This window comes from Hyla sarda, chromosome 1 (assembly GCF_029499605.1).
Source record: "Hyla sarda isolate aHylSar1 chromosome 1, aHylSar1.hap1, whole genome shotgun sequence".
Taxonomy (NCBI): Eukaryota; Metazoa; Chordata; class Amphibia; order Anura; family Hylidae; genus Hyla; species Hyla sarda.
The window spans coordinates 9,806,963-9,879,051 of record NC_079189.1 but is presented as its reverse complement, the minus strand read 5'-3'; the positions used below and the strand labels follow the sequence as shown (position 1 = coordinate 9,879,051).

The following is a 72,089-nucleotide window of genomic DNA, read 5'->3' as shown; positions in this document are numbered from 1 at the left end:
CTGGTTGTTTTTTTCCTTTTTATATACATTTGCCTCACAAGGTCTTTAAAGAATGACATTTCTATTTGGCTCAAGTTTTGGGAATTTTATAAAGGCCATGCAGTCTGGCAGGAGGACTTTGTTTCTAATGGCGCTTTGCATGTTTTTACTGATGCTGCTGGGTTCGGTTATGGTGCCTATATTAAGGGTAAGTGGTTTTCTCAGTCTTGGCCAGCATATTGGCAGGATGGAAGTTTGACCAAAAGTATTGTTTTTCTCGAACTCTTCCCTGTTTTAGTTTTGGTTGTAGTTTGGGGTCACCTTTTTTTGCAATAATTGATTTTATTACAATTATAAAGGGGTTGCTTTTGCCATTTATACGCTTGGTTCTAAATCTGATTCTGGGGTCCGTTTGTTAATACATTGAGTTTTGGTTTGTATGCGCCAGAATGTCGTGTTAATCATATTGCAGATTCTTTGTTTCGTCTACAGTTCACAAGGTTCTGGGAGTTGGCGCCCTTGGCGGATCAAGAGGGGACTCCGTGCCCACCTCATCTGCTGGACCTTGTATGGGTCTATTTTTTAACGTTATCATGAATTTTATTTCTTCTAGGTTCCTCTTCCTCTTATTCTTTAGCTTGGCATGATTGGTGTCTCTTTTGTTCCTCTATTAATAAATATTTTTTGCAATCCGATGTTTCTCTAACTCTTCATTTCATCTCTTCCTTATTGAGTCATGGTCGGTCTTCCTCTTCTATTTCACAAACTCTTTCTGATGTGTGTTTTTTCTTACAGCTCCTGGGCCTTCCGGGCGTTTCTTCTTTTTTCCATGTTTGTCAGCTTCTTAAGGGTTATCGACGGGTTCAAAATCATGTCGATTCTCGTCGTCCCATATCTTTTCATTTTCTTTCCTCTTTAGTGTTGGCTCTTCCTTCGGTGTGTAGTTCTTTATTTGAAGAAGCTCTTTTTAAAGCTTCCTTTTTGATGGCATTTTTTTTATGCTCTGCGTTTTGTCGGAGTTTGTTTCTTCTAACAAATCATCCTCATCTGGTCTCCTTTTTCATGATGTTCAGTTTTTGAACAGCTCATTATTGCAGTTTATTCGCAGATCCAAGACTGATCAAATGGCCAGGGGTAGGGTTTTAACCATTCACCCTTTAATTTTCTCAAATTTGTGCCCTGTATCTGCTGTTCTTCATTACTTATCTCTTCGTCCTGGTTTTGAGTCTTCTGTTTTAATCCATGAGGATGGTAGCAGCCTGTCTCTCTTCCAGTTCAATTCTGTGTTGAGGAAGTGTCTGGTGGCTTGCAGGCTTGATGGTTTTAAATTTTCAGCTCACTCTTTTAGGATTGATGCTGCCACCGAGGCTGCTAGATGGGGGCTGAATGATGAAGCCATCAAGAAGATTGGGCATTGGGACTCTCGTAGGTTTAAATTGTAGGTCAGGCCTCATTTGCTTGTTTCCTAAATAGTTTTTCTTTTAGTTTTCAGGAGGAGGCAGATTTGGATTTTGGGTCACTCCTTTATTAAATGGGCCCAGAAGAGGGCCGCTTGGCATTCTGCTGCGGCTAATCTTTCTTTTCCCACTGACTCTGTTGGTGATAGCTGGTTTGGGTTTGGTGGTATACGGTGGTTGGGTATTCTTTCTAAAACTCATTTGTTGCTTTCTGGCATCACCCCTCCCCCCCCTGATATTTTAATTATCCACGCTGCTGGTAATGATGTAGGTAGGATCCGCACCCTTGATTTAATGATTCAAATGAAACAGGTCTTCAGTGACCAGAAAACGCTCCTGCCCCATTGTTGTGCTGATTTTCCCTGAAGTGGTCCCCCATTTAATTTGGACTTCTGAGTATGCTATTTGTTTTGACTGAATCCAGAGGCGCATTAGCAGGACCATGGAAAAATGTATGCCCATGGTCGGGGGACTTTCTTATAGGCATGTTGATTTGGAGGGGTTTACTTCTGGTCTTTACCACAGTGATGGTGTGCATCTATCGATTGGTCTGGACATATTTAACCCCTTAGGGACACAGCCCATTTTCACCTTAAGGACCCAAGCATTTTTTGCACATCTGACCACGGTCACTTTCAGCATCAATAATTCTGGGATGCTTTTACTTTTCATTCTGATTTCGAGACAGTTTTTTTTTGCCATATGTTCTACTTTATGTTAGTGGAAAATTTCCATCAATACTTGCATCATTTGTTGGTGAAAAATTCCAAAATATTTTTAAAAATTTGAAAATGTAGCATTTTTTTTCTTTGATACTCTCTGCTTATAAGGAAAATTGACATCCCAAATAAATTATATATTGATTCATATATACAATATGTCTACTATATGTTTGCATTATAAAGTTGACATGATTTTACTTTTGGAAGACATCAGAGGGCTTCAAAGATCAGCAGCAATTTTCCAATTTTTCACAAAACTTTCAAAATCAGAAGTTTTTTAGGGACCAGTTCAGTTTTAAAGTGGAAGGGCCTTCATATTAGAAATACCACATAAATTACCCCATTATAAAAACTGCACCAACTCAAAGTATTTAAAATGAAATCAGAAAGTATGTAAACCCTTTAGGTGTTTCACAGGAATAGCAGCAAAGTGAGAAAATGCAAAATCTTCATTTTTTACACTCACATGTTCTTTTAGACCCAGTTTTTGAATTTTAAGGGGTAATAGGAGAAAAAGCCCCCCAAAATGTGTAACCCAATTTCTCTCGAGTAAGTAAATACCTCATATGTGGATGTCAAGTGTTCGGCGGGCACAGTAGAGGGCTCAGAAGGGAAGGAGCAACAATGGGATTTTGGAGAGGGAGTTTTTCTGAAATGGTTTTTGGGGGGCATGTCGCATTTAGGAAGGCCCTATAGTGCTAGAACAGCAAAAAAAAATACTTGGCACACTATTTTGGAAACCAAACCCCTCAAAGAACTTAACAAGGGGTCCAGTGAGCCTTAACACCCTATAGTTTTTGACGACTTTTCGCTAAAGTTGGATGTGTAAATTATATTTTTTTTCACTAAAATTTAGTTTTTTCCACAAATTTTTATTTTTTTCAAGGGGTAATAGGAGAAAATGTCCCCCAAAATTTGTAACCCCATCTCTTTTGAGTATGGAAATACCCCATGTGTGGACGTTAAGTGCACTGCAGGCAAACTACATTGCTCAGAAGACAAGGAGTCACATTTGGCAAATTTTTCTGAAATGGTTTTTTGGGGTTGGTCATATTTAGGAAGCCCCTATGGTGCCAGAACAGCAAAAAAACAAACAAAAAAAAACCTGCATGGCATACTATTTTGGAAACTAACCCCCTCAAGGAACGTAACAAGGGGTGCAGTGAGCCTTAACACTCACAGGTGTTTGACGACTTTTCGTTTCATTTTTTTTCACTAAAATGCTCCCCCCCCCCCCCAAATTTATCATTTTTAGAAAGGGTAATAGGAGAAAATGCCCCCCCCAAAATTTGTAACCCCATCTCTTCTTAGTATGGAAATACCTCATGTGTGGACTTCAAGTGCTCTGCTGGCGCACTACAATGCTCAGAAGAGAAGGAGTCACATTTGGCTTTTTGAAAGCAACTTTTGCTGAAATGGTTTTTAGGGGCATGTCGCTCAGGCTGTTGTAAAACTGCTACTCCCAGCATGCCCTTTTGCCCCTTGGCTGTCCGTGCATGCTGGTGGTTGTAGTTTTGCAACAGTTGGAGGCACACTGCTTGCAAAACAGAGTTTTTTTTTTTACTTAACTCAATGTTTCCCAACCAGTGTGCCTCCAGCTGTTGCAAAACTACAACTCCCAGCATGTACGGTCTATTAGTGCATGCTGGGAGTTGTAGTTTGCAACAGTTGGATGCACGCTGGTTGTGAAACACTTATTTAGGTAACAAATTCTCAGTGTTTCGCAACCAGTGTGCCATCAGCTGTTGCAAAAACTACAACTCTCAGCATGCAGTGACAGCAGAAGGGCATGCTGGGACTTGTAGTTATGCAACAGCTGTAGGCACACTGGCTGCAAAACACTGAGAGTTTGTTACTTAACTCAGTGTTTCCCAATCCGTGAGCCTCCATTTGCTGCAAAACTACAACTCCCAGCATGCCCAGACAGCTGAAGGTAAGTTGTAGTTATGCAACAACTGCAGGAGAAAAGTTTGGAGACCACTGTGTAGTGGTCTCCAACTGTAGCCCTCCAGATGTTGCAAAACTTCAACTCCAAGTATGCTCAGACTGCTCATGCATGCTGGGAGTTGTAGTTCAGCAACTTATGAAGGGCCAGATGTTACAGAACTACAACTCCCACCATGTATGGACTGTCTGGGCATGCTTAGAGTTGTAGTTTTGCAACATCTGGAAGGACACAGTTTGGAGACCACTGGCACACATGCTTGGAGTTGTAGTTTTGAAAGTCGCAGAAGTGAAGATCACTTTACAGTGATCTTCACTGCTGCCTCGGCCGCTGCCGCCGCTGCTTCCACTAGCCTGCCGGTCCCCCCCGCTGCCTGCTCCACTTGCCTATCTCGGTCCCCGCGTGCTCCCGAGGTACCTGCCGCCAGTCCCCCTGCATCAACGGCCCCCGCCGCCATCTTCCCCTGCTCTGCCCCGACTTCTAGAGGCGGGAATAGCGGGGGATCTGAATTTTCACCCCTGCCCCTGCCCTGCGATAGGCCGTTCAGGACTGACCCCTCCCACCTCTCTCGTATCCCTTTTTTCCGGGCCATCGGGTCACCAGAGACCCGGTAAGGCCAGAATCGTCACAAATCGCCCAGAATTGATCGCGATTTGCAGCAATCCAACATGGAGGGGTCCCCCCAAGGCATTGTCACAGGATGCCTGGTTAATGATTTCAGCAGGTATCCTGCTCCGGTCTCTGCCCGGCGAGGACCTAACTTCCATGAGCAAAGAGGTACGCCCTAGGTCCTTAAGGGGTTAATGTCAGTCTTCAATCAATGATTGAGTTTGGTCTGCAGTGTTTGGGGGGGGGCGTGTCTGGTTGAGTCACGGCCTGTTGGGGATTATTGTTGTTGGGTGAACTGAGTTTAATAGGACTTGGCTTTTGGTTGTTTCTGTTCCCGAATAAGGATTCCTATGTTTATGCCCTGGTTGGTAACCCCTTAATAAACACTATGGCCAGTTATTTCCAATGCTTGTGTGTCTCTCGCTTTATTTAGGTATTGGTTATGCATAATATGGGGCATCTGGTTCCAAGTCAAGGGCCCTCACCTTTCTTTAGAAAGTGGGCGCATGGGACCAGGCCGACTATTACGTCTCCTCACTCTCCTCATGTGCTCTCTCTTGTCTGCAGGCCGCAAGGGGTTAATCCCCTTGCTGCCTCTGCCTTCTCCCCCTTCTCCCTTTGATTATTAAAGGGTTTTCACCTTGAGGTGCCAAGGCTCATTGTCTGGTGGTCAGCAAGCAGTCCCCCCCTCGGCTATAAGTGTCAGGCAGTGCGGGTGTCCGTTCTCTTTGATCGTCGAGGAAACAGGAGAAACGTCATCCTGTCCTCCCTCCCCTTTTGTTTTTTGCTCTGTTTATTAGTGGGGATCTTTGTTGCCCAAAGTTTGAGTGAACTGCGTTTATTTGGGCTTGGTTTTTGGTTGTTTCTGTTCCCGAATAAGGATTACCATGTTTATGCCCTGTTGGTAACCCCTTAATAAACACTGTGGACAGTTATTTCCACTGCTTATGTGTCTCTCACTTTATCAAGGTATTGGTTATTCATAATATGGGGCTTCTTGTTCCGTGGACAAAAACACAGAATTGTGATCATCTCCAAGCACCGATGAGGTAAGAATGGGTTGTCATATTACACAAGTCTTGAAAAAGAAGAAAAGTCAACTCTGTTAACATTGAGTCTTTGCATAAACTGGATATAATAGTTAAAAAATGTTTAAAAACATATAAAATGCTTTAAATTGTACTTAAGTAACCATAGAAACATAAGACTAAAATGCGTGTTAGTCTCAAAGTGTTCGGCCACGACTGTATAGGGAATTAGGAGAGATACCTTTCAACAAAATGAGCATTTGGCTAACAGATATCAGATCGTGGGGGTCCAGCTGCTTGGGCCCCCGCGATCTCCTGCAGCACCTGACATTCTTAACAAATGGCAGGTTCCTGCGGCAGTGGTTGTGACGTCATGGTTAGTGTTGCTCGCGAATATTCGCAAAGCGAATATAGCACTATATATTCGTAATTACGAATATTCGTTTTATTTTTTTATTTTTTTTTTCACAGTACACATCACAGTGATCACCCCTCTCTGCTTCCAGCTTGTGTGGTGTAAAGAAGGCTCTAATACTACTGTGTGAGACTGGTGTGCGAATTTTCGCATATGCGGAAAATTAGCATATGCTACTTTTCGCATATGCGAATTTTGTTTATGCTAATTTTTGCATATGCGACTTTTCGCGTATGCGAAAATAAAACAGGTATTACGAATATGCGAATATTCGTGAATATATGACGAATATTCGTCCATATATTCGTGAATATTCGCGAATTTGAATATGGCCTATGCTGCTCAACACTAGTCATGGTTACACACCCTAGTGTCGTAACAGCACGCCCCCTCTTATAGATATGAATGAAGGGGCATGACATCGTGAGGGGGCATGGCATCGTGAGGGGGCATGGCTGTGATGTCACGTTCACGGGCTCCGGCAAAATGTTCAGAATGCTGGAGCACTGGAGTACCTCTTTCCGTCTCCACATGTCTTTATGGCGCGCTCATCAATGAGAACCATTATCGTTTTGAGAACATTAGGACCCTGCTCTGACAGGGCACTGCTCTACTGTTAGCAAAGACTATTTGCCAAGAGATCTGTGTTGGAGAGCCAAAACATTAACTGTGTGAGGTCAGAGGCCATGCTCTTCAGAGATGGGACTCTGGCCACCAGAGATCAGTTCCACTTTTCACTCACACCAGATTTTACCAAGATCTTGCGAGTCTAGTTCAGAAGGAAGCAGTTGCTCTAAAGTCTTGGCAGGATTGTCTGGCCAAAGGGAATTCTAAGATTGGATTGTGGAGCCTCAGATAACTGACCATGAAGGAAAAACTCTAGTGCTGTGTAATGAAATTTCCGTATATCTCCACTCTGCTGTAATCCTTCTCTGCATATGACTCTGTTTGCAAGACTCTGATGACATCTGAAGGAGGTTTGGCAGGCCGGTCCGTGTCTCACTTCTTTCGCTGGTGTCTCTAAGAAGTCTGGAATGGAAAAAGGGGGATAACTCCTACCTTTACAATTGGGAACTCCTCTGGTACTATAGGGAGTTCTTAAGTTTGTGACAGAATACCAGCTCGAGGGATTGAACATTGACTTGTGGAAATCAAAGACTAACCATAAACCTATTTATTTAGAGGATTCATTGGGGTCTATTCCAGGACTCTCTGCAACCACAGTTGAGACAGTATTACGTTATTTCCCCACACAGTATTAGTGCCCACTCTTTGCCCCCACACAGCAGTTAGCCCCAAACTGTAATTACTCATCTTGTACCTCTCACAAACAACTTAAGCACACTCTGTGCACCTATATAGTAGTGAGTTCCCTGTGTACCCCACATAGTATTTAGGCTCCCTCTGTTTCCCCTACATATTATGAAACCCCTCACTTTAGGACCCTGCCGCTGGGGACCCTCGCAATCTGTCATTCCGCACCCACCTTTGTGAGCTCTCTGCAGTTCTGGAGGCTCTGAGTGTGATGCGTGATCGTGATGTCACGACTCTTCCCCCGTGCGATGTCACACCCCGCCCCTCAATACAAGTCTATGGGAGGGAACGTGACGGCCATCCCACCCACAGGTTGTGGGGGTCCCCAGTGGCAGGACCCCCACAGTCATACATCTTATCCCCGATACTTTGGATAGGGGATAAGTTGTATTAGGGCTGGAGTACCCCTTTAAGCCCCCTCCTAAATACTAGTAAAGCCCCTTGTTTGCCTTTATATAATATGTATGCAACCACAATGCCTCCATATAATAATTGGGCACCCTCTGTCCTCCTATGGTAGTTAGGTAGAACCATCCTTGCCCCTTACATAGTATTATACCCTTGTAATGGATGTATCTATGTTTTTTCATGTAAAATGTTCATTTAGGAGCCCCCCTCCTACTAATGCTGTACTGCTCCTTCCGGTCTCACCCCTCCCATTGTGTGAAGCCTTTGAACAAAGAAACCCGCCAAACTGTTCAGGAAAGGCATATCTTTCCCCCTAGTAGGGGGTGGGAACTTATGTTAATTACAAAGGTAATGTAAGCTTGAACTATTTGAAATAAAGCTCAGTGAAGAGCACACAAAACTTTGAAGCATTTAAAAGAGAATGGCTCCGTTTGATTTACTTTGGTATACTTCGGTATATAGATTCTGTATACAGATTTGACCGGGAGTAAGATAGTTGCAAGAGCACTGATAAAATCCGTATCAGGTGTTGCCCAACGTGGGGCCTGGGTTTTAGGCCTCATGTGCAAGTCGCAATACCTAGAGCAGAAGGATTGAACAAAGGCTGGACGCAAACAGAATTTGATCAACTCCAGGAGTAAGGTAGGACATTCTTTTACATAGACAAAAGTACCCCGGTCTCCCCCTTTGTTTTATCTTGCTGCTCTAGTCGACTTGCTTGTGACTTACCAGAGACAGGTAATAATCTCGCCCAGAGTCAATTACCCATATAACTGTCATAAAAGTAGCTATCTACTGCCCGAGTGTGTATGAAGTGTGAGTGAGTGAATAAGCAGGATCCTGTTGGGGAAGAATTGATTGAGTCGCCTGGGGGAATTGCATTGTTTGGGGTATGATGTCTCTTGGGGGATTTCCAGGGACTCCCAAAAGTTACAGATTCTTGGGACTCTTTCCTTGGTCACCTTGGAGGATTGAGTTGTTTGGGGTGGCCTGATGATCCGAAGAGAGGGTATCAGTCGAGTTTTGGCGCAGGAAGCCGATTAAATGGGCCTATGTCTTTTAGGGAAATTAAATTTTGGGGTACACTGGCATTGGACATTGTGTGTCTAGGACAGTGTGTATTCTTAACCCCTTAAGGACCAAGCCCATTTTGGCCTTAAGGACCAGACCAATTTTATTATTGCATTTTTGTTTTTTCCTCCTCGCCTTCTAAAAATCACAACTCTGTTATATTTCCATCCACAGACCCATATGAGGGCTTGTTTTTTGCTTTACCAATTGTACTTTGCAATGACATCAATTATTTTACCATAAAATGTATGGCACAACCAAACAAATATTATTTATGTGGGAAAATTGAAAAGAAAAACGCAATTTAGCAAATTTTGGAAGGTTTTGTTTTCACGCTGTACACTTTCCGGTAAAAATGAAATGATTTCTTTATTCTGTGGGTCAATACAATTAAAATTATCCCCATGATTATATGCTTTTCTATAATTGTAGCGCATAAAAAAAATCTCAAACCATTTTAATAAAATTAGTATGTTTGAAATTGCCCTATTTTGACCGCCAATAAATTTATCATTTTTCCATATATGGGGCGATATGAGGGCTCATTTTGTGCGCCATGATCTTTAGTTTTTATCAGTACAACTTTTGCTTAGGTTTTACTTTTTAGTCATTTTTTATTAATTTTTTAAATAAAATGTGCCAAAAAAGCAGCAATTTTGGACTTTTTTTTATTTTTCTTACGTTTACGCCGTTCACCGTATGGGATAATTAACAATATATTTTAATAGTTCATACTTTTACGCACGCGACGATACCAAATATGTGTATTAATAATTTTTTTAAGCTTTTTTGGGGGTAAAATGGGGAAAACAGACTTTTTACTTTTTATTGGGGGAGGGGATTTTTCAAATTTTTTTACTTTATTATTTTACATTTCTTTTCCTTTTTTTTTACACTTTTTATGTCTCCATAGGGGACTATTCATTTCAATCAGTTGATTGCTAATACTGTGCAGTGCTATGTATAGGACACAGCACTGCTCAGTATTATCGGTGATCTTCTGCTCTGGTCTGCTCGATCTCAGACCAGAGCAGAAGACCCCGGGAGATGGCCGGAGCAAGGTGAGGGGACCTCCGGCCGCCATGCTTGATGATCGGATCCCGGCGGCAGCGCTGCGGGCGATCCGATCGTCCATTCAAAATACCGCAATGCCGCAGATGCAGTGATCTGTATTGATCACGGCATCGGAGGGGTTAATGGCGGACATCCGCGCAATTGTGGATGTCCGCCATTACCGACGGGTCCCCCGGTTCAGCGTGGACACACGGACACTTCCGGGCTCCATCTGCAGGACCGGAAGTGACGTTCCGCTAGATAGTTCATGTGCCGGGTCATGTGATGGCCGTTGCTGTGGAGCTCAGACGCTCGCCTCGGTTCATGCGCACAACAGTTTTAGAGGGTCACAGCACCATCTTGAGTAGGGTGAAACAGTGCCCTTGTCCTTTTGCTCAGTCGCACAGCATTCTTCTCTTACAGGTAAAAAACACATATGGTCCGGGAGGCCTACGATCACCGATGCCACACCCAGAAACCAAATAAAGGCGGGTCCCGTTGTTGCCATAGGCAAAAAACCGGGATCCGCTCTGGTGCATACCTCAGTTCTGAAGAAGTGAGACTCTTTATCCGCAGACGGCATCTGTTCTTAACCAGTGCACTGCTCCACAGGCTTGGTCCACCACTAGACGGATGTAATAGAGATTAGTCCACATGGATTTATTTGCGATCAATTGGCCCGAGTGCTCCTCCAACTCCTCGCCCATATCTAAATAAAAACAAATATAAAATGAACGGTACAATAAAGAATAATAGAAGTTATCTATAACATTCCATATACATAAATGGTGCCACAATGGAATTTTAAGCTTTACATATGTCATGTGAAATTTTGAAATCCACATTAAGCCCTCCTGGTTTTAAGGTATCCAGATGATAAATCCACCATAACTCTTTTCGTTTTAATTTTGCAATACTATTGCCGCCACATTTTAGTGGTGGTACGTGGTCAACAATGGTATATTTTAGATCCCTCTCACTGTGTCCTTTGTCTAGGAAATGTTTAGGAACGGGTAAATCAGCACGGCCCTTTCGAATAGTATAGCAGTGCTGATTCACCCGAGTCTTAGCCTCATTAATCGTCTCTCTGACATATAGTAAATCGCATGGGCATTGCAGTACATACACAATAAATTATGCGTTAGAGGTGAGATAAAATTGCCTGTAGTGGGATGAACAAATTCATTTCCCTTGTTCATGTATGAACAATTTATACACACACGACAAGGGAAAGATCCTTTGTTAACAGTGGACAATAGTCCCAGTGTGGATTTTCGGAGACTCACGTCAGCTTTGACCAGCCGATCTTTAAAGTTAGGTGATCTTTTGTAAGACATAATTGGTGGATTGTTGAACTCAGGTATATGGCCCATACCTGTGCTCAAGATGTGCCAGTGTTTCCTCACAATGTTAGATATGCTGGATGACCTGTCTGAAAACACTTTGTTACACCCTAACATGACTAAATCACAGATGGCGGCTTTAGAGGGACTGATCCATGACCACAACCTGATTATAAAACCTGCTGATAAGGGGGGCGCGGTTGTGGTCATGGATAGGTCCAAATACATTGCTGAAGCCATGCGCCAGTTATCTGACACCAGCAAATACAGACAACTCCAGACAGATCCCAAATGGGAATACAGTCGTGAAATAGAAAATGTCCTTAAAAATGCTCTTGATCATAACATCATTAACAATCAAATCCTTGATTTTCTTGTCAAGTATCCGGTTCCTCCGGTTATATATATTTTTTTACCAAAGATCCATAAGTGTTTGGAAAATCCACCTGGAAGACCCATTGTATCCGGGGTGTGATTCACTTACAAGTCACATTTCTATCTCTGTTGATAAGACTCTCAGACCGTATGTTTATGGTGCTAAATCTTATTTGAAAGACACCTGTGACATTTTAAACAAAATCAATGATGTTGAAGTCCCTACTAACACCATACTAGCATCCCTGGACATTACAAGCCTGTACACCTCCATTCCACGTGATGGAGGTGTACAGGCAGTCAAATCATTCATACTCCCTGATTTTACAGGGGAACAGATGGTCTTTCTCTTACAACTCGTGACATTGGTCCTGACTAAAAATTACTTTGTTTTTAATGAGGTGTACTATAACCAAATGACAGGGACAGCTATGGGAACAAATATGGCGCCCACATATGCAAATTTTTATTTCGCACATCTGAAGGAGTCAATCATCTATGTATCTCCCCACTTTGGCTTTGTGCTAAAGTGGTGGAGGTACTTTGATGATATTTTCATGATATGGACCTGAACACCTGAACAACTTACTGATTTCCACAACTTTCTGATTTCCATAACACCAAATATACAATTCACCATAACCTCCTCCAGCAATAGCATTCAATTCCTAGACATCCAGGTATATATCATTGGCAATCATCTTGAGACTGATTTGTATGTCAAAAAAACTGACTGTAATTTCATGCTACGCTTTGACAGTAATCACCCTTGCAGCATGGTAAATTCCTTACCTGTCAATCAGGTGATAAGGGCAAAATGCATCATTAGGACAGAAGAACAGGTAATACCTGCTCTTGACACCATGATGAAAAATTTCAGACACAGGGGGTACCCAGCAAAACTAGTGGTGCAGGCAAAAAATAAAGTTATGGCTTTGGATAGACAGACACTACTGAGACCCAAAAAGAGAGATGGGGATGATAAGAGACCTGTATTTATCTCTACTTTTTCAGACAGGTCATCCAGCATATCTAACATTGTGAGGAAACACTGGCACATCTTGAGCACAGGTATGGGTCATATACCTGAGTTCAACAATCCACCAATTATGTCTTACAAAAGATCACCTAACCTTAACCCCTTAAGGACCAGGCCATTTTACACCTTAAGGACCAGAGCATTTTTTGAATATCTGACCACTGTCACTTTAAACATTAATAACTCTGGAATGCTTTTACTGATCATTCTGCTTCCGAGATTGTTTTTTCGTGACATATTTTACTTTAACATAGTGGTAAAATTTTAAGGTAACTTGCATCCTTTCTTGGTGAAAAATCACCAAATTTGATGAAAAAATTGAAAATTTTGCATTTTTCTAACTTTGACGCTCTCTGCTTGTAAGGAAAATGGATATTCAAAATAATTTTTTTGGAACACGTATACAATATGTCTACTTTATGATTGCATCATAAAATTGACGTGTTTTTACTTTTGGAAGACACCAGAGGGCTTCAAAGTTCAGCAGCAATTTTCCACATTTTCACAAAATTTTCAAACTCAATATTTTTCAGGGACCAGTTCAGTTTTGAAGTGGATTTGAAGGGTCTTCATATTAGAAATACCCCATAAATGACCCCATTATAAAAACTACACCCCCAAAGTATTCAAAATGACATTCAGTAAGTGTGTTAACCCTTTAGGTGTTTCACAGGAATAGCAGCAAAGTGAAGGAGAAAATTCAAAATCTTCATTTTTTACACTCGCATGTTCTTGTAGACCCAATTTTTGAATTTTTGCAAGGGGTAAAAAGAGAAAATTTATACTTGTGTTTGTAGCCCAATTTCTCTTGAGTAAGCACATACCTCATATGTGTATGTAACGTGTTTGGCGGGCGCAGTAGAGGGCTCAGAAGCAAAGGAGCGACAAGAGGATTTTGGATGGTACGTTTTTCTGAAAAGGTTTTTGGGGAGCATGTTGCATTTAGGAAGCCCCTATGGTGCCAGAACAGCTAAAACCCCCCACATGCCATACCATTTTGGAAACTAGACCCCTTGAGGAACGTAACAAGGAATTAAGTGAGCCTTAATACCCCACAGGGGTTTCACGACTTTTGCAAATGTAAAAAAAGATGTATCTAAAATCCTTGTTTTCCCAATAATGTTACATTTAAAAAAAAGGTAATAGTAGAAAATACCCCCCAAACTTTGAAGCCCAATTTCTCCCAATTCCGAAAACACCCCCATATGGGGGGGGGGGTGAAAAGTGCTCTGCTGGCGCACCACAGGTCTCAGAAGAGAAGGAGTCACATTTCGCTTTTTTGAAGCAAATTTTGCTCTGGGGGCATGCCACATTTAGGAAGCCCCTATGGTGCCAGGACAGCAAAAAAAAAAAAACATGGCATACCATTTTGGAAACTAGATCCCTTGGGAAATGTAACAAGGGGTAAAAATAACCTTAATACCCCACAGGGGTTTCATGACTTTGCAATATGTAAAAAAATAATAATTCATTTTACCTAAAATGCTTGGTTTCCCAAAAATTTTACATTTTTACAAAGGGTTAAAGCAGAAAATACCCCCCAAAATTTGAAGCCCAATTTCTCCAGATTAAGAAAATACCCCATATGGGGGTGAAAAGTGCTCTGCTAGCGCACTACAGGTCTCAGAGGAGAAGGAGTCACCTTTGTTTTTTTTGAAGCAAATTTTGCTCTGGGGCATGCCGCATTTAGGAAGCCCCTATGGTGCCAGGACAGCAAAAAAAAAAAAAAAAAAACACATGGCATACCATTTTGGAAACTAGACCCCTTAGGGAATGTAACAAGGGGTCAAGTGAACCTTAATACCCCAGAGGGGTTTCACGACTTTGGCATATGTAAAAAAAAAAAAAAATTACCTAAAATGCTTGGTTTACCAAAAATTTTACATTTTTACAAAGGGTTAAAGCAGAAAATACCCCCCCCCCCCCAAATTTGAAGCCCAATTTCTCCCGATTCAGAAAACACCCCATATGGGAGTGAAAAGTGCTCTGCTGGCGCACTACAGGTCTCAGAAGAGAAGGAGTCACATTTTGGCTGTTTGGAAGCAAATTTTGCTCTGGGGGCATACAGCATTTAGGAAGCCCCTATGGTGCCAGGACAGCAAAGAAAAACCCACATGGCATACCATTTTGGAAACTAGACCTCTCGGGGTATGTAACAGTGTTACAGTGAGTACTTACACTTCAAAGGTTTTTTGAACAGTGGGACGTAAAAATGAAAAATTTTATTTTTTTTGCACTATATTGATAGTGTTACCCCAAATGTTTCATTTTCACATTGGGTAATAGGGCAAAAGGCCCCCAAAATTTGTAGAACAACTTCGTCTGAGAAAAAAAATACCCCATATGTGGATGTAAATTGGTATGTGGACGCAATACAATGCTCAGAATGGAAGGAGTGAAAATTTTTTGAAATTGAAGTCGGGGGTCATATGCATTTACAAAGCCCCCAACAGCAAAAAAAAAACACATTGGAAACTACACCCCTCAATGAACGTAATAAGGGGTACAGTGGGAAATAATACCTCACAGGGTTCTTGAAAAGTGGGCCATAAATTGAAAAATTTGATTTTTTTACACTAAAATGCTGGGGTTACCCAATTTTTTACATTTTCACATGGGGTAATATGAGGAATTGGGTTACAAATTTTGGAGGGCTTTTTCCCCTGACTATAAAAATACATCCACATATGGGGTAACGTGCTGGGCGGGCGCACAACAAGGCTCAGAAGTCATAGAGGTCACTTTGTATTTGTGGCCTATGGCATATCAGTAGCTGACGGTTACATACATTCTGAGGAAAATACAAAAATGAAACACCCACATGTGGCACCATTACAGAAAGTAACCACCCTGAGGAATGGGTATAGGGGTAAAGAGGACATTTTTAACGCACAGGTGTTTCCTAAATTTATTTTCCAGGAATGGATGAAGGTTAGCTTTTTGAAAATTGCAATTTTCAACCTATGCTCTGCTTCATCTTTCTGGGAACAACTAACATGTGACTCTGAATTGTCGCCTGGAAATACGACAGAGCTCAGCGAGATCTCTTCGCATTTGAGGCGGATGTTTGTTACGGACCTAACAGTTACATACATTCAGAGGAAAATACAAGAAAGGAACACGCACATGTGAACCTATTACAAACTACACCCTCTAGGGAAGGTGTATAGGGTGAAATGGAGATTTGGAACAGACGGGTGTTCCCTTCATTTATTTTCCAGGAATGGATGAAGTGTACTATGGGGGGGAAGAAAATTGCAATTTTTGTACTGATATGCCAATTATTTTCCCAGAGTACAGCCAAAAGTAAAAATGATGCCCGCCCCAAACCCTATACTCTGAATCATCATTCTGGGAAGGTGATGTGTCGGGCCATCCCTATTCTGTTACCTCAAATGCGCAACCTGCTCAGGTGGGGAGAGAGAGCGTTGACTCTGTGTCCCATGACCCATTTTTTAGGGGGAAGAAAAAAAAAAGATATTGGGGTATTGGGAAAAAGGTTTTGTTTTTTGGGGGGGTGTTTTGGTTTAAAATTTGGAAGTCAATGTACCCTGGAGTGGTACATTGGAGCCGAATTCTGGGGAATGAAAATTAGGGCAAAGGATGGAAAATGTAGTACTCCATGGAAGTGTGATACTCCCTGAAGCAGCCTATGCAGAGGCCCGGATGATCGGGGCAAGTGTCACATTGGTACGTGGTGTCCTTCCATCTCCCCTTCTTGTGACACACTCTGCATTTCTTCTGGGTTCGTCCCGTCCTTCCAGTGTTGGGGATCACACCTAGAAAGTGTTGGCCGGGGATGATCCGGAGACCTAAAGTTCCAGAGGTTCTCTGACCCGCTCTTTGGTGGTCACCAAAGATGAGGGCCTTTAGAACTACCTCTTGGAACTCCAGGTATGTCCCTGTGTTGCCAGCGTACTTGTACAATATAAAAGAGTTGTACATGGCAACCTGTACCATGTAGACCGCAACCTTTTTATACCATACACATGTTTTCCACATGGCATTATATGGCTTAAGGACTTGATCAGAAAGATCAACTCCCCCCATATACCGATTGTAGTCCAGAATACAATCGAGCTTGAGGACCGGTCCCGCGGTACCTCGCACAGGGACAGGGGTGCTGCCATTCCCAAGAATTGTGGTGAGCATAAGGACATCCCTCTTGTCCTTATACCGGACCAACAACAGGTTCTCATGGGAAAAGGCACGGGACGCACCCCGGGGTATAGGAGCATGTAGGGGATGGGGCGGAAGGCCTCTTTGATTCTTCCGGACTGTCCCACAAGCAACCGTGGATCTGGCGGCGAGGGATGTGAAGAGAGGGATACTAGTATAAAAGTTATCTACGTAAAGGTGGTAACCTTTATCTAGCAATGGGTGCAAAAGGCCCCAAACGATTTTCCGCTAACACCCAGAGTGGGGGGACATTCTGGGGGTTCAAAACGGGAATCTCGTCTCTCATACACAATAAACTTGCAAGTGTACCCGGAGGTACTCTCGCAAAGTTTATACATCTTCACGCCATACCGCGCTCGCTTGGTCGGGATGTATTGCCGGAAGCTGAGTCGCCCCTTGAAGCTGATGAGAGACTCATCAATAGCGACCTCCCGCCCCGGGACATAGGCCTTCCAAATTCTGGCCCTGAAGTGATTGATGACCGGCCTGATTTTATACAGAACGCCGGAACCACTGCAGAACGCCGGTAAGTAGTTACCGGCGTCCTGCAGCGATCGCAGGTATAGGAGGTCCTCAGGACCTCCTCCTGCACACTGCCGGGATGTCTGCTGATTGAAATCAGCAGACATCCGGCTCCGATCCCCGCCCGGCGAGCGGCGGGAACGGAATCGCAGCGCATGGCTCGTCTGAATTGACGAGCGATGCGCTGCGATCGCCGACATGGGGGTCATCATGACCCCTCTGGGCGATATGCCGCGATGCCTGCTGAACAATTTCAGCAGGCATCGGGCACCGGCTCCCCTCTGGTTAGTGTCGGGGGGCCGGGAATGGACAGGACGTACTCCTACATCCTCGGTCCTTAAGGACTCGGAAACGGGGGCGTAGGAGTACGTCCATTGTCCTTAAGGGGTTAAAGATCGTCTTGTCAAAGCTGATGTGAGTCTCCGAAAATCCACACAGGGACTATTGTCCATTGTTAACAAAGGATCTTTCCCTTGTTTGTGTATAAATTAATTTGTTCATCCCACTACAGGCAAACGTTTCCCAAATAAATTCTGTCTCACCTGTAACACAGAATTTATTGTGTATGTACTGCAATGCCCATGCGATTTACTATATGTCGGAGAGACGATTAAAGGGGTACACTGGTGCTTAGACATCTTATCCCCTATCCAAAGGATAGGGGATAAGATGCCTGATCGCGGGAGTCCCGCCGCTGGGGATCCTCGTGATCTTGCACACGGCACCCCGTTTGTAATCAGTCCCCGGAGTGTGTTCGCTCCGGGTCTGATTACCGGCGACTACAGGGCGGGTGGCATGTGACGTAACGCCTCCGCCACCGTGTGACGTCACACTCCGCCCCTCAATGCAAGCCTACGGCAGGGGGCGTGATAGCTGTCACGCCTCCTCCCATAGACTTGCATTGAGGGGCGGAGCGTGATATCACACGGGGGCGGAGGCGTGACGTCACCCGCCGCCAGCCGTGTAGTCTCCGGTAATCAGACCCGGAGCGAACACGCTCCGAGGACTGATTACAAACGGGGTGCCGCATGCAAGATCACGGGGGTCCCCAGAGGCGGGACTCCCACGATCAGGCATCTTATCCCCAATCCTTTGGATAGGGGATAAGATGTCTAAGCAACGGAGTACCCCTTTAATGATGCTAAGAGATCGGGTGAATCAGCACCGCTATACTATTAGTAAGGGTCGTGCTGATTTACCCGTTCCTAAATATTTCCTAGACAAAGTACACAGTGAAAGGGATCTAAAATTTACCATTGTTGACCACGTACCACCACTAAAACGTGGTGGCAATCATATTGCAAAATGAAAACGAAAAGAGTTACGGTGGATTTATCATCTGGATACCTTGAAACCACAAGGGCTTAATGTGGATTTCAAAATAGATGCCGTCTGCGGATAAAGAGTCTCACTTCTTCAGAACTCAGGTATGCACCAAAGCGGATCCCAGTTTGTTGCCTATGGCAACAATGGGAACCGCCGTTTTTTTTGGTTTCTGGGTGTGCCATCGGTGATCGTAGGCCTCCCAGACCATATGTGCTTTATACATGTAAGCACAAAGAAAGAAAACGGTCCAGCACTGGTTTGCAGGTAAAAACAGCTTCTTCTTTTATTGGGTCAGTTCCGACAAGACAAATAAGCCGACGCATTTTGGACCTACACTCGGTCCTTAGTCATGGCATACACACTCAGTAAAAAAGAGATACATATATGTAAAACATTATGGTCACATGACCATTCATCAATTAGATATAGGAAAACCTGCAAAACATGGCATGGATCCCAGAAAGCATCTGTATAATGTAAATACATAGACAAAAAAATCCAGTATATCAATCAGAATGAACTAAATTTGAAGTTCACTACATCTATTTCCCATGTTAAAATTCCCTTCTTGGATGTGGTCTTAGAGGGGAAAGGTGAAAAGGTGACAGTCTCCCCATATCGTAAAGAAGTGGCTGGGAATACCATCCTACAGGCAAGTTCTTGTCACCCCCGCCATGTGGTCCGAAATATTCCATATGGCGAATGGGTACGCCTGAGGCGGAATTGTACTGACCAGTCCACTTTTAATGAGGAATCTAACAACCTACATCAGAGGCTAAAAGAGAGAGGTTATGATGAGGCAACTTTACAGGAGGCCCGCAGAAAAGCGAAAAGTCTAGACAGAAAGAATCTAATTAAAACAAATAATAGGAGACAGTCTACAAATGACCCCCAGAGAAACAAACAATACTTGCCTAGATTTATTACAGCCTACAGTAAACAATTCTATACAATAAAGAATATTATGAAAAGATACCTGCCCATTTTGGAACAGGATCCGGTACTACGTAATTTTGAGGTATGCTCCCTACAGGCTGTGGCGAAGCGAGGGCCATCTTTGGGCTCAAAATTGTCTCCAAGCCTGTTTGTGGACCCCGATAAAAACAAAAATAAAATCAAACCTACTTGGTTGAAGTTTCCAGGGAGTTGGAAATGTGGACATAAAAATGTATCACGTGGCCATATGGAGGTAACTAATACTTTTGTTTCATACAGTACTAATAGAAGCTATAAAATGAAAACTTATATCAATTGTAATACTACTCATGTAGTCTATATGGCCACATGCGCTGCATGTAATATACAGTACGTAGGCTGTACCGTGAATGCCCTGAAGTGCCGGATTAGGAGACACATTTCAGATGCGAGAGGGGTTGGTTTTAATGTGTCTTCCCTGTCCAGGCACTTCAGGGACATTCACGGAGGGAACACAGATTCTCTGAAAATTATGGGCATACAAAAAGTATTTAGGCATACCAGAGGAGGTGATCACCGGAGGACCCTGCTGAATCGGGAGTCTTTCTGGATTTTCCAGTTGGACACCCGTTAACCGCAGGGCATGAATCTGAGGCAGGATTTGATCCTATCATGCTGAGGTGTATAATAGGTGGCAATGGATGCCACATTTCGCTCTCTTGCAGATAGGGTTTTTCCTTTTTTGGCTTTTTATATTTAAAAAAAATCCCCCCTTTCAACCTGCCCTAAATAAGTGTAGCATTTGCATGTTTCTGCACGGGCTGGAACATTTGTTTGAAAAACAGAATAATGTTCTATACTTTTTTCTATAGAAGAGCCATAAAGCTCGTGCAGACCATGCTAGTGTGTGTAAGAGGAGGGTATGAATTTTATTAGTGATATTACTATTATTATTACTTTCGGTCTCCATTATAGGCATTTAGTACTACTTTATTTATATTTTGAAATTAAGATTCCCTTGCTTGCCCCTTTTTTTGTCTATGTATTTACATTATACAGATGCTTTCTGGGATCCATGCCATGTTTTCCAGGTTTTCCTATATCTAATTGATGAATGGTCATGTGACCATAATGTTTTATATATATATATATGTATCTCTTTTTTACTGAGTGTGTATGCCATGACTAAGGACCGAGTGTAGGTCCGAAACGCGTCGGCTTATTTGTCTTGTCGGAACTGACCCAATAAAAGAAGAAGCTGTTTTTACCTGCAAACCAGTGCTGGACCGTTTTCTTTCTTTGTGCACACATACGGTCAGGGACGCTGCTGATCAGGCCCGTGCACAGGTGCAGGGAGGATGAGGTGAGCTGTCGCTCTGATTCATTCATTTATACATGTAAGAGAAGAATGCTGTGCGACTGAGCAAAAGGACAAGGGCACCGTTTCCCCTACTCAAGATGGCGCTGTGACCCTCTAAAACTGTTGTGCGCATGAACCGAGGCGAGCGCCTGAGCTCCACAGCAACGGCCATCACATGACCCGGCACATGAACTATCTAGCGGAACGTCACTTCCGGTCCTGCAAATGGACCCCGGAAGTATCCGTGTGCCCACGCTGAACAGCATATGGATTCTACACCGATCTATGGTGAGTGTCCCGCCCCCCCGCCCATCTCATCACGATTAATGCACTATGCACCTGAGATATAATCACGGTATGCACTGTATCTATGCATCTATTATGTATAGCAGCGATCAAATAGTATATAGATTGCCTGCTGTATATGTATATAACACTAATGTATATTTTGCACAGTATATGTATTTGTCAATACTCTTCCGCACAATGTTTACACTAAATTGTTTGATTGATTGGTCCTGCACGACCATAAAAAGTCACATGATGTAACACTAGTTACTTGATGGTGTGAGATCATCGAAACATCGCTCTCTACACATTTGGGATGAATAAGTAGTTTCATTTTTTCACTACTGGAGTGCCACTGCATTTTCCTTGGAGTACGTATGTAGGATCCTGGACCGGGACCCTAGCTGTAGGCCCCTGCTCACACTACCACGAGTGCTGCTTTCTTCTTTGATATATATTATAATCAGCAGAGATTTATCAATTTCTCAGTGGAAGCTCTTAAAGGTGAGGCCGAACATCTAAGTGCCACATCCACTATGACATTCCAACATGGTATTCCATTAGATATGGTGTTAGCGGAAAAAGGGGGAGTATGTAAAATGTTTGGGGAAACCTGTTGCACCTATATCCCAGCCAACACAGGACCCAATGGTAAAGTAACCATTGCCATAAAGAAACTAGAAGACCTATCAATAGAGAATTCTGGAATCTCAGACCCCTGGGGTCAATATTTTGATTGGATGGGAGGATGGAAAAAGACTTTGGCCCAAACAGGAATAACCATATTTATAATCCTGATAATCCTTGCCTTTGTTGTGTGTTGTGTTTTGCCTTGTTTAAAGAAGATATGTGAGAAGGCTGTCGAAAATGCAGCGCCGGTGATGACAAATTTGGACTATGAGACTACAGAAGAGGCCTATACCCCATTACGGAGCTTCAATGCCATCTATAAAACCAGTAAACCTTAAGGACACCATCTGACTCCATATGTGTAAAGTCTGAGGCTAAGGGGGTCCATGGACAAGCCATGGGTCGTCTATAGTACAGTGAAGCGTTCAGAAAAGCATATCTTTCCCCCTAGTAGGGGGTGGGAACTTATGTTAATTACAAAGGTTATATAAGCTTGAACAATTTGAAATAAAGATAGATTCTGTATACGGATTTGGCCGGGAGTAAGATGGTTACAAAAGCACTGATAAAATCCATTTCACCCTTTTATGTCCCCATAAAGTATCTTTGCTCCCCCTGTGCCCCAAATATTAGTTAGGCTTCCTCTGTGCCCTAATTTAGAATATTGGCCACATCTGTGCTCCAGCCAATAGAAAGCACTCCTTTCTGCCTTCGTATAGTAATTTGGCGCCCTCTGTGCCTAATAATGTAATTAGAATAATGAATATAATTTAAGCAAATCTACTCACCACTTTCCTCTCCCCCTGCAGTTCCTCTCTCTTTTGATGCAAAAATACAAAAGCAAATAAATAAATAAAAATAACAAAATAAATACTGATAAAAAATGTTTTTTTTGCCCTCTATGTTTTGCAGATCAGCTTTGGAGCCACCAACCACTCACTATCTGATAGACGCCTCTATCCACATGTTTTCCGCACAGTCCAAAGCCACCACGTCCACAATATGGTAATAACCAAAATATTGAAGCACTTTGACTGGACCTGGGTTGGGATTTTAGTATCAGATAATGAAACCGGAGAGAATGAACTACAGATACTAACAAAGTACATGAGAGAGCACGGGATCTGTGTCGCCTACACCATAACACTATCTGAGAAAATGTTCCTCAATAATAAGGAGATTTTACAAATCTTTAATAATCCAAAGGTCAGTGTCCTTATAATGTGTGGGACCTACTCAGAGGATGGAATACAATTAATAATTTATGATAATGTTTTACTTTTAAGAAAAACTCTCATCCTCCCTCCATCCTGGGCCTTCACTCAGGTCACTGCAGAATGCCAGTATACAGATTTTAATGGAAGTCTAGCAGTGGACTTTTCATTACAGCCTTTTCTTGGATTGGAAAATATTGTGAAAAACTACAGAAAATTCCCCAATATCTACAATGATGAGATATTCTGGACAGAAATAGATTTAATTACCAGAAATGGCAATAAAGATGCCTTCATTTCATACAATGATACTGATGAAAGGTACAATGTCACTTTTAAGAAGAGTTTCCCAAGTCTGAGGACTTACCTCTCCTCGGGGGTGTCTCCAAGCTTGTATGAAGCCATAGAAATCCTGGCAAAATCTCTACATGAAATGTTATTATATATAAAAGACAAATATCCAGAAAATCCAATAACTGGACTTATACAACACAGACAGAAGTTACAGCGCTACATACAGAGGATGAAGAGTTCACTGGATCCAATGAGACCTTCATATTACTTCACTGACCAAGGAGAATCCGTACATCCATATAAGATAATGAACTGGATTTATATAGAAAATACCACACATATGGATGTACGAATGGTCAAAGTGGGAAATTATACCCCATGGGCGATCAGTGGTCAAGAGCTTTACATAAATCCCCAGTCTATAACCTGGAGACACACTCAGGAGGTAAGAAGCCTTGTATGTGATTGTATAAAGCTTCTGTCTGCCCCTGATCATCATTATATAGTTCACATATAGAAGACATTTATATAAGCAGGTGAGTTACTTTGTGAATACATTAGATGCCTTATATTTTTACTTTAGTAAACAGCCTAATAAAATTGCCAAAAGGTAAGACAACTGGCTAAAATACAAACAGAAAGACAAGAGCCAAAAAAAAAAAAAAAGAAAAATGTTCAAAAAAACAAAACAAAACATTTAACCTCTTAGGGACACAGGGCGTATGCATACGCCCTGCATCCCCGATCCTTGAGGACTCCAGGCGTACCTCTACGTCCTGAGTATTTCTGGTCCCTGCTGCTCGCCGGGCAGGGACCGAACTGGGATGCCTGATGAAATCATTCAGCAGGCATCCCGTGACAATGCCTGGTGGGGTCCTGAGACCCCCTTCATGTCGGCGATCGCAGTAAATTGCCAATTAAGTCCAGTGACCCGTTAAAAAAAGGATGATAGGTGCCGTCCGAGAGCACCTATCGATCAGAACTCCCGCTGTGGAGGTGTCTTTGACGGCACCCGCTACGCCCCTGTTTTGGTTGGCGAGAGGGGGTGCCGGAAGGCCTCAAATGAGGCTGGGGCCCCCGATCCCAGGCATTGGCGGCGGGATCGGGGACCCAGAAGCAGAGTCGGCGGCGGCAGTCGGATCGTCAGAGCACAGCAACAGGAGGTTGCTTAGCAACAACTCCCAGCATGCACAAAAGGGCATGCTTGGAGTTGTTATGCAACAGCAGAAGGCACAACTACAACTCCAAGCATGACATTTGGTAGTTTGTGCATGCTGGGGGTTGTAGTTATTCAACAGCTGGAGGCACATTTTTGTGCCTACAGTTGTTGCATAACTACAATCACCAGCATGCACGGACAGTCAAAGAGCATGGTGGGAGTTGCAGTAGTGTGCCTCACGCTGTTGCATAACTACAAGTCCCAGCATGCCCTTTGGCTGTCCGGGCATGCTGAGAGTTGTAGCTTTTTGCAACAGCTGAAGGCACACTGGTTGCAAAACACTGAGTTTGTTACCTTAATCAGTGTTTCACAACCAGTGCCCCTTCCAGCTGTTGCAAACTACAACTCTCAGCATGCACTGATAGACCCTCCATGCTGGGAGTTGTAGTTTTGCAACAGCTGGAGGTTTGTTCCCCTCCCTATGGGAATGTGAATTTCTTGCTGCAAGTTTGAGATGCAGCTAATTTTTCGCTGCAGCTCAAACTCCCAGAGGAAAACTCTCTGTGAACCTCCACCCGTGTGAATGTACCCTAAAAACACTACACTACACAAAATAACAAGTCAAACACTACATATACATATACCCCTACACAGTTAACCCCCCCCCCCAATAAAAATGAAAAAAGTCTGGTACAGCATAGTTTCCAAAACGGAGCCTCCAGCTGTTGCAACACAACAACTCTCAGTTTTGCCGGACAGCCATTGACTGTCCATGCATGTTGGGAGTTTTGCAACAGCTGGAGGAAACCTGTTTGGGAAACACTGTCATAGGGTAATTTTGGTATCGGAGGCAAGTGTCATTCTTACATCTGGGTCCATCCCTATGCAAATCCCTAATTTAGGCCTCAAATGCACATAGTGCTCTCTCACTTCGGAGCCCTGTAGTATTTCAAGGCAACAATTCAGTGCCACATAAGGGGTATTTCCATGCTCGGGAGAAATTGCCTAACAAATATTGGTGGACTTTTTCTCCTTTTACCCCTTATAAAAAGGTAAAGTTGGGCTCTACACTTGCTTGTTAGTGTAAAATATATATATATTTTTTTACACTAACATGCTTTTGTTGCCCCATCATTTTCATAAAAGGAAAAAAGGATTACCAAAATTTGTAATGCATTTCACCTGAGTACAAAAATTATCCATTATGTGGGCGTAAAATGCTCTGCGGGCCCACAACATGGCTCAAGAGTGAGAGCGCACTACAGTCAGGTCCCTAAATATTGGAACTTTGACCCAATTCTAACCTTTTTATGCTCCATACACCACCACAATCGATTTAAAATGAAACAAACAAAATGTGCTTTAACTCGAGACGATCAGCTTTAATTTGAGGGTATTTACATCTAAATCAGGTGAACGGTGTTGGAATTACATCAGTTTGCATATGTGCCGCCTGCTTGCTAAGGGACCAAAAGTAATGGGACAGTTGGCTTCTGAGCTGTTCCATGTCCAGGTGTGTGTTATTCCCTCATTAGCCCAATTACAATGAGCAGATAAAAGGTCCAGAGTTAATTTCAAATGTGCTAATTGCATTTGGAATATGTTGCTGTAAACTCTCAAGATGAGATCCAAAGAGCTGTCACTATCAGTGAAGCAAGCCATCATTAGGCTGAAAAAAAGAAAACAAACCCATCAGAGAGATAGTCAAAACATTAGGCGTGGACAAAACAACTGTTTGGAACATTCTTAAAAAGAAGGAATGCACCGGTGAGCTCAGCAACACCAAAAGACCCGGAAGACCAAGGAAAACAACTGTGGAGGATGACCAAAGAATTCTTTCCCTGGTGAAGAAAACCCCTTCACAACAGTTGGCCGGATGAAGAACACTCTCCAGGAGGTAGGTGTATGTGTGTCAGAGTAATCAAGAGAAGACTTCCCCAGAGTGAATACAGAGGGTTCACCACAAGATTGAAACCATTGGGGAGCCTCAAAAACAGGAAGGCCAGATTAGAGTTTGCCAAACAAGATCTAAAAAAGCCTTCACAGTTCTGGAACAACATCCTATGGACAGATGAGACCAAGATCAACTTGTACCAGAGGGAAGAGAAGAGTATGGAGAAGGAAAGGAACATGATCCAAAGCAGACACCTCATCAGTGAACATGGTGGTGGGAGTGTCATGGCATAGGAGTGTCATGGCAAAGTGGGCATGTATGGCTTCCAATGGAACTGCTTCTCTTGTATTTATTGATTATGTAACTGCTAACAAAAGCAGCAGGATGAATTCTAAAGTGTTTCGGGCAGTATTATCTACTCATTCAGCAAAATGCTTCAGAACCCATTGGATGGCGCTTCACAGTGCAGATGGACAATGACCAAAAGCAAACTGCAAAAGAACCAAAGAGTTTTAAAGGGAAATAAGTGGTATGTTATGCAAGTCAATCACCTGACCTGAATCCGATTGGGCATTTCACTTGCTGAATACAAAACTGAAGGGAAAATGCCCCAAGAACAAGCAGGAATGGAAGACAGTAGCAGTAGAGGCCTGGCAGAGCATCACCAGGGATGAAACCCAGCAATGTCTGCTGATGTCTTTGCGTTCCAGACTTCAGGCTGTAATTGACTACAAAGGATTTGCAACCAAGTATTAAAAATTGAAAGTTTGATTTATGATTATTATTCTGTCCCATTACTTTTGGTCCCTTAACAAATGGGATGCACATATGCAAACTGTTGTAATTCCTACACTGTTCACCTTATTTGGATGTAAATACAATTAAAGCTACAATTAAAGCAATTAAATTAAAGCTAAATACCCCAATTAAAGCTGACAATCTGCAGTTAAAGGGGTTATCCAGCATAAGGTGATTTTAGTACGTACCTGGCAGACAGTAATGGACATGCTTAGGAAGGATCTGCGCTTGTCTTGGAGTAAATGGCTATTCTGTGAGATTACCATAACACTGTGGCTAGCTTTCTGTGAACTTGTATTTCCTGTTTTCAGTTTTCTTGTTTGCCTACAAATCCTATGATTCCATTTTCCTCCTTCCCGCACATCAGCCACCCCACCCATTGAAACATAAATGAGCTGCAGACCTGTGGTTTTCAATCAGGGTGTCTCCGGCTGATGCATTACTTGCAGATTGCTCTCTCCACCCATTGAAGCAGACAGGCTCCCTGTCATCAGCTGACTAGTGAGTCATGTCTCGACCGCATTGCAAGCTGGGAAAAATCTGAGACAGCAGTATTTTTGTATGCTGTTAAAAATAAACATTGGGGTGAAAATCACAGAAGAATTGTGAGAAAACCGTCACACACAGGTAAAGGCACTATATTTTGAACTACACTAACTTTACAGCCCCTGTAGCATAGTCAAATAAAAAAAAAATCCTGGAATACCCCTTTAAAGCAAATCTTATTTGTTTCATTTCAAATCCATTGTGGTGGTATATAGAGCCAAAAATTTTAGAATTGTGTCGATGTCCCAATATTTATGGACTGTTTGTACATTTGAGGCCTAAACTGGTGATTTGCACAGGGGTGGCTGATATTACAGAGGTTCTGACATTAACGCAAAAAAATGATGTGGTAGACTTGGGGAATAAAGCCTTGTGGGGGTGTACGGTAGTTGGGGTGTTGCTGTTCAGTATTATAAAGGGCACTGTTAACCCTTGTCACTCGTGACGTTAGGGTGGGGGTTAAAACTCTGTAGTGATGCTGGGCCTATCGCCACCCTTCCCAAGAGCGATTTTAAGCTTGCAAGAGCACCTACTGGCCAGGTAGAGCATCTCACACATGTAATAAAGAGAAGAGAGAAAATTAGTGTACCTAACAGTGGCAGGAATTGGATATCAATAGGCTACAATTCCTAAGTGTTTCTTGAATGTGAGATATATTTTTGTTTTTGTGTATGTACTGAAGAAGACTGAGGTAGTACATTTAAGTGAGCTATTTAAGGTTCTATGTGTGCAATTACTGCCTAATAGTTAGTCTTGATATCTTAAGGGCAGTTTTGTTTGATGAAAGGTGCTAGTAATTGACAACTGGAATGCTACTCTCGGAGGAGCCGGGAGAGTCACCTATTTAGCAACTACTAAAACACCTTTTTAGTATTTTTATACATTTGTATGTACATGTATACAAAAATGATTTACGTTTTTGCTTTTAGTGTACACGTGCATCTAGCGGATATTTTTTCGTGTACAACACTTACTTACTTTTTATGTACACAAACACAAAGTTATCTCTTCTGTGTACAAGAACCATATACATTTTTATTATACAAGTTTACACATTTACTAACACTCCAACAAGTTTCAGGCGCATACACCTGATAAGTGCCATTTTTAGCAAGAAAGTCTCATGAATATAGGAATATATACACAAACTGGCATGTAAGGATCTGCAGGCCACCTACACTAGGAGTATATGGGAAACACGGCTTTACCACAATCAGCCGGGCACAAAACTTACGCATCTCTTACTGGCTAAGAGTCTCTTGACCTAATGGTCAGGCACAAAGCTTAGTGGTTACATTGCTGAACTTGGAACTGGAACAGTCTTAACATAGTCCTGCTAGGCACAGTTTCTTGAACTTGGTTACTGGAAATCAAAAGTGGTTAGCAAAGAAAAGCAATACTCATTACTTTACAGTCCTTCAGAAAATATTCCTCCGAACTCTTCTTGTACCCTTTAGTTCCCTTTCGGCTGCGATACAGCAACTTGATAGCCTCGCCCAGGGGCGGGACGAGGCGCAGTGCAGGCCTTTTTCGCGCGCTTCTCTGGTAGCAGGTTAACTCTTCCTGTGTCGACCAGACCAGAGGATCGTAGCATGTATAAATTTTGCAGTTTACACATTCTTGCTGCGCACAAATTTTCGTCTCCCCCTTACTTTTTGCGTGGCCCCCTTGCAACTTGCACCACACGCGCCACTCTCGTACACAATAATGCGGTTTACAGCACATTAATTAAGTCCGTTATATTGGGGGGAGTACAGTTTCACTAGTGGCAACAGCAGCAGGCACACACCCAAATCCTGTTCGTGATGCCAAAAAGGCTTTGTGGTAGACTTGGGGAATGAAGCCTTGTGGGGGTGTAGGGTAGTTGGGGTGTTGCTGTTCAGTATTATAAAGGGCGCTGTTAACCCTTGTCACTCGTGATGCCAGGGTGGAGGTTAAAACTCTGTAGTGATGCTGGGCCTATCACCACCCTTCCCAAGAGCGATAGGTGAGTGTAAAATAAATGGATTGTCCACAGCAGTGCTGAACTTAAAACTTTCAGGAACTTTACTGAAGATTTTCCGTACATACAGTATCGGTAACAGTCCATGTGCTGCCTTCGCAATGTATTTTACATGCTTGGCACTCAGCAGGGTCTGTTCCTTTAAGACCCTCCATTTTCTTGAAGCCTAGAGGCGGGCCTTCTCTCTAAAGCCTAGGGCTAGCTCCGGCATGTCTCATTCATTCCAGCTCCAGCTACCACAGTGACCAGATCCACAGGACTTCTTAAAGCTAATACAGACTGCAAATCTGATAAATACCAAAGCCTGTGAGTAAGGAATTGCTAGTTACCTTGTGTAGAGAGATGCTCGGCATTTGTAGATAGAGAATGTGTGTTTTCAGTGTGTAGTAAGTGAGCACATGTTAGACTATCTATGTATTAGCTATGCATAATGTAAGGCACTTGAATAGCCATGCTTATATTTGTCTTTCATATGTTTGTTTTACAGTTTTACCGCACTTTCATTATATCTCAGTAAAGATTACATCAGTTAAGCAAACCAGCGTGTCTTTCCTTGAGATTCGGTATAAACTTGATGTGAAGCTGTGTCCACGAGACAGCGGAGACATTATAGTAAAAAGGCTTTTAAAACGTTATCAGAAGCAGTTAATCAGCTTTGAATCGTCCGCAGCCTCAGACTCATAAATCCTGTGCCCTGCAGTCTGTGTCGGAGTAAGGGCGCGAAGCACTAGAAAGTGAAACTAATTCTCTCACGTGCTATAACACCGCTGTGCTGTGTCCAGTCATCATCATTATCTAGCTGCCAGCTAAATCAAGATGCAGAACCCAGAGAACAGCACTCCAACAGTTAACCCTCAATGCTCCTATAAAGAGGAAGACACCTTGCCAAGAAGTAGATCTAGGTGCACAACATTGTCTAGAGCGTCCAGTCAAACAAATCTAACTTCGGTTAGCGCCGATGCATCAAGATTTAAACGCCATAGTTCTAGACACTCAAGCACCACCAGCCTGTCATCCGCTAGCGCCATAGCAACTAAGGCAAGAGCGAAAGCAGAGGCAGCTTGTGCAATGGTGTCCTATGCAAAGCAGGAAGCTGAATTGATGAAAGAACAAGCAAACAGTGAATCTGAAGCACTTAGAAGAAAAGCAAAAAGTGAATCTGAAGCACTTAGAAGAAAAGCAGAAGTGCAAGCATCTTTACACTTACTGCATCAGCAGAAAAACGCTGCAGCAGCCTTAGCCGAGGCAGAAGTTCTCACAAGGGCTGCTGAAGCTCAGTTCTCTGACATAGAAACCCGGATGTCACCCCTCAGCGCAAGCCAACGTACCCGTGAGTGCATTCAGTCACAAGCAATCATGTACACTGACCAGCAGTACAATGACACACCAAGACCATCATTGACTCCACCAGCAATAAGCAACTTTGATACTATGCAACACTGCAAGACTGAATCAGAACCTCAGGGTAGGAAGTCAAGTGGTCGCATGCTCAGAGACCAATCTGCCAACCTGACAAGAGTGCAAACGGATGCTGATTTACTCCCTCCTCAAGCAAATACAAGTCTGGATTATAGCAGAAAGACTTACAATAGAGGAGAACAAAGCAGACTTAGTCAAGTACCTCATCAGCCTTACCAGCCGCAGCCATACCCTGAGTCTACACCCAGGAAGTATTCACCAGATGCAGCAAGAGCTACAGAGGTAGCAAGATTCCTGATGCGCCGTGAGATAGTGAGCGCTGGTCTCATGAAATTCGACGACCGCCCAGAAAACTACTGGGCCTGGAAGTCATCTTTCCTAAGCGGTACCCAAGACTTAGATCTGACAGACAGAGAAAAGCTTGATCTGCTCGTCAAATGGCTAGGACCAGAGTCCACTGAGCAAGCCCAAAGAATCAGATCAGTACATGTTCATGATGCAGCAGCAGGACTTGCAATGGTGTGGAGGAGACTAGAACACTGCTATGGGTCACCTGAAGTGATTGAAGATGCTCTTCTGAAGAGGATAGAAAACTATCCAAGAATGACAAACAAAGACAATCAAAAGCTGAGAGGGTTTGGGGACCTACTCTTAGAAATAGAAGCCGCTAAGTCTAGTGGATACCTGCCAGGTCTCTCATACTTAGATACAGCACGTGGAGTTGATCCCATAATCGAGAAACTTCCTTTCAACTTGCAGGAAAGGTGGGTCACTCAAGCATCAAGATACAAGAAAGAACATCGAGTTGCATTTCCACCATTTGCCTTCCTTGCTGAATTCATCGTAGACCAAGCTGAAACACGCAATGATCCAAGCTTTGCTTTCCTGAACAAGAGAACTGCAAGCTCCCCAAAGGTAGAGCAAAAACCTCCAACGCCTTACAAAGAACGCAGAGCAACAGTTTCTGTACGGAAGACAGAAATCTCGCCTGAGTCTGCAGTCAATCAGGAAGACAGCGCAAGTAAGAAAGTTGAGGAGCCAGACAAAATATGTCTCATCCACAACAAGCCTCATCCACTAAGAAAATGTCGCAGTTTCAGAAGTAAGACATTAGAAGAGCGCAAAGCTTACCTTAAAGACAATCATATTTGTTTCAGATGTTGCGCTTCAATTCAGCATCTTGCAAAAGACTGTACAAAAACAATACAATGCACAGAGTGCAACAGTGACAAACACCTGTCAGCACTACACCCAGGACCACCACCATGGAAACAAGAAGTTCCAGCAACTCAAGAAGATCATGGTGGGGAGCAAGGCGAGAGTACAATGCCAGAAGTAACCTCAAAGTGCACTGAGATCTGTACAGAGCAGGGTCGCCCTAGATCATGCTCCAAAATATGCTTAGTCAAGGTGTATCCTGCAGGCTTCAGAGAAAAGGCAATCAAGATGTACACAGTCTTGGATGAACAAAGTAACAGATCTCTGGCAAAAACAGAGTTCTTTGACCTCTTCGGTGACAAAGGAAGTCCAACTCCATACACCCTGAAGACTTGTTCTGGAGTTGTAGAGACAACAGGGAGAAGAGCAAGCAACTACATCATCGAGTCATTAGATGGAAAGACAAAGGTGACTCTTCCTACCCTCATAGAATGTGATGAGATACCAGATGACAGGTCAGAGATCCCCACACCTGAAGTTGCTCGTCATCACCCCCATCTGGTGCGAATAGCAGACCAGATACCAGCACTAGATCCAGATGCTGCAATCATCCTTCTACTTGGGAGAGATATGCTCAAAGTGCACAAAGTCAGAGAACAGTACAATGGGCCACACAATGCACCATTTGCACAACGCCTTGATCTCGGATGGGTCATCGTTGGAGAAGTATGTCTAGATGGACTCCACAAACCAGAAAAGGTAAATGTCTACAGAACACATCTGTTACAGAATGGTCGTACATCTTGTCTTTGCCCATGTACCAACAGTCTACACATTAAAGAGAGACTTGTTAACCCAACACATCATCGGAGTATCCAGAGGTGCATGGAAGACTTAGCCTCAACTGGAGATACAGATGAACTGAGCTGTAAGGTGTTTGAAAGAACACGAGATGACGACAAGCTAGCACCCTCGGTGGAAGATACTCTCTTCCTTGAGATCATGGACAGAGAAGTCTTTAGAGACAAATCAGGCAGCTGGGTAGCCCCTCTACCCTTCCGGTCACCACGCCATCGCCTTCCTGACAACAAAGTACAAGCAGAGAAACGCTTCACCTCGTTGCAGCACATGCTACAAAGAAAGCCAAATATGAAGAAACACTTCCAAGCTTTCATGCAGAAGATCTTTGACAACGATCAAGCTGAAAGGGCACCACCACTACAAGAGAACCAAGAACACTGGTACTTACCAATATTTGGGGTGTACCATCCTCAGAAACCAGGCCAGATACGCGTAGTATTTGACTCTAGTGCGAAGCACAAAGGCATCTCACTAAATGATGTCCTTCTCAGCGGACCTGACCTGAACAACACACTCCTTGGAGTACTCATCAGGTTCAGAAAAGAACTCATAGCAGTGACAGCAGACGTACAACAGATGTTCTACTGTTTCCTTGTTCGTGAAGATCACAGAGACTACTTAAGGTTCCTGTGGTATGCAGACAATGACTTTAACAAAGAAATCACAGAGTACAGGATGAAGGTACATGTGTTTGGAAACAGCCCTTCTCCAGCTGTAGCTATCTACAACCTGAGACGAGCAGCACAGCAAGGTGAAAGACATGGTCAAGAAGCCACACAGTTCATCATGAAGAACTTCTACGTAGATGATGGACTTGCTTCTTTCTCCAGCAACGAAGAAGCTATCAACGTCCTGAAAAGTACAAGAGAAATGTTGGCAGAATCCAACATAAGACTGAACAAGGTAGCTTCCAACAGCAACAGAGTCATGGAAGCATTTCCAATGGAAGACCGTGCTAAATACCTCAAAGACTTGGATCTAGGAACAGAATCACCACCCTTGCAAAGAAGTCTTGGGATTAGTTGGGACCTGAAGACTGACAGTTTCACCTTCAGGGTCTCCAGAGAAGAGAAGCCATTCACAAAAAGAGGTGTCCTATCTACAGTCAACAGTCTTTACGACCCCCTGGGGTTCGTAGCACCCATCATCATGCAAGGTAAAGCTCTTTTGAGACAGATCACTACTGAGCAAGAACAAAGTGACTGGGACATACCTCTACCTGAAGAGAAGGAAATGCAGTGGAAGTTGTGGAAAGACTCATTGTTAGAGCTTGAACAACTCAACATCCCTAGACCATACGTATCTGTTTCCTTGTCTGCTACAATGAGAAGAGAAATATGCATATTCTCTGACGCCTCCACTATGGCTATCGCATCTGTCGCCTACCTTAGGGTAATAGACACTGAGGGACAAAGCCATGTCGGGTTCCTCATGGGAAAATCTAAGCTGGCTCCCAGACCGGCTCACACTGTCCCACGTCTAGAACTTTGTGCTGCTGTCTTAGCTGTAGAGATGGCAGACATGATTACAACAGAACTGGACATCGAGATCCATGCAATTAACTTTTATACAGACAGCAAGATTGTGTTAGGATATATTCACAATGCTTCAAGAAGATTTTATACATACGTGGCCAACAGAGTGACACGTATCAGAAAGTCTACAAGTCCAGAACAGTGGCATCACATCAGCACGGACAAGAACCCAGCTGATCATGGGACAAGACTGGTGCCAGCCGCTGCACTCATGCAAACTAACTGGTTCGTAGGTCCATCCTTTCTTCGTAAACCAGAAACCAAAGAAAATACTCAGGTAGAGACCTTTCAGCTCATAGAACCAGATCAAGACAAAGAGGTAAGACCTCAAGTGACAGTTTGTAGGACTATAGTTACAAGAGACAGTCTGGGCGCTCATAGATTTGAAAGGTTTTCCAGCTGGAAGTCGCTGACCCGTGCAATCGGAAAACTTATCTGTCTAGCCAGATCCTCCTGCAGAGCTACCAATACTGATCAGTATAGCAATGACCACCTTGAACAAGCCAAGGTCACGATCATCAGATGCATCCAGCAGGAAGTCTTTAAAGAAGAAATCCAAAGCCTTATGAAAAAGGAAGAGATTTCTCGACACAATTCGCTCAAGGACTTGTACACCAAGCAAAGGAAACAAGTTCAAAGTCTTGCGGACATTTTCTGGAAGAGGTGGAGACAGGAATACCTGGTGATCTTCCAGCCATGCAAGAAATGGCAAGATGACAAGCCCAATTTACAAGTTGGAGACTTTGTCCTACTGAAAGACTCTCAGGCCCACAGGAACGAGTGGCCTATTGGACTCATTGTGGGGACTGATCCTAGTAGTGATGCTAGAGTTAGAAAGGTTGAAGTTAGGATTGTTAGACAGGGCATTCCCAAAGTGTATGCAAGGCCAATTTCTGAAGTAGTTTTACTCCTGTCTAAAGGTTAGTGGCATAACAAAAAGTATGCCAGGTGGGGAGTGTGCTGCCTTCGCAATGTATTTTACATGCTTGGCACTCAGCAGGGTCTGTTCCTTTAAGACCCTCCATTTTCTTGAAGCCTAGAGGCGGGCCTTCTCTCTAAAGCATAGGGCTAGCTCCGGCATGTCTCATTCATTCCAGCTCCAGCTACCACAGTGACCAGATCCACAGGACTTCTTAAAGCTAATACAGACTGCAAATCTGATAAATACCAAAGCCTGTGAGTAAGGAATTGCTAGTTACCTTGTGTAGAGAGATGCTCGGCATTTGTAGATAGAGAATGTGTGTTTTCAGTGTGTAGTAAGTGAGCACATGTTAGACTATCTATGTATTAGCTATGCATAATGTAAGGCACTTGAATAGCCATGCTTATATTTGTCTTTCATATGTTTGTTTTACAGTTTTACCGCACTTTCATTATATCTCAGTAAAGATTACATCAGTTAAGCAAACCAGCGTGTCTTTCCTTGAGATTCGGTATAAACTTGATGTGAAGCTGTGTCCACGAGACAGCGGAGACATTATAGTCCATATAACAGAGTCTCTATAGACAGCACAGCAGTGTCTGACAGTTGCTTAGGACTGGAAAGTTCTCTTTAGATTAGGAGGATTAGATTTGCATAGATCCGCTGGATTTAGGGATTGGATTAGGTCCAGAGATCTTGCAGCGATAGCGGGGAATTGTAAGAACTATCCGTGTCTAGCGTAGGCTTACCAACAACAATTTAACCCAGAGGGTTAACAAAAACCTGATATTTCATGTGCTAGAATAAAACTTAACTTTTATTATAGAAAAAAATGAAATAATGAAACATGTGAGACTCACAATTAGGGCTTTGTCACTCTTGTGGCTTTGTCAAGGAGAATGACTGAGAGGGGGCAATGCTGTCAGTCATTCTCCTTGACAAAGCCACAAGAGTGGCGAAACATGTTGGGGTGTGACAGTTTAAGGTTTTAATCAGCATCTCCATGTAATATCATAATATAGCCTCACTCATAGTGACTCCAGATCTGTTCTGGACCCGCACCCACGGTGCACAGTGTTGTGACGTGGTCTATATATAAACATTCTGTTGATGGATTAGTATTAAGGAATATCTATTGGATATACCAACCTCCCATGAAAGAGGGTTATACTCTGGGAGAGCTCCAATAGATATTATTTTTAAATGACCGTCATTTCCCTGTTCAGGATTCATATATGAGGGTCATTTATTATCCATACTCCCATGAGACAGGGTTATACCCTGGGAGGGATTCAAATTAATACCATCACTGAATGATTGTTATAGGCTTATTGGGGATGGTTCATCCCAGATGGACACATATAAACTTTTTCTATAGGTCGGAGTTAAGAAATCACTACATAGTGTATCTTACTAACATATCACAATTGATTGGATATGTACATGGAGTTGTGATTTTAATTGTGTGTCTCACAAGTTTCATTATTTCATTTTTTTTCTATAATGAAAGTTAAGTTTTATTCTATAACATGGAATACCAGGTTTTTGTTAACCCTCTGGGTTAAATTGTTGTTGGTATCCCTATACCTGCCATGTGCTTTTTGGCCATCTTCTGAGTAGCATTAGCGTAGGCTTAGGCCGCAAGGCTTTGGCCTAGTAATTGTCTTGTAAGCTGCGGAGGTTCTACCTCGTCCAGAATCAGCAACCCAAGAGAGCGACAAAATGGCGCAGCTCCCTTAAAGTGGCAGGGGCTGGCCGTTTTGGATTGGTCCATATCAGCTGTCACTCACCGTTACAATGGATTGTGGGTGATACCTGACTAGATTCACCAAAGGTCCTTTAGCAAAACCATTGAGTTCTACAACCCGTCACATGACCCGCAGGTCCTGCGAGGCAAACTAGGTAAGAATATTAAATATACATCTTTACATTTATATTTACATTAATTATAGCTAACTGAGGGGTGACAAGGGGTTAACTAAGGAAGAGGACCCCCACTGTTCCTAGGGACTCTGACTTTGGGGACCTCACCACAAGGTAACGCATGTAATATGGTACCGGGACACCACAATAAATACCCACATGTGACCCCGTTTTGGAAATTACACCCCTCACGGAATGTAACAAGGGGTATAGTGAGCCTTAACACCCCACAGGTGTTTGATGATTTTTGTTGAAGTTGAATGAGAAAATGAAAACCAAAAATAGTTTTCACTAAAATGCTTTCCTTTTCACAAGGGAAAATAGGAGAAAAGACCTCCAAAATGTGTAACCCGATTTCTTCTGAGTAAGAACATACCCCAAATGTGGATGTAAAGTGCTCTGCAGGTGCACAACAATGCTCAGAAGAGAAGGAGTAGAGATGAGCGAATTGAAGTTGACGAACCCGAATTCGTTACAAATTTCAGGGAAAATTCGATTCGCAACGAATACGAATATCGTCGCGATTCTATAGCATGAATCGCTTCATTAAACTCCATTTTACAGCGTTCCAGGCTACTGGAGACCTAAGATGGCGGATCCACATGTGAGTACATGGGGCAGGGGATTATGGGAGGGCGGGAAACAGCGGCGGGAATGAAGGTAGGCGGGCTGACCCTGAACCACATGTGAGATGCAGCCTAGCAGTGTGCACTGACCCCTGTGATGTCACAGTCCTATATAATCGGCGGCCATCTTGCCTCTCTTCATTTCTCCTATGCACGAGATAGGGAAAGGAAGTGACTGCACGTCTGTGTGCTGATCGCATACAAAGCGTTATACAGCTTATATGCAGCGGTGACATCAGCATTAGGGAAAGACACAGGGCACAGTGTTCCTGCAGTTCTGACCGAGAACGATTCTAGCAAAACCTTGTATTCTCCTTACTCCATATAGCAGGCATAGAGGTGCTGCATAGCAGTCACCTGCGTCATAGATCTCACAGCTGTTTTACCTGTATGGAGCATCTAATCTCCTCTCCAGCCCAATTTAGGTTTAATCCCTGTAAAAAAAAAAAAAATTCTGTGGTGCTGCACTGTTGGGTCCTGCTGCTGTTCAGAAATAAGTCATATTAGTGTGGACTTTAGTGCCTTTTTACCATTTTTCACCTGTTACTCTGTCTCTGTGCTAAATTCAGTGTTATACCACACGTTATACACCTGCCGGTGTATGAAGGAGAAAAAAAGTTTTTCCTGCGTACAAATACACTTAACAGTGCGCTCATCATTGCAAAGGGCCTACATACAACCAAGTAGTGTACTATTTAGTACCTGTATTTCTGTTTCTGTGCTAAATTCAGTGCTATTTAGTGTTGAGCGGCATAGGCCATATTCGAATTCGCGAATATTCGCGAATATATGGACGAATATTCGTCATATATTCGCGAATATTCGCATATTCGTTATATTCTCGTTTTATTTTCGCATATGCGAAACTTCGCGTATGCGAAAATTAACCTATTTTCGCATATGCGAATTTTCGCGCGCCAGTCTCACACAGTAGTATTACAGCCTTCTTTACACCACACAAGCTGGAAGCAGAGAGGGGTGATCACTGTGATGTGTACTGTGAAGAAAAAAAAAAAATAATATTCGTAATTACGAATATATAGCGCTCTATTCGCGAAATTCGCAAATTCGCGAATATGCGATATTCGCGAATAATATTCGAATTGCGAATATTCGCGAGCAACACTAGTGCTATTTCACACATTAGTATACACTGGCTGGTGTATTTTTTTTAAAAAGTGTTTTTTCTGCTTAGAAATACACATACCAGTAAGCTCATGATTGCAAAGGGCATACATACAACAAAGGAGTGTACTATTTAGTAACTGTTATTCTGTCTAGGGCCTATATACTTTGAAAGGACAGCCATAAGTAATCGCCTGCTGCTGTTCTATACCCTCATAAATGCATTAAGTATGTCAGGCAGAGAAGTGCCAGGACCTGCACAGAGAAGGGGCAGAGGCCTACATACGTCAGGCAGAGTTGGCAGCAGACTTGGGGCGAGTGGCAGCAGGAGTCGCAGCAATAGGCCTGAGCTCCCGTTAACACCCAGCGGTCGTGTCGTTGACCCATCTCTCCTCGTCAATTGGTTTGCACACTCATCCCCATCATCACAAGCGACATCTGACAAGCCCAGTCAAGAGTCGGTGGGTTCCTCAGACACAACCCTCAGTTGGCATGGCCCGGGAGCAGTCCCCGTAATCCGATTGACTTTGTCCTATGCTGTTCCCTTTCCAAAGAAGTATCTCATGCTTTGGGTTCAGCTCCACTATTTACTGAACCAATAGAGGACAGTCAGCAGCTAATGGGCAGCCAAGAATGTGAGGAGACATGCGTCCCTTGCTCCGCAAGGCGGCCAAGTAGTGATGAGGAGAGTGACGTGGGAGGCTGTGTTTCAATTGTTCAGGGTCCTGAAGCAGACACTGTTGTGGAACATGAGGAGGACATCAGTGACGTGCACACATCTTTTGATGATGATGAAGCCGATAGCAATTGGGAGCCGGGTGCAGAAGCCGGGGCTTCATCATCATCAGGAGAAGAGATTTGCTCTTTGTCTATGAGGCAGCAAGGTGGTAGCACGGTTGGCAATCAGCGTGGTGGCAGTAGTGGAAATTCAGGAGCCAAACGTGCCAGGGGGAGACCACCTGCTTCGCGGCAAGCTACCATTCAGGGAGGTAGTGGAACAGGGGTTCCTGGAGACGGCGCCAATAGCAGTGAAATAGTGCGGACTACGGGTGGGAAAATCAGCTACTCTGCGGTGTGGTTGTTCTTCATAAAGAATCCGGAGGGCCTTAGCGTAGTCACTTGCAAAATCTGTCGACAGAAAGTGAAGCGTAGCCAGGGTCCCAATCTCGGCACCACGGCCCTGCGTCAACACATGATTCGCCACCATAAAGCGGCCTGGGATAACCATGGCTCCGTTGTAGTGGTCCAGCCTGCCGCATCACCCAGTGGCCATCCGCTACCTCCGTCATCCAGCCAAGGCTCCACCACCTCAGCCGAAGGGAGCATTGTGTCAAACCCTCCTTCTTGGGCTCCTGCTTCTTCCGCTAGTAGTCAGCCATTCCGCCAAGCCATGTCCAAGAGACAACAGTATGCACCCACTCATCCAACGGCGCAGAAGTGGAATGTGATCCTGTCCAAGTTGTTGGTGTTGCAATCCCTCCCTTTCCAACTGGTGGACTCTGCAGCTTTCAGGGAATTGATGGCTTGTGCCAAGCCCAGGTGGAGAGTCCCAAGCCGTCATTTCTTTGCGAAGAAGGCAGTACCAGCCCTGTATAAGTTTGTACAAGAGAAGGTGGGCCAGTCCTTGAGCCTGTCGGTGTGTTCAAAAGTGCACGGCAGCGCCAATGTGTGAAGCTGTAACTACGGGCAGGGACAATACATGTCTTTTACGGCCCACTGGGTAAATGTTGTTCCTGCACAGCCACAACAGCACCGTTCCTCCTCCACGCTCTCGCTCCCAGGCAGTTGGTCCTTTTACAGTGTGCGCCTCCTCCTCCTCCCCCGTGTCCTCGGCCTCCACTGCACGTCCAAACCTCGGTGGCCCTTCATCATACCACGTGTGTAGGGCACAGCGGTGTCAAGCCGTCCTTCACATGGTTTGCCTTGGCGAACGGAGTCACACAGGGGAGGAACTGCTAAAGTTCATTAGGGAAGAAATCCGAGTATGGCTTACTCCACGAAATCTGGAAATGGGAACCATGGTGACCGACAATGGGAAGAACATTGTGGCTGCGCTGCGACAAGGAAGTGTGAACCATTGGCCCTGCATGGCGCACGTGTTGAATCTGGTTGTCAAGAAGTTCATCAAGTCTTCACCCCATTTGCAAGACGTCCTGACAATGGCAAAGAAACTGTGCATGCACTTCAGCCACTCGTACACCGCCAAGCACACTTTGCTTGAGCTGCAGCGTCAGAACGGTATCCCACAACATAGTCTAATTTGTGACGTTGCCACACGTTGGAATTCCACCCTCCATATGTTGAACAGACTATACGAACAAAGAAAAGCCATCACAGATTTTTTGATGATACAAGCAGATAGGAGTACTCCCCTGTGTAACTTTATTGTGAACGAGTGGCAGATCATACGTGACACCTGCCGTTTGCTGAGGCCCTTTGAGGAAGCCACATTTTTTGTTAGTCACTCGAATTACGCCATGAACGACGTAATTCCATTCCTACATTTACTCCAAAAAATTATTGAAAACATGGCTGGTCATGGCAATGGAGACGTTGCGCCTACATCAGAAGGCTACATGAGTCCTGTGGGGGATGAACTGGAGGAGGATGATGAGGGGCAGAGCGGAGCACAGTTTACGGTGGATGAGATGGCCGGTGTTTCTGGTCATTGGACAGGAGAGGAGGAGCAGGAGCAGCCAGAGGAGCTGGGGGGTTATTACGAGGGAGGCGAGACAGAGGACCCAGACACACCGTGGCAGTATGCAGTGGAGATGGAGGCAGGTAGTCCCAGCGAGTCACTGTCACAAATGGCACGATGCATGCTGAGTTGCTTGCGTAGTGACCCCCGAATTGTCAAAATTTGTCAGTGCGAACACTTCTGAATCTCCACCTTATTAGACCCTCGCTACCGGCCCAGAATGGGGGCCTTTTTTACACCCACTGAGAGGGAGGACAAACTGACCTACTTCAGGGAGCTTCTACGTAGTCGGTTGGCCGATGCCTATCGGCCACATGGTCCATCCACTCTCAGGTCTGACTAGGGGGGCCCTTTGCTTTCCAAAAGCCAAATGTGACTTTCCAAAAGCCAAATGTGACTCCTTCTTTTCTGAGCATTGTAGTGCGCCAGCAGAGCACTTGACGTCCACATGTAGTATTTCCATACTCAGAAGAAATGGGGGTTACAAATTTTGGGGGGCATTTCTCCTATTACTGCTTGTTAAAATGTAAAATTTGGGGAAAAAATGCATTTTAGTGAAGAGATTTTTTTTTATTTACACATCTGACTTTAACAAAAAGTCGTCAAACACCTGTGGGGTGCTAAGGCTCACTGTACTCCTTGTTACGTTCCTTGAGGGTTGTAGTTTCCAAAATAGTATGCCATGTGTTTTTTTTTGTTTAGTTTTTTTGCTGTTCTGGCACCATAGGGGCTTCCTAAATGTGACATGCCCCTCAAAAACCATTTTAGCAAAATTCACTCTCCAAAATTCCCTTTGTCGTTCCTTCCCTTCTGAGCCCTCTCGTGCACTCACAGAGCACTTAACATCTACATATGAGGTATGTCCTTACTTCTCTCGTTTTACCCCCTGTAAAAAAAAATGGCTCTACAAGAACATGCAAGTGTAAAAAAATTAAGATTTTGAATTTTCACCTTCACTTTGCTGCTTTTCCTGTGAAACACCTAAAAGGTTAACAAACTTTCTGAATGTCATTTTGAATAATTTGGGGGTTGCAGTTTCTATAATGGGGTCATTTATGGGGTATTTCTCACAGAAAAGTCCCTCAAATCCACTTCAAACTTAACTGGTCCCTGAAAAATTCAGATTTTGAATTTTCTGTGAAAATTTTGAAAATTGCTGCAATATCTTGAAGCCCTCTAATGTCTTCAAAAAGTAAACATGTCAACTTTATGATGCCAGCATAAAGTAGACATATTGTATTTGTGAATCAATATACAATTTATTTGGAATGTCCATTTTTCTTACAAGCAGAAAGTTTCAAAGTGAAAAAAATTCAAAATTTTCAACATTTTCATGAAATTTTGGCGATTTTTCACCAAGAAAAGATGCAAGTAATGACAAAAACTTACCATTATGTTAAAGTAGAATATGTCGCAAAAAAACATTCTCGGAATCAAAATAAAAGGTAAAGGCATCTCAGAGCTATTAATGCATAAAGTGAGAGTGGTCAGATTCTTAATTATTAACCCTAAAGGTTAAGAATATAACCTGCAAACAAACCAAGGTCAGAGAATGATGGGCCAAGATAATGGTAATTGTGAGTCACTGGGGATTAAGATAAATGAGATGCCAATACTGAGGAGATGATGTAGATGTGGCAAGTGCTGAGGAGTGGATATAGATAGGGAAAGTGCTAAGGAGCTGATTTAGATGGGGTAAGTGCTGAGGACCTGATATATGTTGGGCCAGTGCTGAAGAGGTTATATTGGTGGGCCTGTGCTGAGGAGCTGATGTAGATCGGGCCAGTGCTGATTAGCTGATATAGGTGGGGCCAGTGATAAGTTGATGAAATAGGTGGGGCCAGTGATGAGGAACTAATATAGGTGGGGCCAGTGCTGAAGAGTTGATATAGATTGGGCCAGTGATGAGGAATAGAGATGTGGCAAATTGTTCACCGGCGAACAGTTCCTGGCCAACTTAGCATGTTCGCGTTCGCATCGCCGGGCAAACATATGTGAAGTTCGATTCGCCCCCTATACTTTAACATTGCAGTAAACTTTGACCCTGTGAGTCAGAGTCAGCAGACACATTACAGCCAATCAGCAGCAGTCCCTCCCTTCCAGACCCTCCTACCTCCTGCACGGACGCCATTTTACCTTCATTCGGCATGCTGCAGGCTTAGAAAGTGGAGGGACAGAGAAGCTGCTCCTGCTGTAATAGGGAAAGCGATAGCTAGGTTGCTGCTAGGTGGTGTATTCAGGGTTCACTTTACTCCTAAAGCACTAGTCTAACATCTGCTTTAAGGACAGCACCCAAAAAAGCCCTTTTTAGGGCTCAAATATCAGTCTGTGTGTCTTGCAACAGCTGGAGGCACCCTGGTTGGGAGGGAACCACTGGTTAAAAGGGGTACTACAGTGTAAATCTTAAGTTCCTTCAAGCAAACTAACTACAGTATTAAAAGGCCTACAAGTTCAGTCCATGTGTCTTGCAACAGCTGGAGGCACTCTGGTTGGGAGGGGACCGCTGGTTAAAAGGGGTACTCCGGTGTAAAACTTAATTTCCTTCAAGCAACTAACTACAGTATTAAAAGGGCTATAAGTTGAGTCCGTGTGTCTTGCAACTGCTGGAGGCACCCTGGTTGGGGACCTCTGCTTAAAAGGGGAACTCCGCTGGCAACCTTTTTTGCTCATTGTCACACTAGTGCAAATCACATTTGGTGTGACAGTTGTTCAAAAAAAATAAATACCTTTTTTGGCTGTGAAATAAGACCAGTGCTGCCTAAAGGGGGGCTCTAACTATGTGCTGCCTAATATGGGGGAATCTATGTGCTGCCTAAAGGTGGGATCTAACTATGTGATGCCTAAAGGGGGAATCTAACTATGTGCTGCCTAAAGGGGGCTCTATGTGCTGCCTAAAGGCAGGCTCTACCTATGTGCTGCCTAAAGGGGGGCTCTAACTATGTGCTGCCTAATATGGGGGAATCTATGTGCTGCCTAAAGGGGGGATCTAACTATGTGATGCCTAAAGGGGGGCTCTCTGTGCAGCCTAAAAGGGGCTAAAGCACGTTATACCTAAGAATTTAGGAATAATAGGTGATTTATGCCCTTTTGTGGATTAAAACCAGACTCTGCATCAACTATGTAATTTTCCATGGGAGTTTTGCCATGGATCCCACTCCAGCACGCCACAGTCCAGGTATTAGTCCCCTTGAAGCAACTTTTTTAATCACTATTGTGGTCAGAAAGATTCCCTGTGGGTTTTAAAAATCACCTGCCCATTGAAGTCAATGGCGGTTCGCCCGGTTCGCAAACATTTGCGGAAGTTCGGAATTGCGAACCGAAAATTTTATGTTCGCGACATCACTAATGAGGAACTGATATAGGTAGGGCCAGTGCTGAGGAGCTGATATAGATAGTGTCAGTGCTGAGGAGCTGATATAGATAGGGCAAGTGCTGAGGAGCTGATATAGATAGGGCAAGTGCTGAGGAGCTGATATAGATAGGGCAAGTGCTAAGGAGCTGATATAGATAGGGCAAGTGCTGAGGAGCAGATGTAGATGGGTCTAGTGCTGAGGAGTTGATCTAGGTGGGGCCAGTGCTGAGGAGCTGATATAGAATGTGGCAAGTGCTGAGGAGCTGATGTAGATGGGACCAATGCTGAGGACCTGATGTAGATGGGGTCATTGCTGTTTACACATGCATTAAAGGGATGATCTAGGAATTGAAAAACACAGCTAATTTGTTTCTAAAACAGCCCCACGTCTGTCTCCAGGTTGAGTGTAGTTTTACAACTTGGCGTCATTCACTTCAATGGAACTGAGCTGCAGAAAGACACCCAACCTGGAGACAGAGGGTAGTGATTTTTAAAAGAAAGTAGTTGTGTTTTTCTATTCCTGCATAACCCCTTTAAGTTGAATCTGTAGTAGGATCACCCGCACTAATCTGAATATACAGGTAAGTAGTGCGGGTGATCCTGCTTGAAACACTTTGCCTTTTGGAAAATCCATGCAGCCGTTCCTGAGAAATCCTTATTGTTGCCAATATGCTAATTTCTTTTACTGCACAAGGAAGGTGGTCCAGGGCTATGTTAGCAATGTTTCATCCTTCCCCTCTGGCCGATATCCCCTCCCCATCTAAGCTTCATCTCACATTAAAATCCAGCTGCACATATTTATACAAGATAAAAAGCATTTGAACTGGATCACCCGCACTATCACCCTGTATATTCAGATTAGTGCGGGTGATCCTGCTGTAGGATTCCCTTTAATACACTGAACTGGGTGATTGTATGTGATGGGTCCATTAGATTATTACACAAACAGGATCAGTACAGACAAAGGTTATTGTGCTTTATGTTATCATGAGTGGAACAAGTTACGCAGGAAGGACTGGTCTGGATAGTGGGGTGTTGTCCATCAAAGGGATTATAGTCCACAAGACAGTTGCACTTACTAGACATAAGGGGCCGTCAGACTCTGAATCCTAATTCTGATGAGTTCCTCAGGGTGTTGGCTGCAGCATCCACTCCGATCTCCAATAGGATCCACAAGCAAATCTCCAAAGGTGTCAGATCTTCTCCACTATCCCTCAAGGATGTTGGCCACAAGGCAGCCATACAGTATCTAATCATTAATATAGACTGATTATCTGTCTACCATCAGGGTCTATGCCTCGTCTATTTATCCTATTTACTTCATATGAATGGACGCCCCACTTTCTGTACTCCCCCCTCCTAGATTGTCATCACTTTTATCACACATGTACATTTAGTCTCTGTCATTCCACTAAATGTTCTTATGTTTTCATCCAGATCCCAGTATCCCGGTGCTCAGACCCTTGTTTACCTGGAAGCCGGAAAAAGGTGGGAAAATCAATCCATACCTGCTGCTATGACTGCGTCCCATGTTCAGAAGGAGAGATCTCTAATATAACTGGTACATGATAACCTATTATAATACTATCCAAAACAAGGGGACAACCCATAGGTATAACAACACCTACTAATAGAACCGAAAATATGTTACACAAAAATGAATCATTAAAATATCTGTTTATTGAAAATATTAAAAACAATGGCATGTTATATAATACATAATACATGAGATGTGGCTGAAAAGGTGGTCAGTATAGTGAACGTACTAATATACACAAATAAGATGCTGGTAAAACACTCACAAGTAGGATCAAACATGTAGAGGGAAGAAGGGACAGAAGTATCTATACACGGACCCCAATGTAAGTCCCAAGAGGGTAAAATAAAGTAACAGAAGGCAATATACATGCAGGACCCACAGAGCATAAGTAGCTGAGATAAATATCCACCATACAGACCACTTCACAGACCCCTGACACCTGTTTCGCTGACCGCTTTATCCAAGGGAGATGTCCCAGGGGTCTGTGAAGTGGTCTGTATGGTGTGTTACACTATGCGCTCCGGCCTCATGCGCTGGCTGTGATCGCATGGTCCCCTTATCTTCTGCTGCTGATGGGGCTGGGACCCGCATTGCGGGACGCGCCCGCATGCGAGCCCCAGTTCGTCACTCTCCGGGTGTTTCTCCTTCCTCCACCTCCACCTCTCTGCTCCGGCGCGCGTGTCCCCATCCCTTAGGACGTGCGTGCGCTGGAGCTTTAAGATTTAAAGGGCCAGTACGCTCATTAGTTTAATCACCTGTGGCTTGTTTTTAAATTCCTCCACCCTCTTCAGTTTTCTGCCGGATCTTTGTGTTGCCTTGTGCCCAAGTGAAAGCATTCCTTTGTATTGCTTTGCCGTTTACCAGATCTCCTGCTCTTGTGTCTTGACCTTGCTCCTTTGCCGCCTGCCTACTGAACTCCTGCTACGTCCCGACTACGCTACTGTACCGCCTGCCTTGACCTACTGCTATCCTGACTACGAGTTGTCTTATCCCTCCTGTGCCTCACATCTCCTCAGCCGCCTGTGTGGTCGAGCCGTGCCAGGGGTAGCGACCTGGGTGTCACCTGCAGCTGCAAGCCAATCCTGCTTTCCTGTGGGCTCTGGTGAAGACCAGCGGCACCTTAGACTCCGCTCCCTGGTACGGTCCAAGTCATCTGCCACACAGGTCCAGCGGATCCTCATACACCGAAGTTCCTGTCTTCAGAAACGTGAGTGTTACAGTAAGATCCGGCCATGGATCCCGCTGAGGTACCCCTGCCTGAAGTTGTGGATCTTTTCTCCATTGTCACATGTCAGTCGCAGCAGTTGGCCCAACAGGCGCAGCAATTTTCTCAACTTGCAGCCATGATGCAACAGCTTTTGGCCTTGCAACAGCAGCAGGTACCACAATCTGGCCCACTCCCTCCTCCAGCTCCTGCAGTCTCTCCTGGCTCCAAGCTGCACCTGCCTTTGCCTTCCAAGTATGATGGGATTCCAAGTCATGCAGAGGCTTTGCTACACAGTGCTCCATGCATTTGGAGCTCATGTCTGAACTGTTTCCGACGGAACGTAGTAAGGTGGCCTTTGTGATTAGTCTACTTTCCGGCAAAGCCCTGGCTTGGGCTACACCCCTTTGGGACCCTGGTGATCCAGTATCCTCCAATTTGTCGGCATTCTTTGAGGAACCTACACGTGCCTCTTCAGCTGAGACGGCATTGCTGAATCTATGTCAGGGAGATTCTACCGTTGGTGACTATGCAGTTAAATTCCGCAATCTAGCCTCTGAACTTGCCTGGAATGAAGAGGCCTTGTGTGCCACATTTAAAAAAGGGCTGTCAAGCTGGATTAAAGATGCCCTTGCTGCACGACATCCTCCATCTTCTTTGACTGAACTTATCCACTTGGCCACACGCATTCATGTCCGATTTGCCGAAAGACAGGAGGAATTGCGCTTTGAGAGGGAATCTGTCCGCCTGACACCTGTGTTCCAACGTCCACCTATTCTGTTGCTTGCGCCTCTTGCCGAAGAGGTTATACAAGGAGATCGTTCCCGTCTTACGCAACAGGAGAGATCACGACGACGTAATGAGAATTTGTGTTTGTACTGTGCTATCCCGGAGCACTTTCTCAAGGACTGTTCAGTTCGCCCGCACATAGGGTGCGTGAGAGAGGCGTCCCTGGGCTGAATACTACCTCTCCACGCTTAACTATTCCTGTACACGTCTTCACTTCAGCCAAGTCTTCCTTCAGCGATATAGCATTTTTGGATTCCGGATCAGCAGGGGACTTTATTGATGCGGCTTAATCCACATGTATCATCTTCCCCTTACCCGACATGCCAAGCCTTTGTTCATCTCCTCTGTTATTGGACAAAATCTGGACTGTAAGGTTCACTTCCATACTGAATCTCTCGTCATGCAAGTGGGAGTATCGCATAAAGAAAAGATTGAATTCTATGTTCTGCCAAACTGTACTTCTGAGATTCTTCTCGGCCTTCCTTGGCTGCAACGCCATTCCCCGCAACTGGATTGGAGAACTGGAGAAATAATTTGCTGGGGACAATCCTGTCAAAATTTTTGCCTCCAACCTGTTCTGCGTAAAGTTATTTGTTGTCTTCTACCTTTACTTGGCCTGCCGCCACCTTACCAAGATTTCTCGGACGTCTTCTACAAGAAACAGGCTGAATCTCTGCCTCCACATCGTCCTTACTACTGCCCTATTAATCTTCTGCCTGGTACCACTCCTCCTCGTGGAAGGATATACCCTCTATCAGTTCCTGAGACCAAAGCCATGGCTGAGTATATGCAGGAGAATCTCCAAAAGGGTTTTTATCCGTAAGTCCTCTTCTCCTGCTGGAGCAGGTTTCTTCTTTGTAGTGAAGAAGGATGGCTCACTTCGTCCATGCATTGACTACAGGGGACTTAACAAAATCACGATCAAGAACTGTTACCCTCTACCTCTTATCTCTGAACTTTTAGACCGCCTACGAGGTGCTAAGGTCTTCTCCAAGTTGGACTTACGCGGTGCGTATAGCCTCATTCTGCAAGGGAGATGACTGGAAAACGGCCTTCAATACTCGTGACGGACATTTTGAGTATCTTCTAATGCCTTTTGGTCTCTGCAATGCTCCAGCCGTTTTCCAGTAGTTTGTCAACAATATCTTCCTTGATCTTCTCTACACCTGTGTTGTCGTATACCTAGATGACATCCTGATCTTCTCTTCCAACTTAGAGGAGCATTGTTCTCATGTCCGTCTGGTTCTTCAGCGACTACGGAAGAATCATCTTTACGCCAAACTGGAGAAATGCCTGTTCGAGAAATCTAGTCTTCCGTTTCTTGGCTACATTGTCTCTTATCAGGGCCTGCAGATGGATCCAGATAAGTTGTCTACAGTTTTGGATTGGCCTCGTCCCTCGGGCCTACGTGCGATTCAACGCTTTCTGGGATTCGCTAACTTTTATCGTCAGTTTATCCCACATTTTTCATCCTTGGTTGCTCTTATTGTGGCTCTCACTAAAAAGGCATCTAATCCTAAATCTTGGCCTCGAGAGGCTGAAGAGGCTTTCTCCAGTTTAAAGTCTGCGTTTGCCTCTGCTCCCGTGCTTACAAGACCTGATCCTGAGAGGCCCTTTGCTTTGGAGGTTGATGCCTCATCTATTGGAGCGGGTGACGTCCTCACTCAGACAAACGCCAAGGGCAAGAGTGTGACTTGTGGGTTCTTCTCCAAGACTTTCTCTCCTGCTAAGAGGAATTACTCCATTGGAGATCGTGAACTCCTTGCTATCAAGCTAGCTTTGGTGGAATGGCGACATCTATTGGAGGGTTCTTCTCATCCGGTCAGCATCTACTCCGATCATAAGAATCTTCTATACCTTCAGTCTGCATAGCGTTTGAATCCCTGCCAGGCAAGATGGTCACTGTTTTTTTCCAGGTTCAACTTCTTCATTCACTTCCGTCCTGCAGACAAGTACATCAGGCTGATGCTCTCTCCAGGTCCTCTGATGTAATTGGTTTGGACTCCACGCCAAGGCATATTATTCCTCCTGACCGTTTGATTCCTGCCACTCCTGACGAGATTCAGCAAGTTCCTCTGGGAAAATCCTTTATGCCCACCAGATTGAGATGCAAGGTCCTGAAATGGGGCCATTCTTCCTTGACAGCAGGACATCCTGGAATACGCAAGGCCCTACTTCTACTACTGGTGGCCCCATCTTGAACGTGATGTTTCTGATTTTGTTCGGTCTTGTGTAACTTGTGCCCGTGACAAAACTCCTCGGCAAAGACTTGTAGGACTTTTGCAGCCTTTACCCATTCCAGAGACTCCCTGGTCCTATATTGCCATGGATTTCGTCACCAATTTGCCACCTTCTCATAATAACACTGTCATCTGGGTCGTGGTAGATCGGTTTTCCAAGAGGGCCCATTTCATTCATCTACCATGTCTTCCTTCTGCTCCGCAGCTGGCCAAGTACTTCTTGTTGCATGTCTTTCAATTACATGGTCTTCCACAGCATATAGTTTCGGATCGAGGGGTGTAGTTTGTCTCTAAGTTCTGGCGAGCCTTTTATAACCGTCTGGACTTCAATCTGGACTTCTCCTCGGCCTACCACCCTCAGTCCAACAGTCAGGTGGAGAGGGTTAATCAAATCCCTGAGACTTACCTTCAGCATTTTGTTTCAGCTCGCCAAGATGATTGGGTCGACATTCTTCAATGGGCTGAATTCTTATATCATCTTAAGGATTCTGAGTCCACGAGGTTGTCTCCATTTTTTGTTGTGTAAGGACTCCATCTCCGTCCTCCTCTTTCATCCAAATACATCCGCTTCAAGATCCCCTGTTACAAGATCAGTCCCAGCTACCTTGGTCCCTTCCAGATTCTACAAAAGATCAATCCTGTCTCCTACAAACTCTGTCTACCTACTACGTTACGTATTCGCAATTCCTTCCACGTCTCTCTCCTCAAGCCTCTTGTCGTAAACCGGGTCTCTCAGAAGAATCCTTTCCCAACACCTGTCTCCGGCTCATCTGACGTCTACAAAGTGAAACAGATTCTTGCTGCAAAAACTGTGAGAGGTAAACAAACTTTTTTGGTTGATTGGGAGGGTTACTGTCCTGAGGAGAGATCTTGGGAACCTGAGGAGAATATCCTGGACCGTGACCTTCTCAGGAATTTTCTCTCTCATAAAAGGAGGGGGAGACCAAAGGGGGGGGGGGGGGTACTGTTACACTATGCGCTCCGGCCTCACACGCTGGCCGTGATCGCATGATCCCCTTACCTTCTGCTGCCGATGGGGCTGGGACTCGCATCGTGGGACGCGCCCGTATGCGAGCCCCAGTCCGTCACTCTCCGGGTGTTTCTCCTACCTCCACCTCCACCTCTCTGCTCCGACGCACTTGTCCCTGTCCCTTAGGGCGTGCACGCGCCGGAGCTTTAATATTTAAAGGGCCAGTATGCTCATTAGAGTAATCACCTGTTCTCTTGTTTTTAAATTCCTCCACCCTTCTCAGTTCTCTACCGGATCTTTGTGTTGCCTTGTGCCCAAGTGAAAGGGTTCCTTTTTATGGCCTTGCCGTGTATCAGATCTCCTGCTCTTGTGTCTTGACCTTGCTCCTTTACCGCCTTCCTACTGAACTCCTGCTATGTCCCGACTATGCTACTGTGCCGCCTGCCTTGACCTACTGCTATCCTGAGTACGAGTTGCCTCATCCCTCCTGTGCCTCGCATCTCCTCAGCCGCCTGTGTGGTCGAGCCGTGCCAGGGGTAGCGACCTGGGTGTCGCCTGCAGCTGCAAGCCCATCCTGCTTTGTGGCGGGCTCTGGTGAAGACCAGCGTCACCTTAGACTCCGCTCCCTGGTATGGTCCGAGTCATCTGCCACACAGGTCCCGCGGATCCAAATACACCGGAGTTCCTGTCTTCAGAAACGAGAGTGTTACATGGTGTATGTTTATCTCAGCTAATATTTACAATAAACAGATATTTTAATGATTCATTTTAATGTAACATATTTCCGGTTCTATAACTGGTACATGGTAGTATGAGTTGTAATAATGTCTTACCAATAGTGATAAAGACAATGATAATCTACAGTGGTGCTTCTGAAGATAGGAGAATGGCCTTACCAGTAAGGTGTTGGGGACGCACAGCTGAGGAGACAGTGTTATGGGGGTACTCCACTAATTTACATTTTTATCTCTTATGCAAAGGATAGGGGATAAGATGTCTGATCATGGAGATCCCGCTGATCCCGCCCCCTGGAATCTCCCGCTGCACCCGGTGTTCTAAACAAATGTGCTGAGGCATTGGTTGTGACATCATGGTCACGCCGCTGGCAACATCACGATCCCTCAATTCATGTCTATGGGAGGGGGCATGTAGGCTGACATGAATTGTAGGCCCTCCCACATACATGAATTGAGGAGGTGTGGCCGTGACATTATGATCACGGCCTCTGGCTCTAAACGTTCAGAACAAAATGTTCAGAATTCTGGAGCACCAGAGGACCCCTTTAACTGAAATTATAATAAATCACTGACTCCTTTCTCTGGCTGCAACAATCTCTGGTTTGGAACTTATTAAAAAAAGTATAAACTGTCTATTATGTTATTGTTATACATGATGATGAGGCACAGATGTCAGTTTGGTCTTTTTCATGAGACCCCAGTACCGACTGGAAATCTAAATGAAAACTGCAAATTTTAGAGGTTTATTTTTTTCATGCTGTACACCTTACAGTAAAATGAAATGTTTTCTTTTTTCTTAGAGTCAACATGATCAAAATTATACCCATGATTAGATATTTTTCTATTATTCTACTGCTTTTAAAAGATCTCAAACTTTTTTTTACAAAATTAGTATGTTTAAAATTGGCTTTTTTTTGACCACCTACAACTTTCTCATTTCTTCGTAGACAGGGCTGTTTGAGTCTCATTTTATGCATCATGACCTTTAGTGTTTTTTTAGTATACCTTTTGTCTATATGTGAACATTTGATCGCATTTTATAAATTTGTTTGTGAATGCGATTTCACAAAAAAGTACACATTTACGCACACAGCAATACCTAAATATGTTTATAAATATGTGTACATTTTTTTTACGCTTTTTTATGTAAAATAGGGAAAAAGGGTGATAACATTTTTTATTAAGGAGGGGATGTTTAAAATGTTTAATCTATATTTACATTTTTTTCTTTACTTTAACTTTAAACTCATTATTAGAGATGAGCGAACTTTTCAAAAATTCGATTCGGCCGATTCGCCGAATTTTCCCGAAAAGTTTGTTTCGATCCGAATTTGTTTGCGGTGAATCGATATTAAAAAAGGCCATTTCTAGCCTACATACAGCCTCTATAGGGGTATAGAACACTTTGCTGTGTCCTAAAACGCATATGGAGTGTGCTGGGGTAGTGAAATAATACTGTTATTCAGAATAACATGCAGATTACCGGCATCGCTCATAGAATCACTGCCACACAGCAGCACAATGACAGAGCATGGTGGTGGCATCAGTGTCAGGAGACCATATAGTGACTGAATAGCATAGCGTGGAGGTGTTGGCAGCATGAGGACACCATATAGTGGCTGAATGGCACAGCGTGGAGGTGTTGGCAGCATGAGGACACCATATAGTGGCTGAATGGCACAGCGTGGAGGTGTTGGCAGCCTGAGGACACCATATAGTGGCTGAATGGCACAGCGTGGAGGTGTTGGCAGCATGAGGACACCATAAAGTGGCTGAATGACACAGCGTGGACATGTTGGCAGCAAGAGGAGACCATTTAGTGGCTGAATGGCACAGTGTGGAGTTGGCTCATGCACTAGTACACTACACACAATCCCCCCCAAAAAAAACAACACAATATATGACATTTTTGACAAAAATTTCTCATAGGTAGCACCCGCTATCCAAAAATTAGAAATTTCCAGACCCAGGCCCCACCTCTGCGGCATCAGGAACCCATATATTGCATGAAGGACACAGCCTGGAGTTGGCTGATTCACCAGTACACACCCGGGCTTCACAATCCCCTCCAATAAACAACAACATTTTAGAAATTTTTTTAAGAAATACCTTTGTCTAAGAACAAGCGCATATCCAACAGTTCACAAGACTCTATAATGCAGGACGGTGGACCACCCAAAGACATTCTTTTCAAAAATAATAAACCACACAATGTTTGAAATTTTTTTGCAAAAACTAATTCAATATGTGTATAAGCGCATTTGTCTCCAAAAGATCAGATCACCAAAGGACTTTTTTCGCCCAAAATGATGAAGCAGAGTTAAACCCTGTCCGTATTTTTTAAATTTTTTTTTTTTAAATTTAATTTATTAATTTTCATTTTAAAAAATCACACGCAACAAGCGTTCCGTTTTGTAACGATTAGCATTCTGGAAAATTCTATCTTATTACCGATAAAATTATCAGTAAATAAAAAAAAAACACCACCCAAGAGTGTTTAATTACCCCATACATTACACCAGGAGCAGTCAGGAGTAGGCCTCAGCAGTACCCAAGAGGCTTTAATAACCCCTTACCTTTGCACGATTAATTGCAAGATCGAGCAATACCTGGTGTGTTATGCCCTCAGATCTCCGGGGCCGCAGCCGCGCTCCACTGAACAGATTAGCGTCTCTCTATCTTTCAAGGACAGGTGCGTGTTGCACGCTGAAACCAGTTAATGATAGGGATCTGGGATTGCAATTATTTAACCTTAAAACAAGGAATTACCAGTAAATGAGGGTCATAAGCTGGCGTTGATTAAGTCCCTGCCCTTTGTACACACAGCCCGTCGCTATAAGCGATTAGATTAGTTAGTGAGTTGATTAGTGAGGTCCTCGGATCGGCCCAGGCGGGGTAGGAGAAGGCCCTGGCAGAGCGCCGAGAATTTAACGATCATTGTTGAAATTTGCATTAAGCATGTATTTAGCTACTGCTAAACATCCAAAAATTTAAGGCCCAAGGCCAGAGGCACCAGGGAGGCAAGTAATTCCTGAAAGACACAGAATGAGTCTGGAGCATGCATTTGCAGTACCCAAGAGGTTTTCATAACCCCTTACATTTAAAGATCAATGTTTACATTTGCATTAAGTATGTATTTAGCTACTGCTAAACTTCAAAAAATTATAGGCCCAAGGCCTGAGGCACCAGGGAGGCACGTAGTTTGTGAAAGACACAGAATGAGTCTGGAGCAGTCATTCGCAGTACCCAAGAGGGTTTCATAACCCCTTACATTTAAAGATCAATGTTGACATTTGCATTAAGCATGTATTTGGCTACTGCTAAACTTCCAAAAATTATAGGCCCGAGGCCAGAAGCATTAGTTTTCCCCATATTAGGAGCATAGTTGTCCCCCAGATTGGGCAGCATAGATGTCACCCAGATTAGGCAGCATGCATGTCCCCCAGATTAGGAGCATAGTTGTCCCCCAGATAAGGAGCATAGTTGTCCCCCAGATTAGGCAGCATAGATGTCCCCCAGATTAGGAGCATACTTGTCCCCCAGATTAGGCAGCATAGATGTCCCCCAGATTAGGAGCATACTTGTCCCCCAGATTAGGTAGCATAGATGTCCACCAGATTAGGATCTTAGTTGTCCCCCAGATTAGGAGCATAGTTGTCCCCCAGAATAGGAGCATAGTTGTCCCCCAGATTAGGCAGCATGCATGTCCCCCAGATTAGGAGCATAGTTGTCCCCGAGATTAGGCAGCATAGATGTCACCCAGATTAGGCAGCATAGATGTCCCCCAGATTAGGAGCATACTTGTCCCCCAGAGTAGACAGCATAGGTGTCCTCCAGATTAGGAGCATACTTGCCCCCCAGATTAGACAGCATAGATGTCCACCAGATTAGGAGTTTAGTTGCCCCCCAGATTAGGAGCATAGTTGTCCCCCAGATAAGGAGCATAGTTGTCCCCCAGATTAGGCAGCATAGATGTCACCCAGATTAGGAGCATAGTTGTCCCCCAGATTAGGCAGCATAGATGTCCCCAGATTAGGAGCATAGTTGTCCCCCAGATTAGGCATCATAGATGTCCCCCAGATTAGGCAGCATAGATGTCCACCAGATTAGGCAGCGTAGATGTCCCCCAGATTAGGCAGCATAGATGTCCCCTAGATTAGGCAGCATAGATGTCCCCCAGATTAGGAGCATAGTTGTCCCCCAGATTAGGCAGCATAGATGTCACCCAGATTAGGCAGCATAGATATCCCCCAGATTAGGAGCATACTTGTCCCCCAGAGTAGGCAGCATAGATGTCCCCCAGATTAGGAGCATACTTGTCCCCCAGATTAGGCAGCATAGATGTCCACCAGATTAGGAGTTTAGTTGTCCCCCAGATTAGGAGCATAGTTGTCCCCCAGATAAGGAGCATAGTTGTCCCCCAGATTAGGCAGCATAGATGTCACCCAGATTAGGCAGCATAGATGTCCCCCATATTAGGCAGCATAGATGTCCCCCAGATTAGGAGCAAAGTTGTCCCCCAGATTAGGCAGCATAGTTGTCCCCCAATCAGCGCGGGCTGGTCATAACAAATCAAAGAGCCGTATGTGGCAAGCAGACCGTACAATGCCCAGGTCTGCCCCAGATGGTTTCATAACCAACCACAATAGAGAAAAGTTTGTTATAGGAGCATGGTCAATCTACTCAGACCCATCTGTCATTGGTGACTGGAAATCCTGGCTGATCCATCCCTGATTCATCTTGATAAACGTCAGTCTCTCCAGTGGACAGACGAGTTCGCCTTGGGGTGACTATGGCCCCGGCCGCACTAAACACCCGCTCTGATGGCACACTACTGTCCGGGCAGAACAGCATTTCCAGGGCATACTCCGCTAGTTGCGGCCACAAATCAAGTTTGGCTGCCCAGAAGTCCAGCGGATCTTCAACGGTTGTTGACAGGGTCATGTCGAGGTAAGCCACCACCTGCTGGTTCAGGTCCTGCTCCATGTCCACCTGCTGCTGATGAGTAGCTTTACTATGCAGCTGAAGGAAGCTACTCTTCAGTGACTGTAGACTCAGGCTGCTGCTGATTGAGCCGGTACTGCTCCTGCCACCCCTCCCCTCCCCAGCAGCCGTGGCAGTGGAAGGTGAGCGCAGACGGCCCCCCGAGTCAGACCTGCGAGTGGATGGACCATGTGTCCGATAGGCATCGGCCAACCGACTACGTAGAAGCGCCCTGAAGTCGGTCAGTTTGTCCTCCCTCTCAGTGGGTGTAAAAAAGGCCCCCATTCTTAGCCGTTAGCGAGGGTCTAATAAGGTAGAGATCCAGAAGTCATCGCACTGACGAATTTTGACAATTCGGGGGTCACTACGCAAGCAACTCAGCATGCATCGTGCCATTTGTGACAGTGACTCGCTGGGACTACCTGCCTCCATCTCCACTGCATACTGCCACGGTGTGTCTGGGTCCTCTGTCTCGCCTCCCTCGTAATAACCCTCCAGCTCCTCTGGCTGCTCCTGCTCCTCCTCTCCTGTCCAATGACTAGAAACACTGGCCATCTCATCCACCGTAAAGTGTGCTCCGCTCTGCCCCTCATCATCCTCCTCCAGTTCATCCTCCACAGGACTCATGTAGCCTTCTGATGTAGGTGCAACGTCTCTATTGCCGTGACCAGCCATGTTTTCAATCATTTTTTGGAGTAAATGTAGGAGTGGAATTACGTCGTTCGTGGCATAATTCGAGCGACTAACAAAAAATGTGGCTTCCTCAAAGGGCCTCAGCAAACGTCAGGTGTCACATATGAGCTGCCACTCGTTCATTGAAGTTACACAGGGGAGTACTCCTATCTGCTTTTATCATCAAAAAATCTGTGATGGCTTTTCTTTGTTCGTATAGTCTGTCCAACATATGGAGGGTGGAATTCCAATGTGTGGCAACGTCACAAATTAGACTATGTTGGGGGATACCGTTCTGACGCTGCATCTCAAGCAAAGTGTGCTTGGCGGTATACGAGTGGATGAAGTGCATGCACAGTTTCCTTGCCATTGTCAGGACGTCTTGCAAATGGGGTGAAGACTTGATGAACTTCTTGACAACCAGATTCAACACGTGTGCCATGCAGGGCGAATGGTTCACACTTCCTTGTCGCAGCGCGGCCACAATGCTCTTCCCATTGTCGGTCACCATGGTTCCCATTTCCAGATTTCATGGAGTAAGCCATACTCGGATTTCTTCCCTAATGAACTTCAGCAGTTCCTCCCCTATGTGACTCCGTTCACCAAGGCAAACCATGTGAAGGATGGCTTGACACAGCTGTGCCCTACACACGTGGTATGATGAAGGGCCACCGAGATATGGACGTGTAGTGGAGGCCGAGGACACGGGGGAGGAGGAGGCGCACACTGTAAAAGGACCAACTGCCTGGGAGCGAGAGCGTGGAGAAGGAAGCGGTGTGACCAGTTCAAGTTGCTGTTGTGACTGTGCAGGAACAACATTTACCCAGTGGGCCATAAAATACATGTATTGTCCCTGCACTTAGTTACAGCTCCACACGTCGGCACTGCCGTGCACTTTTGAACACACCAACAGGATCAAGGACTGGCCCACCTTCTCTTGTACAAACTTATGCAGGGCTGATACTGCCTTCTTCGCAAAGAAATGACGGCTTGGGACTCTCCACCTCGGCTCGGCACAAGCCATCAATTCCCTGAAAGCTGCAGAGTCCACCAGTTGGAAAGGGAGGGACTGCAACACCAGCAACTTGGACAGGAGCACATTCAACTTCTGCGCCGTTGGATGAGTGGGCGCATACTGTTGTCTCTTGGACATGGCTTCGCCGATCGATTGTTGGCGGAATTGCTGACTACGAGCGGAAGAAGCTGGAGCGCAGAGGAGGTGGAACCTTGGCTTGATGACAGAGGGAGCGGATGGCCACTGGGTGATGCGGTAGGCTGGACCACTACATCGGAGCCACGATTATCCCAGGCCGCTTTATGGTGGCGAATCATGTGTTGACCCAGGGCCGTGGTGCCGAGATTGGGACCCTGGCCACGCTTCACTTTCTGCCTACAGATTTTGCATGTGACTACGCTAAGGTCCTCCGGATTCTTTATGAAGAACAACCACACCGCAGAGTAGCTGATTTTCCCACCCGCAGTCCACACTATTTCACTGCTCTTGGCGCCGTCTCCAGGAACCCCTGTTCCACTACCTCCCTGAATGGTAGCTTGCTGCAAAGCAGGTGGTCTCCCCCTGGCACATTTGGCTCTTCAATTTCCACTACTGCCACCACCACGCTGATTGCCAACCGTGCTACCGCCTTGCTGCCTCATAGACAAAGAGCAAATCTCTTCTCCTGATGATGATGAAGCCCCGGCTTCTGCACCCGGCTCCCAATTGCGATCGGCTTCATCATCATCAAAAGATGTGTGCACGTCACTGATGTCCTCCTCGTGTTCCACAACAGTGTCTGCCTCATGACCCTGAACAATTGAAACACCGCCTCCCACATCACTCTCCGCATCACTACTTGCCCGCCTTGCGGAGCAAGCGACGCAGTTCTCATCACATTCTTGGCTGCCCATTAGCTGCTGACTGTCCTCTATTGGATCAGTAAATAGTGGAGCTGAACCCAAAGCATGAGATACTTCTTTGTTAGAAGGAACAGCATAGGACAAAGGCAATGGGATTATGGAGACTGCTCCCGGGCCATGCCAACTGAGGGTTGTGTCTGAGGAACCCACCGACTCTTGACTGGGGTTGTCACATGTCGCTTGTGATGATGGGGATGATTGTGCAAACCAATTGACGAGGAGTGATGGGTCAACGACACGACCGCTGGGTATTAACGGGAGCTCAGAAATACAGGTAGTAAATAGTACACTACTTGCTTGTATTTAGGCCCTTTGCAATGATGAGCGCACTGTTAAGCGTATTTGTACGCAGGAAAAACATTTTTTTTTCTTTAATACACCGGCAGGTGTATAACGTGTGGTATAACACTAAATTTAGCACAGGGACAGAAAAAAAGGTAGTATATGGCAAGTAGAGATGAGCGAACTTACAGTAAATTCGATTCGTCACGAACTTCTCGGCTCGGCAGTTGAAGTCTTTTCCTACATAAATTAGTTCAGCTTTCCGGTGCTCTGGTGGGCTGGAAAAGGTGAATACAGTCCTAGGAGACTCTTTCCTAGGAATGTATCCACCTTTTCCAGCCCACCGGAGCACCTGAAGGCTGAACTAATTTACGCAGGAAAAGTCATCAACTGCCGAGCCGAGAAGTTCGTGACAAATCGAATTTACTGTAACTTCGCTCATCTCTAATGGCAAGCTATTTGCTTGTATGTAGGCCCTTTGCAATGATAAGGCCACTGTTAAGCGTATTTGTACGCAGGAAATACTTTTTTTTCTTTAATACACCGGCAGGTGTATAACGTGTGGTATAACACTGTATTTAGCACAGAGACAGAGTAACAGGTGAAAAATGGTAAAAAGGCACTAAAGTTCACACTAATATGACTTATTTCTGAACAGCAGCAGGACCCAACAGTGCAGCACCACAAAAAAAAATCCAGGGATTAAACCCTAAATTGCACTCTGTCACACAATTCTGAGCAGCAGAAGATTTGTGGAGGAAATAAAAATAAACTCAATTGGGCTGATAAATGAGGAGATAAGATGCTTCAGAAAGTTCAGGCAGCTTGGAGATCTGTATGAGGCAGTTGACAGCTATCTGCCCCTCTCTGCTGCAATGCTCAATAACGTGAATAGGAGGTTTAGCAATCAATGATCCTTCTCAGTGTAACAACACAGCACTCTGCACTCCTGTCTTTCCCTAATGCTGATGTGACTAGCAGTTGCAGTGTAACGCTGTGGTATGAGCTATTCACACGCACGCAGTCCTGTCCTCTCCATCTGAGTGCATAGATGAAATGAAGAGAGGCAAGATGGCCGCCGATTATATAGGGGCTGTGACATCACAGGGGTCAGTGAACACTGATAGGCTGCATCTCACATGTGAATCAGGGTCAGCCCGCCTACCTTCATTCCCGCCGCTGTTTCCCGCCCTCCCATAATCCCCTGCCCCATGTACTCACATGTGGATCCGCCATCTTAGATCTCCAATAGCCTGGAACGCTGTAAAATGGAGTTTAATGAAGCAATTTGCGTGATAAAATCACGGCAATATTCGTATTCATTGCAAATCGAATTTTTCATGTAATTCGTAACGAATTCGGGTTCGTCAACTTCGATTCGCTCATCTCTACTCATTATGTCCCTAAAGGGGACATCAGATTGCTAATACTGTTCAGTGCTATGCATAGGCATAGCGCTGATCAGTATTATTGGTGATCTTCTGCTCTGGTCCGCTGGAAGGCAGAGGTAGGTGATGGGACCTCCGTCCACCATCTTGGCTAATCTGATCCCGATGTGCATTCAGAAAAGCAATTACAATCACCGTACTGCCGCAGATGCCGTGATTTGTATTGATCACAGCATCTGATGGGTTAATGGTGGACAAGAGCGTGATCACTGATGTCTGCCATTACCAGTGGGTCCCTGGCTGCTTTGGTGCTAGGGTCATGTACAAGACATAAATGCACGTCCTGGTAAGCGAAGTACCAAAGCATCAGGACATAAATTTACGTCCATTGTCCTTAAGGGGTTAATCATGCACAATGTTTAGTGGGTCCACCCCTGAAACATAGTGTTCGGCCTGCTCCTGTCACCCAGAAGTTCGGAGATACCAGGTTTGCCGGGCTTGGCTCACTCATCTCTATCCATAAATATAAAATGTTAATGTGCAAGAAGTGCAAGGTGTAGACACAAATCCGCATATATTATCATTAAAACCATAAGTTGCCAAAAGAAATGAATGTGCAAATACTAAAACTAATCCTATTTGGGTCAGGGAACGCTAATGTATTATTGAAGGGGTACTCCGGTGCTTACACTTCTTTTCCCCTATCTAAAGAATAGGGGATAAGATGCCTGATCGCGGGAGTCCCACCGCTGGGGACCCCCGTGATCTTGCACAAGGCACCCCGTTTGTAATCAGTCCACGGAGCGCCTCAATGCAAGCTATCACGCCCCCTCCCGTAGGCTTGCATTGAGGGGCGGAGTGTGACGTCACACGGGGGCGGAGGCGTGACGTCACACGCCGCCGGCCCGGTGGTCGCCCGTTAACAGACCCGGAGCAAACACGCTCCGGGGACTGATTACAAACGGGGGGGCCGCGTGCAAGATCACAGGGGTCCCCAGCAGCGGGACTCCCGCGATCAGGCATCTTATCCCCTTTCCTTAGGATAGGGGAAAAGATGTGTAAGCACCGGAGTACCCCTTTAAGCTGCATTTCATTTAGTCAAAGACTCCATACCAACACTATTCTAGTTTATAAGATACATGCATGCATGTCCCCACTCTGTGGCCACTCAGAGCAGAAGGAAACCCGGAAGCCAATCATGTCCCTTGCATCCCGGCTGCTATGGCGACCTTCACACCTCTTCTCTTCACAGTTGCCATTCACTATTGTAGTTGAGCTGCAGCCATCTTTATTCAGAGCAGAGGCATAGCTATATGGTTTGCAGTGGTAGCAGTCGCATTGGGGCCCTGGTGCCTAAGGCGGCCCCAAAGCACATCTGCCCTATAAGAGACCAGTATTATAATTTACACATGGGGCCCTGTTGCAGATTTTACATCAGGGCCCAAAAGCTACAAGTTACCTCTCTGATTCCGGGCATACTAAGCTGCCTTTGTACATAACTGCCCTAGTGTATATGCTGCTACTGCAATTTCTCTGATGAATACTGATGCCAGCAATGTGTTTAATACAGCAATCCACAACTACACAGCAGCCAAGAAACATAGGCCCTCATTTACTATTGCAAACCCAACATGTTTTGTCAGGTTGTGGGCTAGAAATTGTCTTCGCCAGAATTGAGAAAAACCTGACTAACTCTCAATTTTATGGAGAATACCCGAAAAAGGGGCATCACCATCGGGAAAAGGGGGCATGGCTATAGAAAAGGGGCCTGTTCCCGACACAAAAACCCAACATATTTACTAAGGTTTCCACAGAAAATATAGTGGATTTGAGCTGAGGAAAACCCGACAGATCAGAGCACATGTAAAAAAAGCTAAATGTAGGGAAACCTTAGTAAATACCGTGGGAAAAGAATTGTTGGGTATTAAAAGCCACAAAGAAACCTACACTCCACTCTAAATAAATCAGGGCCATAAAGTAAGTATGTTTCAATATTATACAAGGTAACTGTGCCCCGCCCTCATTTCAAATCTATTGTAAAAGAGATAAACACATAACAATAGGTGTAGTGCTTAAAGGGGTATTCCAGTATTTTTTTTTATTTGACTATGCTGCTGGGGCTTTGAAGTTAGAGTAGTTCGTAATATAGAGTCTGTACCTGTGTGTGACTGTTTTCTCACAATTCTTCTGTCATTTTAACTCCAATATTTATTTTTACCAGCATACAAAATGACTGTTGTCTCAGATTTTTCCCAGCTTGCAATGCAAACGAGACCTGATTCACTAGTCAGCTGATGGCAGGGAGCCTGTCTGACTCAATGGGTGGAGCGATCGCTTCGTGGGAGAGAAATCATTCTGCAACTAATTCAACAGCTGTAGGCACCCTGATTGAAAACCACGCTGATTTGAATGGATGCAGCTCATTTATGTTTCAATGGGTGAGGTAGCTGATGTGTGGGAGGGAGGAAGATGGAATTGTGGTATTTGTAGTCAAAAAAAGAAAGATCAAACAGGAAATACTAGGTCACAAACAGCTAGCCACAGTGTTATGGTAATTCACAACATGACCATTTAGCCCCAAGACAAGCGCAGACCCTTTCTAAGCATATCCATTACTGTCTGCCAGGTACGTACTAAAATCACTTTATGCTGGATAACCCCTTTAAATACTCTAAGCATTGCTCAGCAAATCGATGTGAAAATGCTAAATAACAGAAGCCCGGAGCCAAATGTAAGCACCAAATCGCTGGCCCAGATTGTCTTCCAGCTCGTCTATTTTCACACACCTTGCAAGACCCTCTCTATATTCAGCCCCTTTAATCTTCTTATACACCACCGCATCATTCTTGGGGGAAGCAGCACCAATTTACAACACTTACTCTAATTTTTTAGACTAAATGCACATGATTATATTAGCTCCAACAAATTATTTAAATTAGAACAAGAAATAACATGCAGGTAAGTGATGATGTCATTCCCCTTGTCCAAATCTAGAAAAAAAATTACCTCCCCCTTCATACATATACATCCCAGCTTCAGTCTCACAACTGATGTCTATTTATGAAGGGGGAGGAGAAATCAGGCCAAAACAGATTGAAGACGCATTGCTCATAATGCTGGAGACCACCTCCATTGCTGTGTACACAAGGAAAGGCATAGCTATCTTTAATTAAGATAGAGAAATAGACAAATGATAAATAGTATATAATTTTAACATGTAATAATATATTCCTACAGACTCTGAGAACTGCATGAAATGCCAAAGTGATGAATGGCCAAATCAGAAGAGAGACCGATGCCTGCCCAAAGTCATGGATTTCATCTCTTACCAGAATGACACAATGGCTTCTGTGTTCTCATGTGTCTCCATCTTCGGATGTCTTGTGACTGGCTCCATATTTAAGATATTTATTTCTTACCGGGACATTCCTATTGTTAAAGCTAATAACCGGAACCTGAGTTATCTCCTCCTGGTCTCCATCCTCCTCAGCTTCCTCTCTGTCTTCTTGTTTCTTGGTTGTCCCAGTGATGTCACTTGTAGATTACGTGAAACCAGTTTTGGAGTCTTCTTCTCTGTCGCCGTCTCTTCGCTTCTCGCCAAGACCATTATGGTTTGTGTTGCTTTTAAGTCCACCAAGCCTGGAAGTCCCTGGAGAAAATGGCTGAGTGTGAAGTTGCCCTATACCATAGTGTTGTTGTTTTCTTCCATTCAAGTTGGAATCTGTGTTATCTGGTTGTCTATCTCTCCCCCATTCCAGGACCTGGACACTCAGTCTTATCCTGGGAAGATCATCATTCAGTGTAATACAGGTTCAGATATCTGGTTCTACTCCATGTTGGGTTATCTGGGGTTCCTGGCAGCGGTGAGCTTTGTTTTGGCTTTCATGGTGAGGACATTACCGGACACTTTCAATGAAGCCAAGTACATCACCTTCAGCATGCTGCTGTTCTGCAGTGTCTGGATCGCCATGATCCCGGCTTATCTGAGCACCACAGGGAAATCCATGGTGGCTACGGAGATCTTTGCAGTAATGGCGTCCAGTGCTGGACTTTTAGGGTGTGTGTTTTTCCCAAAATGTTTTATCATTTTATATAAATCTGAAATTAATAGAAAAACGGATCTGCTGGGGAAAAGGAAGGAATGACTGGAAAATATCCACCTCTCACTCTGAATAGTAATTATATTTGGATATGATTCCATTATTTCCAATAATTGCTGCATTTGTTACAATACATAATTCATAATAACTTCTTTAAAGATTGGAAATCTTTGTGTAATATTAGTAGATTTACCTCTTTCTGTATGAGAATGTAGTTTTAAATAAACACATAAAGTAACTTTATGTGTCTGAATGCTCTTAGATGACTCCACCATAGCTCAGAAGCAGATCTGTTTTTTTCTTTATATTTAACCTGCCAGGTTGTGGTGTAAAACCATTGTTTTGTTGTTGCCACTGCTTGTCGTTTGTGTGTTTGTGATTTAAATGATTACAATTCCCATGACTCTTTCCTGCAGTCACCGATATTGGCCCTGATTAACTATTGTAAACCCGACATGTTTTGTTGGGTTGTGCACCAGAAATTCTGTCTGCACCAGAATTGAAAAAAACCTGAACAACTCTCAATTTTACTTAGAAAACCTGAAAAAGGGTCATGACAGTCAGGAAAAGCTGGCGTAGACACTGAAAAGGGGGCGTGCCCCAGATATTTTCACAAAAGCCCAACATAAAATGTGGGGATTTTAGCTGAGGAAAACCCGACAGATCAGAGCATGTGTACAAAAAGCACAATGTAGGGATACGTGCAAAATATTGGGAAACTTCACTCCAATCTTAGTTAATCAGGGCAATTGCCTATGTTTGTAGTTACTCGCTTCTCTATTGCAAGATAAAATCAATTTCATGCTGTTCTACTACTGACTGACACTGCACAATCTGTTGTTCAGTATATAAGTTAGGGAAAGAGGAAAAAGTGCTATGAACTGTAAAAGTCTACCTGAGCTTTAAGAAGACATGATATTGTATTGGATAATAATGTCATAATGTGTCTGACATTGTAAATTTATGTTTGACTCACAGACACCTACATATATACTGGTAGAAGACAATACATATCTCCTAATTACTGTCTCATTGACAACCTAATTTAATTTCAAAGTTAAGGCGACACTTGAAAGCAAAGAAACAATTTTTTTTTTTTACAAATCAAAAGCCGGAAAAATTATTCATTTTTGGGATCATGAAGATGTTTAGGCCTTGAAGTAGCAGGGGTGGTGGCAGAAGTAGATGCAGCATTACTGTGTAACACAACGTACAGGAGAGGAGGATTTGTGCTTGTGCAGGTTTGATAGTAGTGGGCAGTAGCAGGGGTGGCGGCCAGGTGAGAGATGTAGCAAGTGGACAGAAGGGGTAGTGAACTGGTGGTAGGTGAAGTAATGGACAGCAGGGGTGCTGGACTGGTGGTTGGTGTAGCGAATGGACAGCATAGGTAGTGGACTGGTGGTAGTTGTCATGCCAGGGTGTGACACTCTAGCAGATTATCCCCACCTCCTTGAAACTTTGCTCAGAATTAAAAAGGCAATGTTGTAAGTTTGCCACGAATAGAGGATATGCTGAATGCTCTCTCTAGACTTTTGTGGTTTAGTGTGCTTGAACTGAGATCTGGGTAATGTCAGGTACTCATGAAATAGAATTAGCAGAAGAAGACAGACTTTATCTGTCCTTTGGGATTCTTCCAAGTTTGCTCCTGCCACATATTCCTTGCAGAAATATGTTGGGGATATGTTTTTTCCCCCAGCAAGCCAGATTTTTCCCCTCACAGTGCCCCAAGCCAGCCATGTCCCCTCGTTTTGACCTTTTGGAGATGATTTCTTTATACACCTACTAGTCAACTTTAACTTTTAATGTTTTGAACTGCATTCTTATCTAACAACCAGATAGGTATACTGTGTGTTTAATTAAACAAAAAAATATATGTACAGGTGCTTTAGAAGGCTAATGCATGTTTAATGTACACCCTTTTTGAGCTGTTACAACCTGGTAGGTAAACTGTTTGAATAAACCAAGAATATATACATGCAGGCGCTTAACAAATCTAATGCATGTTAAAATTTCACATAGCGTTACCATACTTTTGTCTTAAACTTTGTTAAATACGTTAGTTTGATAAAAACAAAATAAAAATGAGTTAAAAATGTTAGTTTGATTGGGGAAAAAAACTGATTTCAGGGGGGTCGACTGCTGGGACCCCCGAGATCTCCAGAACAGGATCTGTCTCAGTGAGGAGATGGCACATAGTCTCCTCTGTCCTCCATGCGTTACCTGTATTAACCTCTTGGGGATGTAGGGCATGCCTGTACATCCTGCACCCGCTCCCACAATATAAAGCAGTGTCACACGGTGTCATATCGGGTCGGTCCCGGCGGCTAACGGTAGCTGGGACCCGGGACTAATAGCATGTGTCACCGATCGCGGTGATGCGCACTATTAACCCTTTAGATGTGGCAATTAACCCGTTCAGGACCCATGATGTAACGTTACGTCCCGACACCCTAGGTCTTAAGGACCCATGACGTACAGTTATGTCATAGGCAGTTCCGTTTCCGCCGTGCGCCGGGCGGAGATCGGACCGGGATGCCTGCTGAAATCATTCAGCATGCATCCCGTGCAAATGCCCAGGGGGGTCATCAGACCCCCCCATGTCGGCGATTGCGGCAAATCGCAAGGGAATTCACACTTGCGATTTGTGCGATTCCGGGTCATTACTGGTCTATAGTGACCCGGTGACCCGGAATGTAAGGGGGATCCTGGGTGTCTAAGACACCCAGGATCCCCCTGAAGCAACCCCTCCTATCCCTGCTATTGGTGGTCTAGACGCAACCACCAATAGTAGATCGGGGGCGGGGGGGTTTACTTTCGTTTTCCCCGTCCTGCCTTCCCACAATAGGCGGGGCAGGACGGGGAAACGACGGGGACCGGCGCCGAAGATCCACTTACTGATCCGGGCGGGCGACGGAGGCTGCGGGCGACGGAGATTGGCGGGCAGCGATGAAGTGCAGCTGGATCCGACGGAAGCCGGTGAGTTGCCTAGCAACATCTGGAGGGTACAGTTTGAGACCATTATACAGTGGTCTCTAACTGTAGCCCTCCAGGTGTTGCAAAACTACAACTCCCAGCATGCTCAGACTGCTGTTTGGGCATGTTGGAATATGTAGTTTTGCAACAGCTGGAGGGCTACAGTTTGAGACCACTATACAGTGGTCCCTAAACTGTAGCCCTCCAGATCTTGCAAAACTACAACTACTAGCATTCCGAAACAACTGTTTGCTGTCAGGGCATGCTGGGAATTGTAGTTTTGCAACAGCTGGAGGACCACAGTTTGGAGATTACTTTGCAGTGTTCTCTAAAACTGTAGCCCTCCAGATGTTGCGAAACTGCTAATTCCAGCATGTCCAAACAGCAATCAGCTGTCTTGGCATGCTTGGAGTTGTAGTTGCGTACCTCCAGCTATTGCATAACTACATCTCCCAGCATGCCCTTCGGCGATCAGTACATGCTGGGAGTTGTAGTTTTGCAACAGCTGGAGGCAGACTGGTTGGAAAATACTGAGTTAGGTAACAGAACCTAACTGAAGGTTTTCCAACCAGTGTGTCTCCAGCTGTTGCAAAAGTACAACTCCCAGCATGCACGGTCAGTCAGTACATGCTGGGAGTTGTAGTTTTGAAACAGCTGGAGGTTTGCCCCCCCCCCCCCCCCGTGTGAATGTACAGGGTACATTCACATGGGCAGGTTTACAGTAAGTTTCCTGCTTCAACTTTGGGCTGCGGTAAATTTTTCGCCGGAGCTCAAACTCCTAGCGGGAAACTCACCGTAACACGTCAGTGTGAATGTACCCTAAAAACACTACACTAACACATAAGAAAGAGTAAAACACAACATATTCACCCCTTACACTGTCCCCCCCCCCAATAAAAATTTAAATCATATTGTATGGCAGTGTTTCCAAAACGGAGCCTCCAGCTGTTGCAAAACAACAACTCCCAGCATTTCCAGACATCCACTGACTGTCCAGGCACGCTGGTAATTTAGCAACAGCTGGAGGCACCCTGTTTGGTAATCACTGGCGTAGAATACCCCTATGTCCACCCCTATGCAATCCCTAATTTAGTCCTCAAATGCGCACTGAGCTCTCTCACTTTGGAGCCCTGTCGTATTTCAAGGAAACAGTTTAGGCCCCATATGGGGTATCTCCGTACTCGGGAGAAATTGCACTACAAATTTTGGGGGGCTTTTTCTCCTTTTACCCCTTATGAAAAGGAAAAGTTGGGGGCTACACCAGCTTGTTAGTGTAAAAAAATTTACACTAACATGCTGGTGTTGCCCTATACTTTTTTTTTTCACAAGTGTTAATAGGAAAAAAAGACCACCAAAATTTGTAACGCAATTTTTCCTGAGTACAGAAATACCCCATATTTAGGCGTAAAATGCTCTGTGGGCGCACAACAAGGCTCAGGAGTGAGAGCGCACTATGCACATTTGAGGCCTAAATTGGTGATTTGCACAGGGGTGTCTGATTTTACAGCGGTTCTGACATAAACGCAAAAAAATAAATACCCACATGTGATCCCATTTTGGAAACTAAACCCCTCAAGTAATGTAATAAGGGGTACAGTGAACATTTATGCCCCACAGGTGTCTGACAGATTTTTGGAACAGTGGTCCGTGAAAATGAAAAATTACATTTTTCATTTGCACAGCCCACTGTTCAAAAGATCTGTCAAACGCCAGTGGGGTGTAAATACTCACTGCACCCCTTATTAAATTCTGTGAGGGGTGTAGTTTCCAAAATAGGGTCACATGTGGGAGGTCCACTGTTCTGGCACCACGGGGGGCTTTGTATACGCACATGGCCCCAAATTTTTTTCCCAAAAGCTCAATGGCGCTCCTTCTCTTCTGAGCATTGTAGTGCGCAAGCAGAGCATTTGATGTCCACACATGGGGTATTTCCATACTCAGAAGGGATGGGGTTACAAATTTTGGGGGGTCTTTTCTGCTATTAACCCTTGCAAAAATGTGAAATTTGGGGGGAAGCACATATTTTAGTGTAAACATATTTCTTTTTTTACATATGCAAAAGTCGTGAAACCCCTGTGGGGTATTAAGGCTCACTTTATTCCTTGTTACGTTCCTCAAGGGGTCTAGTTTCCAAAATGGTATGCCATGTGTTTTTTTTCTTTGATGTTCTGGCACCATAGGGGCTTCCTAAATGCGACATGCCCCCCGAGCTTCATTCATTTCTATGGGAGTGCCGATGATGCCCAAATGCTGTACTTGGATCTCTTCAGCACTCTCATAACAAATGAATGGAGCAGGTACCATCTGCCGCATGCGCTCCTCAATGAGAGACGGATCCTGTTCTGGAGATTTCGGGGGTCCTAGCAGTTGACTCCCAAATATCATTTTTTCCCCCAATCAAGCTAACATTTTTAACAAATTTTTATTTAGGGTTTATCAAACTAACAAATGTAACTAATTTTAAGAAAATAGTATGATAACAATGTGAACTTTTAACATGCATTAATTTATTCAAACAGTTTACCTACCAGGTTGTAACAGCACAAAAAAACAGAGTGCACATTAAACATGCATTAGCCTTATAAAGCGCCTATATCTATCTATCTATGTATATATATTCCCAAAAAATTCCAGAGGAGCAGCACAACCATATAAGTCAAGGAGGTGCCAGCAGCAAGGGAGCCCGGTCAAGGCAGTTTACACATCCAACGCAGTAAGCCGCGGCACTGGATAAGGTGCAAATAAAAAGTGATTTATTCCATACTAATACAGAGCAACGTTTCAGCTACC

General features: G+C 44.4%; 1 protein-coding gene across 1 annotated transcript; it reads left to right on the top strand.

The window, feature by feature from the left end:
- The first annotated feature begins 35,423 nt into the window (after positions 1–35,423).
- On the top strand, positions 35,424–66,371 carry LOC130312887 (vomeronasal type-2 receptor 26-like). The gene is made up of 3 exons (XM_056552612.1): positions 35,424–35,687; positions 46,942–47,065; positions 65,464–66,371. The coding sequence occupies exons 1-3, from the start codon at positions 35,424–35,426 to the stop codon at positions 66,369–66,371; spliced, it is 1,296 nt and encodes a 431-aa protein (XP_056408587.1).
- Positions 66,372–72,089: the final 5,718 nt, after the last annotated feature.

Bases quoted from the DNA above. Each gene is read 5' to 3' on its own strand.
- LOC130312887 (XM_056552612.1), top strand. From the start codon at position 35,424: ATGAAAAAGGAAGAGATTTCTCGACACAATTCGCTCAAGGACTTGTAC. The intron at 35,688-46,941 runs GTTAGAAAGGTT...GTTTTCATCCAG, and splicing joins ATCCTAGTAGTGATGCTAGA to ATCCCAGTATCCCGGTGCTC. The intron at 47,066-65,463 runs GTACATGATAAC...ATATTCCTACAG, and splicing joins AGAGATCTCTAATATAACTG to ACTCTGAGAACTGCATGAAA.